This window comes from Chanodichthys erythropterus, chromosome 10 (genome assembly GCF_024489055.1).
Source record: "Chanodichthys erythropterus isolate Z2021 chromosome 10, ASM2448905v1, whole genome shotgun sequence".
Taxonomy (NCBI): Eukaryota; Metazoa; Chordata; class Actinopteri; order Cypriniformes; family Xenocyprididae; genus Chanodichthys; species Chanodichthys erythropterus.
The window spans coordinates 8434860-8506948 of NC_090230.1; the positions used below are offsets into that span (position 1 = coordinate 8434860).

Here is a 72089-nt window from a genome sequence, read left to right on the forward strand (position 1 = left end):
ATACGCAATTGAACCAGATCAGAGTAGTGCAATTTAGCAAATCTGTTTTCTTTATTAGGGAATGTACGAAAACAAACAACCTAGCGCTTCATAATCGCAAGCATATGTGGATAGACCCTCATCAGATCCAAGGCCTTTCTGAACCTACACCGATGTCGAATTGGTAACTTCTGAGCATAAATCTATGACTTGTGCCAAAAGTCAAGATTTCAATCGGTCAAAGGACTCGCTGCCTGATTGTATGACAGCCAGATTGGTGGGCACAAAGATGGCCTGCAACTGCAGAGCTCATCAGGTAGAGAGATATTCAGAGGATTCATTTCCCTCTTCTTTTGTCTGTTTAAACAATTAAGGCCTGGACATGACAGAGAATTGGACGGGCGTCCCCTTCGAGGTCTCTGGTGTAAGATCCCGCTCCAGCCGTGATTAAGTGATGTCTTTTGGAGCTGGTGCCGGTTTAGTTATTTCTTTTGTTTTGGGCTCCAAGGAAAATCTCCACCAGAGCAGATGGTGGGGTAGGTAGGAGTGAAAGTGAGATGAAGGAAAGTGAGAGAGAGAGGTGACACATTTTCTCCGGGAAACCTCGGAGGGCTCATCACGGCCTGCTGATCTTCCAACTGCTTCAGAATATTTTAGTGTTTTTCCTTCTTATTGCGACCCAAGAAACTTGCAGAGTTGCAGTCCAGTCCATCGCGAGTCCAATAATCATGTCAGATATTATCTACAGCTTCTACTTCCAGAAATGTTAAACTTTATAGATCAGGGAGAGTTAAAATGATTCATTTGTAAAGGGACAAATGATGCAAATATATATATAATACAATGTTGTACAATGAATAATGACCGGAACTTTCAGTTTTCTAAAAGGGCACAAAAGCACCATAAAAATATCAAAAGAACTTCATACTACTCTTGCAATATATTTCAAATAGGCCACGTAAAATCACAGAGAGGGGTCAGTGCATGCTGAGGCACACAGTGCGCAGAAGTCGCCAACTTTCTGCAGAGTCAATAGCTACAGACCTCCAAACTTTGTGTGGCCTTCAGATTAGCTCAAGAACAGTGCATAGAGAGCTTCATGGAATGGGTTTCCATGGCCGAGCAGCTCCATCCAAGCCTTACATCACCAATAGCAATGCAAAGCGTCGGATGCAGTGTTGTAAAGCACGCCGCCACTGGACTCTAGAGCAGTGGAGACATGTTCTCTGGAGTGATGTTATTGTAGTTATTGTATTCATAATATATTGAAAAACACTTCTACTGCTATTGAGGTGGGATACGGGTAAGGTTAGGGGCAGGTTTAGTGGTAGGGATTTAAGGGGGTTTTAGTACGTTTAAGGGTGGGGTAAGGGAAAGTTCAACATTATAATCACAGCTGTATTTAGAAAAATAAGTACAATGTGAAAACATGTACAATGTATGTATTCTACAAAATGTTACATAAAAATGGCATTGATTGGGCAAAATCTATATAGCCCTTCTGTATGCCACCAAATTTGATTGGTTGATTGGTAAGATTGTTATTCCTATTGTATGACAATGGCAGGCTATTTGCCAATTCAGCAGACATTACATTCCACATTTATGGAATATACATGACAGATTTCGATTAATTGGTTCAACGGTCATTTTGCATGTGAAGGCTCACACGAGAAAAATAATGTTTAGGAGTTGTGAAAAGTTTGACAGTTTCACTGAAAATCAACTCATCAGTTTTGTTCAGCAAGCCATGTGTATTTACATGTTGTGTAAATTGTACACAATTGTACTCACTCTTTTGCACATGTGCCAAAACACATTCAAATTGCTTAAATCAATAAGAAATTCAAATCTGATGTGAACAAGAAACTAATTGTTCAGAGACCTTGCCAGTTGCATAAACATAGCCATTATGTTAAGACTGTGTCTTAAGGACCAACTAGCGGTTAGTCAAGGGCAATCATTTTTAGTATCAGATTAGACCAATCTATGTTTTTATGTAACTGATTTAAAACAGTTATGAACAGTCTTAAAGAAAAAAAAAAAATGGGATGACTAAATTGTAAGACTAGTCTTAGCACCTATGCAACTGGCCCCTGAACTTATTGTTTTGAGATGAAAAAAAAGTCTAATTCGAGAATTGAGCCAAAGCGTTGACATTGCTGAAACTCTTAGTGTATTTTTACAGGGTTGGTAGTTCAAAGTTCAAATGTATTAATGAAAAAAAACTTTTGATCAGTGATTAGACTTTGGGTGAGATCTGTGTATTCAGCCACTTTACAATGATATCACCATACATAAACAGCCAACATCACCTGATCACCTTTTATTTTAGTTTCCTTTGCAACAAAATGGAAACTAAACAACAACAGCAAAACACTGTTACAAAATGACATAGAAAGCAAACATTAAAGCTAACATTAAGTCAAGGACCAAGAGCCCAATTAAAGAAAACACTGATCACCATAATGTTGACTTCAAATGAAAACTTAAAAAAAAAAACAAAAAACAAAAAAAACCCTCTAAACATCAGTTGATTCTAAATAAGAACTTTTGTAGACGTTTGATAGAAATACAGTACTGCAATGTATAGTCAGTTTTGATTTCTTTTTCTCTGTGTTCAGAGGTCAGCTGTAGTTCTAGTCTTTCTGTTCTTGTTATTTCTCTTCCCTTCTTGTTGACAGCATGTGTTCATCATTAATGACATTCAGTGTCTGAATTCATTCGTTTTTATTCACTCATCAAGTTGACTATAATAAACTAGGGAACACACAATAAATGCTTTTTTTTATACTTTAGTGGTGCTTTTTCACCCATTTTTAAAGTTTGACACCCCCAGTCATTTTTTAGTTTTATTATATAGGATTGTCTTCAAATTTAACATTTTGTGTTCAACGGAAGAAGGAAAGTCATACAAATTTGATGACTGATTTTTCACTTATTCCCTTAAAGGGTTAATTCACCCAAAAATTACATTTCTGTCAATATTTACTCACCCTCATGTCGTTCCAAACCCCTAAAGAATTTTGATCATCTTCGGAACACAAATTAAGATATTTTTTATGAAATCCGAGAGTTTTTTTTTTCTTCATCCCCCATAGAAAGCAACATAATTACCACATTCAATGTCCAGAAAAGTAGTAAAGACAACGTTAAAATAGTCAACTTGATAATAAATAAATAGAAACAAAACAGTTAATGCAATGAGACAGGGTGCATAGCACAAACAATACCGGACAATGGATGTGAGAAACTAAATACACAATTATAACTAACTAAATACAGACAGGTCTTGGAGACATTAAAGCATGCCATAAAACATCCAGTTTTACAGTTTTTGTACATCCAGTTTTTAGTACTTGCATTTTGGATGATATAACTCCAACTTCCTTGATTCTTTCAGAACCTACTCCTACTGCTTTGTGTAATGTAAGCCACCACTGTTCTCCATCATCCTCTCTTTCTTTCTGGCTCCAGAAGTCTTGTGAAGAATTGCTGTCCACTTTCGGCCTTCAGACCAGGCCAGAGAACAGGTGGTGAAGCCATCTCCAACAGCTTTTCTTTCGCTTTAGCTCTCCACATATTCGAAAACAAGCCATGTGGCGCGCAGAGCTGTGCTGAAGGTGAAGGCAGGGCTGGGTCAACACGGGCACAGGATGGAGAAAATCTTTCAGGAAATTCCTGCGCAGAACAAAACGTTTGACACAAAGCCTGGTCTTAAAATCGATTGCTACATTTCTTTCCTTTTGCTTTCACACTCTCCAGTGTTTTCTGTGCCATGTGTTTGATTTTCATTTTTTACGTACAAAGAAACTCAATGCCCCCTTTTTTTATCATACCGAGCAGTACTGCGTTGCAAACAGCACTGACCTTTTTACAGGACCGAACTTTGCTGTTACTGGAGGCCTTCTTACTAAACGATTTGAACACACATGATGGTAATTGACAGCGTATGTTCTTGTTGAAGTGCAATATGGAAACTATTCCTTCTCTCAAATGTAATTTCAAATCACAGGTGTCTAAATACATGAGATTCTGTGGAGTATTCCTTCATTCCAGTTGATGGGGTCAAGCGAATAAAAAGGGGGGAAGGATAATGACAGATGCAGTCACTCTGAAATGACTCCCCCAGAGTACAGTGGATTGGAAATATCTAAAAAATCTTGCTCTGGCTCACCCCAATGTCATTACTAAGTATTCAAATAAGTGGCGAATCATACCACTTTGGCTCTAGGCTATTGAATGTGGTCCTCAATGCGACCCATTCACCTTACAATGAAAAAAATTACATCTTAATGACATTTTTTTTTTTTTTTTTTTTTTTTTTTTTTTTATTAAATTAAAAAGTCTTCTGTTGAAGTGAACTTGAGTTGAGTACTTAGATGTTCTTAAGATTATCTTATTTAGATTATCTTAAGAAGTACTAAAGAAGAATTTTTAGGATATTAAGTAAAAAATTAGTGCACAAAAATAGAGCACTTTAAGTACATTATGGAGTACTTTTTTTTTTTTTTACCTAGGCGCTTTGCTCTGAGTGCTGTCATGCATCGGCTTATGTTAAATTTTGTTGGTTTTGTGGCTTGTCACCATATTCCACACCGATTGTGTGATGATTAAATTTTTTGTAATGATGATTTGCATTTTATTACTGTTTGTTTAATTATGGTGATAAATCTCACACTCACTCTGATGTTTGCTTGTGGCATTTCATGTCAAAGGGAACATGCAGTATTATAGAAGAGGACAACACAGTAATCTAGGCTGATTTTAGGTTGTTTACTTTTTCCCCGACAAGTGAAGGGGCTGAGAGGGCCAAGGTTCGAGAGTCACGGTTCGCTACTGCTGTACATAAACTTAAAAATAATTGTATACTTTTACATATTTTTAACTGGAAAGCTACACAAAAATACTTAAGGGCCCGGTTTCACAGACAGGGCTTAGCCTAAGCCAGGATTAGGTCTTAGTGCAATTAAGATATTTAAGTATCTTTTATAAATGTATACTAGAAAAAAAAAACATTACTGGCACTTTTTTTGGGGGGGATGGAAACCAGCAACACAAGTCCTAAAAACTGATCTTTTCAGCAGGACACTGACAAGCTTTCAAGAATTAGTTTGTGAAAGAAGTAATTTCAATGACAACACGTTAGGAAAAACTACGAAGAGAGCTCTTGACCTACATGTCAGCTAAAGAAATTGAATTAAAGGTCATCTTGTAGCATCTGGTGGATAGATGGTAAGAAGCCATTTTGTTTAGCTCGGAAATCAGATCACCAAATTATCTTTCTGGACACTGTGTTCCTTTTGTTAATTGAAAAGTGGAAGATAAGAATTATTGTGAAGCATGTGTGGCCTTTTGTGTATCCTTAAATTCAGGACTGCCTTGAAGGTTTGTTTTCCTTGACCCAGTCTATCTCGCACATCGGCATGTAGAAAACACAACTGCATACATCGCATCCATTCTCACAGAAGTGAAAATTGTTTATTTTTAATGGCACAGTAGTATGAGCCGGTGTTCTGATGTAGAACCCGGAAGCACTGCACTGTGTTTACTACATCAACAGCGTAGGAGACTGACAGGGAAGAGAATAAATTGTTGAAAAAAGTTATTTTTATTTTATTAATTTTTTTTGCACACAAAAAGTATTCTCGTTGCTTTATAATAAGGTTGAACCACTGTAGTCACATGAACTATTTTAACGATGTCTTTACTACCTTTCTGGGCCTTGAAATTTGGAATGAGATTGCTGTGTATAAGGAGACCAGAAACCTCTTGGATTTCATCAAAATAGTGTTAATTTCGTCACCTATTTTTAATTTAGTCTTAGTCTTAGTCTTGTGCCAAATGTCCTTGTTAGTTTTAGTCATATTTAGTCATTCACATATCTTTTTTTGTTAGTCAAGTTTTAGTCGACTAAACGTCGCGTCATTTTAGTCTAGTTTTAGTCAAAAGAAAACTCAAGGTATCTTAGTCACGTTTTAGTCGACTAAAAGTCTTTTAATTTTAGTCTAGTTTTAGTAAAAAAAATAGTAGTCTTTTTTAAAAAATAACACATTATTACTGAGATTATTACTGATAAACATTTCAGTAAAAAAAGTGTTTCACATATCTCAAACATTGGTTAAATGTCATAATTACCTGACAAAATACACTTGTTGAAAGATTTTTGTTGAATGCAAATGTTAATCTTGTCTGGTTTTCAATTTCTGATTTAGGAGACACATTCACAAATGATTAACCTGTTCTGAAGAGTATTTTATTTGAACCAAAACAATTCAAAAGCTAGCATGTCGTCGTCGCTCGTCACTCGTCACTCGTGTTCGCTTTGGGTGTTGTGTGTTCAGCAGTTTCGTGTTGCAGCCACAGGCGTATGAGACCTGTAAAGCCTCGTTTACACTGCACGCGTGTGCGGCTTGTTACAACTGCGACGCGGCTACCGGAGCTGATATAACTTGAGCAATTGATTCGATTGTAGACGAAAATGAAGAGAGATTTTATCTTAGTTTTTATTTTATACAAAACATTTTTGTCTTGTCTTTTTTTCGTCAACAATAATGCATGTTAATTTAGTCAGCGTTTTTGGACAGTGGTGCAGTCTTGTCATCGTCTTGTCATAGTCATGAAAAACATACATATTTTGACGAACAAATTTTGTCTCATCTCGTCTCGTTAGACGAAATTAACACTACATCAAAAATATATTAATTTGTGTTGATGAACTCAGGTTTTATGGGTTTGGAACGACATGAGGGTGAGTAAGTAATGAGCGAAATGTCATTTTTGTGTGAAATAACCATGCAGTTAGCAAAGTTATTTTAGTTGGTAGAATGTCTAATATGGACAATCGAAACAAAGTGTCCCTTTAAGGTCCCAATATACTCACAGCAAAGTTCTTTTTCATTCTTTGTTTAGGGGTAAAAAGAAGTTTGAAATATGTGAGCAGTGCTATACTGTTAGCGAACATCCCACATTGCTGTAGATTATTATATTAGATGTATATGTAAATATGTGCTGTACACAATGTACACAACAGAAACGGGAAAACCGCAAGTATTTTTTTTAAAGAAAGCATTAGCAAAACATCTGATCAAAGCAACATGGATTTGTTTGCACAAGCTCAGCAATTCAGCACTCCAGTCATGTCACATTTATTTATATAGCACTTTATACAATAGATTGCTTAAAAGCATGCAGCTTTACAGTATTAACATGAAAAACAGTGTCAGTGTGTTTTATCAGAAGTACAACTTCATTTTATACTGTAAAGCGAGTCTCCAGTGTATTTGTGTTTTTACCCATGGACATCTGACCTCGACAGACTCAACAGAAGAAATGAACCAGAGAAGAGTTTCATGTGAAAGAAGGCGGAGCCTCACCACACACCTACTTCTTACGTAATTGCCACGGACCAATGGGAGTTCGAAGGTGTTTACCAGCCAGAGCGAACATTTCTGGAAAGTTTGATTTCCAAAAAGTCAAAACTTCTGAAACAAACATAAAACTTTGTTTTGGCCGGATTTTGTTCGAAATGATGTCATATCAGTTTGTTCTTTGATTTCCTTTGAAGTATATATTGGGGCCTTTAAGACCATGTGCTCCATACACTGCATACAATGGGTCATGATGAGCATCTAAACTTTAAAGCTGTGTGTGTTCGTGAAGAAAAGTATGTTTATTTCTCATTTTCAAGTAGAAACATGCATGATAATGATGTTGATGTTATTATGATATAAATACAGTGGGTACGGAAAGTATTCAGACCCCCTTAAATTTTTCACTTTTTGTTATATTGCAGCCATTTGCTAAAATCATTGAAGTTCTTTTTTTTCCTCATTAATGTACACACAGCACCCCGTATTGACAGAAAAATACAGAACTGTTGACATTTTTGCAGATTTATTAAAAAAGAAAAACTGAAATATCAGTTTCAGTATTCAGACCCTTTGCTGTGACACTCATATATTTAACTCAGGTGCTGTCCATTTCTTCTGATCATCCTTGAGATGGTTCTACACCTTCATTTGAGTCCAGATGTGTTTGATTATACTGATTGGACTTGATTAGGAAAGCCACACACCTGTCTATATAAGACCTTACAGCTCACAGTGCATGTCAGAGCAAATGAGAATCATGAGGTCAAAGGAACTGCCTGAAGAGCTCAGAGACAGAATTGTGACAAGGCACAGATCTAGCCAAGGTTACAAAACAATTTCTGCTGCACTTAAGGTTCCTAAGAGCACAGTGGCTTCCATAATCCTTAAATGGAAGACGTTTGGGATGACCAGAACCCTTCCTAGAGCTGGCCGTCCAGCCAAACTGAGCTATCAGGGGAGAAGAGCCTTGGTGAGAGAGGTAAAGAAGAACCCAAAGATCACTGTGGCTGAGCTCCAGAGATGCAGTCGGGAGATGGGAGAAAGTCGTAGAAAGTCAACCATCACTGCAGTCCTCCACCAGTCGGGGATTTATGGCAGAGTGGCCCGACAGAAGCCTCTCCTCAGTGCAAGACACATGAAAGCCCGCATGGAGTTTGCCAAGATGGTGAGAAACAAGATTCTCTGGTCTGATGAGACCAAGATAGAACGTTTTGGCCTTAATTCTAAGCGGTATGTGTGGAGAAAACCAGGCACTGCTCATCACCTGTCCAATACAGTCCCAACAGTGAAGCATGGTGGTGGCAGCATCATGCTGTGGGGGTGTTTTTCAGCTGCAGGGACAGGACCACTGGTTGCAATCGAGGGAAAGATGAATGCGGCCAAGTACAGGGATATCCTGGACGAAAACCTTCTCCAGAGTGCTCAGGAACTCAGGACTGGGCCAAAGGTTTACCTTCCAACAAGACAATGACCCTAAGCACACAGCTAAAATAACGAAGGAGTGGCTTCACAACAACTCTGTGACTGTTCTTGAATGGCCCAGCCAGGGCCTTGACTTAAACCCAATTGAGCATCTCTGGAGAGACCTAAAAATAGCTGTCCACCAACGTTTACCATCCAACCTGACAGAACTGGAGAGGATCTGCAAGGAGGAATGGCAGAAGATCCCCAAATCCAGGTGTGAAAAACTTGTTGCATCTTTCCCAAAAAGACTCATGGCTGTATTAGATCAAAAGGGAGCTTCTACTAAATACTGAGCAAAGGGTCTGAATACTTAGGACCATGTGATATTTCAGTTTTTCTTTTTTAATAAATCTGCAAAAATGTCAACAATTCTGTGTTTTTCTGTCAATACTGTGTGTACATTAATGAGGAAAAAAATGAACTTAAATGATTTTAGCAAATGGCTGCAATATAACAAAGAGTGAAACATTTAAGGGGGTCTGAATACTTTCTGTACCCACTGTATATGATGTATGATAAGATATCTGTGATCGTGTGTATGGATAGTAAAACAATCAACCATTCTATTCTGAAAATGCTACAAATGTCATTTCCAAAACCGTCAATTCCATAGTTGAGGAAAAATCCAGCTAAACTTTCTGCTGCACAAGGCATCTTTCGTCCATTAGGTCATCCAGAAAAGTCTATGGATGCTAAACGCAGAGCTAGCATGTTGCTGTTAGTCATCTGAGGTAAAAAAAGAAGGGTGCTTTCCATCTTCTTTCACATGATTAATGTGCTATAGGACTATGAGCTTTGGCTTCAACAAAATCACATGCTCCGACTGGATCAATGGAAATAACATTGTGTTTATGTATTATTTGTGTGCTGTTTCTCTGCTGGAGGCGACTCTCAAGAAATTGTTTTGGAAACACTGATTCTGTCTGTTTTTCTTTCAGGTCGACATGTCTCTCCCACTGGGTTGAAATCTGACAAATCACATGGAGTGTTGTGTAGGAAATACCCTGATCTTCTCAGTGTTGGGATTCCCTGAGTGAGGGAGCTGATGGAGAGATAGCCTGCTTGGAGAAGATACCTGGCTCCCAAGAAAGCGTGTAAGAGAAAGACAGAGAAGAAACAAGATTAATGGTTCTTGTCTCTGTATTGATTGGCTGGGTGATCGGTGAGTTGCATTCATCTGGATGGTAATGGTATTACCAGTCTCTCTCCTGTTTTCATCTCTTCCAGCTCTCAGTTCATTTAACATTAATTGGCCCAGATTCTGACCAGGATGATTTACTTTAGGGGGCATTTTGCATTACGGAGGGACACACATTTGTCATGTTACCCTACATTACACAGTTTACCCATAATTCATAACCTTGAGCAGTGGTGTGGCACTTTTATTATTTTTTAGTTATTATAGAATTAGTTATATTTCTTTCTTTTTTTCTTTTTTTTTTTTAAAGGGGTATATTTTGGAATTACGCATTGTGTTTTGTTTTTGGGTTAATGGAAATTTCTGTAAAATTGCTGGGTAATGTTCTGGCAGAAAATTACCAGTACATTTTTTTTTTTTTTTTTTTTTTTTTACAGAGTAGTAGTAGTAGTATTACCAAAAATGAGGAATAATAATGATTTATAAAACAGTTAGTTCCTGTCCTTCATTCTGATTGGTCAATAGCTGTGTTTTATTCATGTTAAAACATGGCTATGGCCACTTCACCCAATGGTTCTATCACTACACAACACCCTTAGCAACCATTCTTAGCAACGTAAACTGTTTATTCTCAATTGATATTGTTCATTGAAGCTTACTGTATTATGTAGAAGAGTATTGTGAGAAATCGAGTGAGCGAGTTTGTTACCTGCATTCAGATTTAGCATTTTCCTTTAGGTCAGTCCTATCTTGTCCTTTTAACAGTTAAGGGGTTTTCCCATGACTGACAGCGCTAGTCAAAGCATTTGTCAGTTGCGTCTTGTTCCGTGTTCACACCAATTCAGCCTTTTCAATGTAAAAGTCTCTGCTGCCATCTAATGCCGTAATAATGTAACTTCTTATGCTGTTCACGGTCAGGGACTATATTTTCCTGCGGAAGAAAGGCTTTTAATGAATGTTTACTTCATGAAAGTTGCATTGATAATTTTTGGCTTTAATATTTGTATTGTGTGGTAACCATTTTATAAAAGCATTAAGGTACTCAAGGCTAGTGCTGTATTGTGAATAAGTCACGGCTGATGGCCATTGTTAGGCATGACGCGAAGTGGATATTCACGATACAGCAATAGCCTTGAGTACCATAATGCTTTTATAAAATGGTTACCACACAATACAAATATTAAAGCCAAAAATTAGTAGTAACTAATTTAACTTAGCCTCTCGTACCTTATTGCTTACATATACAATACATATGAATATGCAGTGATGTCTATATATATATATATCCTGTCATTCAAAGTCAAATTCCAATGTAACATCCTGTTAGATGTGGCCAGTTCCCTTTAAATTCCCTTTAAATATTGAATGAATTAAGCATCTTTGTTTGTGTATGTGTGACTATGGTTACATTTAATGAAAGGAATCATTTGATCACAGAATAAGAGGATAAAAGTGAGAAAAATAATAATCAAACACTATGTCTGATACAGCTGTGGGACAGCAAGTTTTCCCCTGGCTTCAGAACATTTTTTCAAATGACTTTCTTGAATTTAATTCCAAAGTGGATTAGAAGAATGTTTGTGGTGCTTATGAGCAAGAAACATACTTAGTGAAACGTTTGAAGTGTTTATAAAGAACACTCTCACTAACAATATTTCCATCTTGGAAGAATCTTATGAACAAAATGCACATGCACATCTGGTTTTAAGTCTTTGGGGACGAAAAAGAAGAAAACAAATGGACACTACACTCTGCAAAGAAAAAAAACCCACATAAAAAAAGGGGGAAAAAAAGATGAGAAACTTAAATTTCAAAACAGGATGAGATAAATGACAAAACTAGTGAAGGATAGTTCTGTGTTACAGAGTCTTTTCAGTACTCATACGTCTTGTTCACAGGCCATATGCTACATATCACAAGCTTCAATCCAATTGGCTGTTTTTCTGGTAATTCCAGGAGTCAGTGTCAAAGGATCAAAGTTTTGCTAGTTAAGACATGGTCCTGTTAGCCACTTAAAAAATAAATGTAACTACGCCATCTGGTTCTAAAAAAAAAAAAAAAAAAAAAAAAAACTCACTGCATTGGAAATATGCTGAGCTGGTTATTATGTGGATGTACATGTGTGTCTGTGGTTGAAACCACATATATATATATATATATCTATTTCAGCACAACTGATCAAGGACATTTGGTGACAAGGACACTCACATGCACACATAAAAAATTAGACCAATTCAGCAGTACTCCAGTGAGCCATGAAAATTACCACAACACATTTTCATTTGCTCTGTGGGCTTTATTTGGGTTCAGTTTGATAGTCAGCAGATTCATTTCTCTTCCATATCCATCTTCTATTCGCAAAAAACCCTTTGGTTTGTGCACACAGTTAAGGGCTTTAAGATTTGAACCAATCTCATTGAATGATTGGGCATTTAATTAATCATAGTTAAACCCTTTACCTTATTGTAGCCAGGGACGAAGTAAACATTTTAGAAGAGTAGAAATTTATTATTTAGCACTCACTCCCACCTTTGAAGAAATAATAATCATATTTTAATAGTTTTATTTTGCTTGCTGCCAGGATGAAGAGAAAAAAAACGTAGCCGCCTACCTAAAACAGCAATTTTACGATGTCCAAATGGCCACCTAATGATGGCTGCAACAATTCTTTTGATTTTTCTGTCAGGTCTTAGTACTTTAGCTGCCCTCAGGCTTATATTGAGTGATCCACTGTATACACATAAACTTAAGCTAAATCTTGCAACCGAAGTCCCGTCAGTAAACCCAGAGCTCCTTTAATTACAAACCAATGTGTATTTGTGAACGTTCCCAAGATCCTCCCAGCACGTGTTGGGACCTAAATTGGACACTGGACTTGTTGCAGGAAGCTTAATTCTTGCTGACAGGCCAGGCATGGACCACGGAGCAGCTGCTTTGAATGCAGCTGTGAGAAAAGCGAGGTATTAAAGCAAGCTGTAAAGTTTGCAGAGAGAGAGCTGTTGATTTGTGTGAACGCCTCACTGTTGAAAACAGCCAAGTAAAGTTGTGAGTGAGTAAGGGTGGCCTGCAGTTGATGACTTTAGGTAAAACTTCTTGTAATCTGCGGCTTTATACCAGTCGAAGCTGTTCATGACCTCACCACCCCATTTAAAGTGATTCATTCATTGTCTTCCTGTAAAACCACATGTCCTTAAAATCCCATCCTGGACTTTAGACCCATTTCCCCATAACCAGAGCACTGGTCAGCCAGTCTGTAGGCATACATACGTCATTGAATTGGTTGTATTAGGTTGCATAATAGCAAAGTTTTTATGTAAATACAATTTTGGAAAATGGTGACCAAACAGATTTTTGCCGATTTGGACACAGTCTGTTGGCTTTTAATTGTCTTCAACCAAAACTAATGTTTATATCGTTCTATCACTCTCTTATACGCACCCCTTTTTCTTTTGGTTGGAAACCTAATAAAGTCACCGAGAGGCATTTTGAATTTTATAGTCTTTTTTTTTCCTTTAGCTTTGTGGTTTTCGGAGAATGTCCCTGTATTGGGTTTGGCAGGGCAAACTCCTCTCTTTTTCTAGCTCTGGAAAAGTATAGTAATGCAGTAAAGCATGTATTGATGTTTATTTTTATAATTTGGGTTGGTGAGATGGGGCAAGATGAGAGGAGTTTAATGGTGTTCAAATTCCCAGGGGTCAAAGAGACCCAAGTTTTAACAGACCCACCTGAGAGACTGCATTTCATTGTATTCAATAGAAATCCATAAAAAAATAGTGCAACAATAGAGACAGGACACAGAGGATAAAAAAGAAACAAAAACTTCTGATTTTTATTATTGTAAAATACATACAGAAGAAATCAAATCCAGAACAACAACAACAAACAACAATTTCATCTTACAAACATATTCCATGAAAATACGGATAAGCCAGAGAAACTCTGCCAAAGGACTGGCAGGGACAAAACTGTACAAAATATGGGACCCAGACAAGCTCTCCTTGAAGTATTAAGATCTTCAAGACTCCTTGAATGTATTCAGTGGGTTAACACTCAAAAAAAAAAAAAAAAAAACTTGTTTCATGTTTCACAAGCTTGAGGGGAAAGGATTTTTTAATTCTCTCATAGGTTTCCTGAAAAAATACTCTCTCCATATACATATAAATACATTTGTGCTGTGCAAATTGCAAGTGTAAGGTCATCCTTACAATCTAGAACCATCAAATATACCAAGACATACATTGGAAGACTACAGCCATGGTACAAAGCATCTGAGTGAACAAGAATTTGCATGTTTTGTGAGTGTAGATGTGTGTGCGCATGTAAAGAAAGTGATTATGTTCATCCCAACCCATTGTAAACATAGACGTGCCGTCGTCTTGAGTCCATTCTTTTTATTCTAGTGTTGGTAATCTGACTTGTTGAGCCAGTACATTGTGTTTGTAAAAGCAACATAGCAAAGAGTCCCAGCTATACATATCATCTGACATATCAGAGACCTAAACTAATACAGCTGCCTCTGGTGGTAGACAAAAGCCCAGGCTGTCTTTAAAGCGCTTAATAAAAGCCCGGCCTTTTCTCACTGGAAGAAAGCCAGTGAAGAAACCACAAACTTTGATAAATAATATTAAACAAGATATCAAAATAGTTTCAGGGAGCCAGCTTCCCAATATTTAAACAAGTATTTTTTACCTTTCTTTTTTATGTTCATCACTTCAATGTATCTGAAGTGTTTTCTCATAATGAACGTTTTTGTTTTTTTTTACCTTTGTTCTAGTTACTGTGCGATAAATAAAAACACGAGGCATTGTTTTGCTATTACATGTCACAAATGCCCTCAAAAGTATTCCCTGACTCTTTGATCCTGTACACTATTATACATGGTACGAACTGAGGCTGAGGAGTGACCGAATTCACCATCATTGGTGGGGGTAAAACAGTAAAAAAAAAAAAAAAAAGAAGAAGCCTGTCATGTGACATTAGCAGGCACCAACCCCAACCAATGAGAGTTGCTCTTCAGGGTTCCACGTGGGCTCCGGTTCTACCATTTTCCTGGGATTGGCGTACCGCACTCGTACCATGCAACATAGGTGATGTGGGAGTTTCCACCTATCTGGCCAAAGTGGACTGGCTCTTGTCTCATTGCTCTGAAGAAACCTGAAAATCATCAAGAAAACCATTAGTCCTTGAGCCAAGTAATTGTTAACTCACCCCCATGTTTGAAACCTGTAATAGGTTCTTTCACGCCATGTCAGAATTACGGAATTACGTGAAACCTGAAATTAAAAAAAAAAGTTAATGTCCTCAACTCATAATTTCTGTATTTTCGGAGAGCACCCACTTGACCACAGCAGGTTTGTTTTGCCATTTGATAGTGTTAGTGCCATTAAAAACTCATCATTCTGAGTCTGAGGATGTGAACAGTGAATAAAACGTCAACGTAGTATTGTCAAAAGTACCGACACTTTGAGCGCAGTTGAGTGGATTCGTAAACATCTCTGATTGGCCGTTGTTTTCACGGCTCATCTGATATGTCTGTGATAGGCTTCAATGATCAATGCTGTAAAAACGTTGTAAATAGTCATCAATTAAACTCTTCACTAATCGCTTACACAGATACACACGGGAGCGTTTGAAAGCAGGCGTCTATCGCGGATCGGTCCACTGTTAGACGCCTGCTTTCAATCGCTCGCGCTCCCACTTTCAAAACGCTTTCAAATTCAAACACTTCCGTGTGCTTTCAAATGCTCCCATGTGTTGATCATTGTAGCCAATCACAGGCATATCCGATGAGCGCGTCAACACAATGGCCAATCAGAGATGTTTATGAATCTGCTCAACAGCGCTCCAAGCGTCACGTTTTTAAAATTTCAGTACCGATAGGTACCGAAGTCGGTACTTTTGACAACACTACGTCAACGGGTTGTCAACGGGTTGCTGTGAGTCATGGGGACTTAAGATTTCAAGCTTCAAAGAAGCAAAGGTAAACGTTTCATAAAAGTGGTTTATATGACTTGTATCTCAATATCTATACAGTTTATATCTATCACAGTATATCAAATTTTTAGAAGTCATACGATAGATTTGTGTGAATAGCAAACATTAATTTTTTTACTGAAGATCTTCCCCTCTAGTGAGCTGTTAACTTCTGCAAACGGATCATTGATTCAATGAGTTCAGAAGCAGCTCAATATATTTTCAGAATTAATCATTAAGAAGAGTTTTGTGAACTTGATCAACTGGTTCAAAAGAAAGCTTTGTTCTGGGTTTGGAACGCCAAAAAGGTGAGCAAACAGTTAAATGTATAAATTGGTTATGTATGTTAACTAAAAGCACAGTAACATTATATAGGTGGTTCCTTGCAGTTCTAATACCTGGCCTGGTTGGTAGCTGGTCTGCAGGAAGCTGAGTGCCCGTTCTGCCATCCAGGAATGAGTCCACAAACTGGCAGTGGTCTTCTCCATGACCCGTCTGGTCTCCAATATTGTAGAATTTACCTAAAGGAACAGGAAAGAAAAGAGCTGCCAAGTTATAATCTGTTCCAGCATAAAATGAACAACGTATGGATCCTTTTTTAGAAGACTGACCATTGAGGGAGTCGCTCAGGTAGATCTTGTACCGTAGGGAGTTGCAGAGTTGGATGCCAACAAATTTGCGGTACCACGTCCTCTTCACATACTGCTTCCCGTTGCACTCAGAATAGGAGTCAGTTTTGAAGGGGAACTGAGTCCAAATGGCATCTTTACCTGAAAGGCATGCCGAGAAACCCCAAGATGTTATTTTATGAACTGACAAGGCCAGATATTATGTTTTGGCACAGATTGAGTAAAACAATGTTTCTTTCAGTGGTCTTTTGAAAAGATTACTGGAGTACAGACCCCTTTTTTTGTTTATACACCGGTTAGAAAAGGCCTACTGGACACTAGGAGCTAAGGGGCTGCTCCATTAGTCTGTGTTTCCATTGGCTCCTGTCATAACCTCATCTTACTATTGGCTGACTTTATTCTCTATATCCATTGTTCATTACGCTGTCAATTTTGTATGGAATAGACAATACACAGGAAGAAATTGAGGGAGATGAATATCAAACTGGCCCATTGTTGCAACTCACTGAGTGCAAAAAAGCAACCAAGGCCCTTATTTGAGAACAGGGATGGAGGAGGATGGTGTTATCCATTTGCCACTCTTGGGTAAATGTTTTATCTGGCTGAGAACTTGGTATGGAAGAAGTGAACTCATAGGAAGTCTCCACAGCTCCTTTACTCGTTCGTTTTCTTACTTTTCCTCTACCAGGACTGCTTGTTATATTATCCATTTATTCAACAGATAGGAATTTGTCACCTGAGAAAAATGGGGTGCAAAGAAGAAACACGTACCTGAGACATTCTCGCTCACTCGCGGATCCGCTGCAAGAGAAAACAAGGCGCAAATGAGAAGAAATCAGAAATTATGGTTTTGTTTTACAGCCACCAGGTCGTAGAGATGATCAAAATAATCTGTAGACCGCAGGAAAGTTACAGACACAAATCGGCCAACTCTGCATTGGCTATCCATGGGTGGGCAGTGTGCCTTGGGCAAAAAAAAAAGTACAATAAATTCCAACAAGCAGAAAATACTGCACTTTTCCAGCGGATTTTGAATCTCCCTTATGAAGAGAGATCAGCTGGCATGAACTAACCTGCTGGATCTGCCAAAGCTATAGGGGAGAGACTAAGCCTCAGGGGCTTTGGCGGTAAAATCTCATCATTCAGTTTTCCTTTATTTCTTTCCCGTCATCGCACATATGGACTCTCTTTCCTTCCTAGTTGCCTTTGCCCTGCTTTCCATTCTGTTGCTAGACTCTTTCTTTATGCAGGCCAGACGAGGTTTAAAACTAAAGCCTCCTCCCATAAAACATGTGGATGATATGGGTCTTTATTTGCTCCTTATTTATGATATGTTGTTACTGAGCTTGTAAAGCAGGGAAAGGTTGGCTGTGTGACAGCACTCCGGGGTGCATCAGCAGGCAGTGATGGGGCCAAACGTTACGACAGTATGGGAGTCATTATGTTAACGACGACAAACAACTCATTACATATACTGTATCTCTAAGAGATAAAAGAGAGGTCACAAATATTGGCTGACTTGCACAAGCCATGGCAAAGCAATTTGCAGCTCTTCCCTTGGGATATTTGCATTCTATGCCTAATGTATGACTTTAAAAACATATTTTATGTTAATACTGGGATTGGGTTAGAATACAATGACTCTTGATTAAACTATGACCAAAATAAACAAACATTCAGATAGCTCCAGGATCTCTCTTTCACTTTTTTTTTTATTTTAAAGTATGAATATGACCAGATAAGATCACAATTCTCTTAGAAATAAATGTTATAAGGGCCTGTGACGTAAGAGTGTCCACAATAAAGAAAAGGAAAAATCTTTTTTTTCCCCCTAGTTTAAAACACATGTGCCAAAAATATACATTTTGTATGCTTTTAAAACAACTTTTATAACATTTTTAAGAAAGTTTAAATGCAATTACATTTGCAATTACATCTTGAATAATGTACACATCTTACGTTTTTAAGTTTTTTTTAAAATAAAAATTAGGGATGTCGGAGTTGATCTCAATGGTATTGGGGCCAATTAAGCATATTTGAACGGTATCGGCTATCCTAAGTCCAATACATTTTTTGTCAGCTGTCACGCAGGTGTCGGGTAGTAGATGGCGATATGCACTTTCAAGTGGTTTAGCCAACCACCATTAAAAGAGAAAGAAGCAGCTCAAATGAGCATGCGTGACACGCAAGATCCAATGAGGTCTGTTCTAATGCATCACACACATTCAAGCTTCAATATTTAGCATATTGGATGCACATTTTTGCAATGAATCACCCTAAAGTCAATTAATTACTGTTTACATTTATTGGCTGTGCAGTGACTATCTGAGGCATCATTGTTTTAAGGTGTTGTTGTGTCTTGCTTTGGACTTTGGATAGACTGGAATTCCGACACGGCTTCATGTTTTTTGGGGTTTTTTTTTTTTTTTTTTGCAATTATTCTGCTTATTGTACATATAAGATGTAAGAAGTTTATATCAGTAGTCCCATATTCATAATTGTGACCACACAGTCTGTTTACAATGTCCACCTTTGTGACAGATGTTTACATCTACCACTGTCTGTCCAAAAAGGGTCAAATTAAATAAGATTTGGGAGACAAAAGTTCAAATGAGCAGTGAGTATATTTTGTTAATGTTTTTTTTTCTTTCTTTTTTTTCTTTTCTCTAAGAAGTAGGAAGGAAACACATTACCAGACTCTGTGTTGAAAGACACTGGTTCGCTGGGTGGCCCTTCACCAAGCTCATTCTTGGGCTTCACCTTGAATTCATAACTGTGAGGTAAGAAAAAACACAGGTGATGTGACATTGCGTTTCTGCTTTGATCCACATAAAACCATTAAGTATATTCATTTCAGATTTGATGTTATGCTCCTGACAAAGCAATGAGTCTGCTTAATCCAAAATTATTAAAATGGACTTCTGTATTGGAAACCTAGTGGGCTGTTGTCAAATTCTGAGTAAAATGAGGTTCTTATTTCCCGTCTTCTGAGCCCTGACACTTGATATATTTATTCTGCAGAGTCTGAGGACTCAAATCCTGTGGCCCCCTTTTAATGGATCCTCCATGTGTGATGTAGAGACATAACCAAGGCCCACGTGCCTTGAGACGCCATCCATAGGAAGCCCTGGTTTATATTGTGTCACCAGATCTTGAGCCTATATTCAGCCTCATTAAAAAGCTAGCAAGCGTGGCAGCTCCCCTACAGCCAGACCACAGCGCACACATCCAACACCTTGTCCAGACATCAGGATGCGTGCAAGTCCTAACACCCCTGGTATTTGACACCCACATCAACTAAAATACATCTATCAAATTCCACAGAGTGCCTTAAATAGAGAGGTTAGCGTTCTGCATTGAGACTGTACCTGCTCTCTGGTTTGAGGTTCTCCACAGCCGTATGAGTCTGGTTGGTGGTCAGAATAGAAACCTGTTCACCATCAGGACCTTTAGCAGTTGAGATGACCTCATATTCTGTGAAAAGACAAATGACAAAAGGAAATGGGTAAGGAACCGACTGGTCACAGTTGAGGGTTATTGTTGGTTCAAAGTCGAGAGTTCAGACAGTTGTTTCTGACAGTTCAAAGTTGACATTGACTGACTGATCAAAGTTGAGGGCTAGTGTTTGGACAAATCAAAATTGACCAATCAAACTTGAAGGTTAATGTTTGACCAATCAAAGGCATAGTTTAGTGTTTGAGCCATAAAAGTTGAGGGTTAGTGTTTGACCAATAAATGTTGAGGGTTATTGTTTGACTGATCAAAGTTGGGAGTTAGTGTTTGACTGATCACAGGTGTGGTTTAGTGTTTGACTAATCAAATTAAAGTGTTAATGTTTGAGTCATACCCATACCCTTTACTTTGATCTATTGAAGACAAGGATATAAGATACAAATGGGTCTAACCCAATCAAATTTAGACTATGGGTTTCCTTTGAGGATCCATCCCTCAGTCCTACCTGTTGTTTCATTATCGGTTTTCTCCCAGTCGAGAATAATGAAGGAGGGACATCCTTCCACGGTTACAACAGTGAGGTTGGATGGGGCTGTTCTTGGAGGGTTGGTGATATTTTGTTCTCCACCCTCCTCCTCAGGGAAATAACTCAGAGAGGTAGTGATGGAGCAGGGCTCATCTGGCTTCTTATCTGTCTTATAGACCACATGTGGAGCTGGACAACAACACATTTGTGTTAAAATTCAGACACTTATTTTCTTTGTTTTAGCTCAGAAACTTACATTAGCATCATTCAGAGTGCTTTACATGCACAGCTACAGTGATTAAGAAAATCTCATTACCAATGTAGCGTTCTTTGCCCATGGCATCAACTTTAGAAGCAGGAACAGAGCTGAATACTGAAGAGTTCTCCCATGTCTCAAATCGGGGTGCTAGGACACCAAAAATATGAGCAATGTCAATAATACCAAACCAATGGATAACAGTTTTCACCAGGGTATTTTTATACACCATGTAATATTGAAGAATATTATAAATTGAAGACAAACCTGTCACTGCAGGAGCAGATGTTGTCTTTGGTTTGGATGGTTTTGCTGTAACAGGTGGCAGCCTGGGTTTCAATATAGAATCTTTGTCCTGATTCAGGTCTGTTATCTTGTCTGCCATAAGTGAAAACATCAAATGTTTTAAACATATCTTCCTAAGTTGTGTTAATTGGCAGAAAAGTCTTGTCAAACACATTTTTAATTCACATTTTTGTAGTCTAAGCATCAGTTATGATTCACAAACCATTTTTCGCTCCTAGGGTAGACCAAACCTTTTTGTTTATACAGTACTTTTAAATTCAATTAACTTTTTTACCCACCTAATCCTCCAGGATTGCCCACAAGATTAGGCTTTTTTGGTGGAATAGAATGGCGTGCAGCTGGAGGACCTGCAATAATGGAAGTGAAAGTGATGAAGTGCAAGTCAGGCAAGAATCATGTATTCTCCTCTCCCTTTTCCTTCAGCTGTATCCAGTAATATATGAACTAACAAGGATGCGGTAAGCACCAAAAACTCCACACAAAGCAGTAAGAGGTCAGAAGTAGCCCTTCCATCTATTTGCCACACAACCCATTTATTACAGTGTCTACATATTACCTCTTGGTCCTATTTTTAGGAAATTTGATAATTATTTCCACTGCTATGGAGATGACACTCAGCTCGATTTGTTCTCCTAGCCTAATTCTTCTCTTCTTTCTTTTTCCCTCTTGGACTGTTTAGTTGAGATCAAATCCCGGTTGTCGTGCAGTTTTCTCAAGCTAAATTCTGATAAAACTAAGGTTCTTCTTTTTGGCACTAAATCCAATTTGGAAAAAATTGACAGCTTTCCACTGACTATTGATAATTCCATAATTTCCCCGTCTTCTCAGTTTAAGAGTTTGAGTGTCATGCTTGATAGTTGCTTGTCTTTTGAAACACGTTAATGATGTCACTCAGTCCACATATTTACGGAACATCAATCGTCTTCGTCAATTCTTACAGCCATTCTTAGTTACTTCACACATTGATTACTGCAACTCTCTCCTATTTGGGTTACCTCTCAAACTTTGCCATAAAGTAATTCTCATGAAAAACAGTGGAACACATCACTCTCAGACATCAGCCTCAGCTTGGTTTAACTGCTTTTTCGGCAAAGCAGAGGGCAATTACGAGTTTAATGCACAATATCCCTTTCTTTTAATTTTTTTGGGGTTGAATAAATTCGACACCTCTTCGATTATAGATTGTTTTTTCTGCTTTCAGCTTTTAAGACATTGGCATCTTAATAAAAAGAAAAAGGGAAATATAACGAATAAGCCAAGCCAATTTGATTCAATAAGCAGAAATATTACAGAAAAATTGAAAATATTTCCGTCTTTCATCTTTCATCTTCTATATCAATACATAAGGATTGAGTGCCAAAGTGAAAACCAAATGCACATTCTAAAATGCATCACTCTAAAATGAAAACATGTTATCCTTCCCTGTTATACAGCAAAATATCCAACAATCAAGTATATTCATTCAGAATATTGAACAATAGATGAAATGTATTTGACCACACTGTGGTTCAGAATAAGGACATGAAATCTCAGATGTAAACAGTGATTTTCAAATCCTTCTCCTGATCTATGAAAAATAGAGTATCTCGTACTCTAAGTAATAAAATTAAGTATGCTTGTTTACTTTTTAGAACCTTCAATTTGGATGCTTTGCTAAATGCTAGTAGCAAACTGAGAGGTCAAACTCACTTGTTAAGTTTATTGAAAATGAAAGAAAATTGCTTGTTTTCTTTCTCTTGTTTCGGCCTGCATGGATGAAGTCTAACCATTGGCACTTCAACCACCTTTCAAGGCTTCAATTCTCAGTGCCATCTTGAAGTACAGCCAAAAACAAACAGACAAGAGTATGTGGACCCTTTCCATGAAAACTGATTCAATTTATATCCAAGGATCCATTTGTGAAACCCTCAGTTCATCACAAGGCAATCAAACGGAGTTCAGATCACTAAATCCTGTGGTATGTGTAAAAATCGCTGGGTGGCGAAAAAGCCAAACTTTGCTGAAAATAACCAAAACACCAACAGATGTCATACTTTTACAGAGGCAAAACCTTTTTCAGAGAGGTAGCTAGGGTTTTCGGTGGTGATGCCCGATGTTTTGGGTGATCTAAAATTCTTGTGGTATCGTGACAGTGATTAGACAATTTCAGACAATCATTGTCAAACAAATCTGCCATCTCTTCAATGAAAGCCACCAACAATCTCCACAAATCTCTGGCTTTTGGTCAAAAATATTGTGCTAATTAAAATGATCTGTTTTGTTGTATTCCACTGTTTTTGCATAAGCTATAAGATAATTTTGCAGACCTCATTGCAGACCTGGGATTGTATTGTTTGTGTAGGCTATGCTGCATAGTCCTGCAAAGTACGCCATATTGCATAAGTCGGCTGCATCTTCCAAAACCAAGTCTGGTCAGAACCGATATGCTGTGTGAATTGAGTTCACCGCATATTTTGTGGCTGTTATTGTGATGTTACCTGATCTGTATGACGTCAACTAGATGCTAAATCAATTCTATCATGCAATTGCTTTAATGCAGTTCAATTCATAGTGCTAAAGCCATTCTTATTATGTTCCCCTCCAAAGTTTTCCATGAATTTTGGCTTTTTTACGTTATGTTGAAAATAACATTAATGTGAATTAATAGGTTGTGGAAATACAAAAATGGTATCATCTTTTTTTGTTTTTGCTACACAGATAAACAATATGGCAGATTGAAAAAGACCTCATACCACATAGAAGCTTGTGACTACAATAAAGCATGCAAGTAGTCATGCACACAATGAACTTTAACCAGAAGCAGCTACAGTCCTCTGCAGAAGGGAGTTTCAAACATTATTGCTGAAATGCACAAATAAAAGAGCCACAGAATGTTATGAGACAGTTTAGGACATTGCGGTGGGTTTCTGTGTCCTCCAAAAGACATGTTTTTCTCTTGAAAATAAATGTCCTACAGCACCATGATGGTTTAGAAATTAAAGAAACCAATCTGGGGAAAAGCTTTGACAATTACACCACAAAGCTCGCAGCAGCATAAGCTTGCAAAACGACAACAAACGTTGAAGACAACAGGCAGATTTGCGAGCAAATGGGTTGATTGGTGAATGAGTGGACGGATGAATGGACAGACACGAATTTACAGGAGATTATGGATGGGAAGGACACCAACATGGGCATATGGGCTGCATCACAAACAGAATTTCTGCAGGTTAATGATGGCTAACACACACAGAGGACAAGTTGGCTCTGTTTACCCATTCTTGTTCTGGACCACATGACTGGTTTGGGGAAAGAAAGTCCCTTATGTTGTTCACCGTTTGCTGTTGGAGGGGAAAAGAGTGGATGTTATGGAGAAAAGGAAGACTAAGGTAGCATCATATTGTTGTTTTTGCTGAGGTGCACAGCAGCTGAAGAAAACTGGGATTTACATAGAGAGTTATAGGTGGCCGCTCAGCTGCCTGAGGGAAAGAGAGGCCTTTCAAGATCAGATTAGTGCAAATGCTGGCAGTCTGCGTGCCCATCGGGCTAAATCACACATACTTCACTGACAGTAAAACTGTCAGGTGTGACAAAGTATGATGGATGGTTTGCATACACACCACGTTTCAAAGGAGAAAACTCGGCTCTTGGAGAGAAACTCCCCCAAAAGAATGGCAACCAAAATAACACAATGCAAAAAAAAAAAAAAAAAAAACACAAAAAAAAAAAAATATATATATATATATATATATATATATATATATTTTATAAATCTAAAATACATAAAACTTATAAAGAAAAGCAGAAAAGAAAATGCAAATAAAGGGGGAAAAGGAGAGAGTAAGAGGGGTAAGAGTAATGTCTTTTACCCCCATATCTTCTGGAGGAGTCACCAAGCCTGGGGGAAGAAGGTCTCATGCCATTAGAGAAAGTGAAAGGGTATCTGCTCAGTGATGTCTGGTTCTTGGTGTTCACTGTTAGGTGTGAATCGATGGGTTTGGGTGGAAGAGAAGAGATGGAGTCTCTCCGGATGCTCTTACCTAGATAAAAAAAAGAAACAACAACAGCAGCTTTGGTTATGCCTAGTCGGCTCTAAGAAGTGAAGTGCATGCTGGGGCAGGTATTGTACAATTATGTAAGGGCTGCTATGTGTTAAAAAGTTTTGTTTTCTGTGGGCTGATGAGAGGTGTCATTTTAGCTAGTCGTGTTTCAACGTACTGTCAAGGTTTTCTTTAAGTGTTGACTCTGATCTTCAAATGCTAAATTAAACTACCAGTATAGTACATTCTTTCAGCAAAAGGAAATTACATGAACTCCGTTCCAAAACAAGTGATCATACACATAATGCTTCACACGCAGAATGCACTAGAGACTTGATTAATGATTGATTTCATTAGTCTCATGCTAGCATGTTGCTAAGGTAACAGTTCAACATTTCAATAAACATAAAAATATAAATAAATTGAACTTTTTTTTAACTAAATACATTTTGGTAATTATACCTAATTATAGCATTCCTGAACTTGCATAGGAATACGTCATGGGATCAGCTTTTCCACATAGGATGCATGCAATAGTCTTGTTCTGTAAATTTTGGAACACCTACAATGCCTAAAAATACTGTCTTTGTTGGCAGCATTCTAGGTTTTGAAACAGATATTACTGTTTATAGTAAAACTGGATGATGTGTGAACAATAATAATGTCAATGTTCTGACTACAGTAAGGCTAAATCTGTTGTGTTGGTGATTGCAGTAAAGTGCAGCAGTGCATTCCTGTGAAAGCAAAACATGGTGTAGGGGAGGATACAGGAAAGCTGTGATTTCAGACAATAACACAGACATGATATACACTGATGGGACAGTTGTGATAGCTTGCCTGACAGAGCAAATAAATGAGAGGATTATGTGAACTGATGTCACTGGTTCTTGCTGTTTTTACTGGCCGTCTTGCTCACACTGACTAGAGACAGTTCTTCCTGTAATCCATTGAGCCGGAGTGTGAAATAATGTCTGTTTGTGGCTGAAGTTACCGAATTACTGTATTTGATTGAAAAGTGGTTTGAACATCCATTAATTTCCTGCATATCACTTTTCTCCAAAACCACCCAAAAAAGAGGAGAATGGATTGAATAAAGCTTTGAAGTCTGATATTCTGGTGTTTAGTCTAAGTTTGCTGTGGTAGAACGTTTAGCCAAAGGTTGGACGGTAAGCGCCAAAATACCCAAGTATCTGTGTGGTAAATAGTGAATCGCTGAAGCAATATGTTATTTTCTCATTACCTGTCAACCATCAACTTAAAATAATAAGAAGGAAATATAGGAATTACCAGAGGAACTATGTGGCATCTGAGTGGCACTAGGTGCCCTGGTTTGAGGGTGTCCGTGTAGGGGTGTCCGGGTACTGCTGGGTAAGGAATTGGGGGTAGGGGTGACTGAAGGACGGGAGGGTTTAGTGGGTAGGTGATGGGGAAGGACAGGAGGGATCTCCACCAGCTGAGAGGAGTCATTTCTAACATGGCTGTCTGAATCTGTTTAAGAGAAAGGAGCAGATAAGCCTTCCATACTGGAAAAGCCAAGTCATTCCAGCTCAAGGTGGTCAAGTTGGTCAACCAGTTGAAGATGGAATATGGTTATCCAGCTCACCAGCTTAACCAAAGTGTTCAAGCAGCTCAATCCAGGTTAACCAACATGGTCTACGAGGCCCCACCAGGTGGTAGGACAACTGATAATCCATCTAGACCAGCCTGTACTAGCTGTTTGGACCACCTTAAACTGGTTTGGCCTGGATTGGATTTTCCAGCAGGACTAACTGTTGAGACCATGATTAGTTTTCCAGTAAGATTAAGATAAGATTTTCAACTGGATGGACTGTAGATTAGTGCTGTTAAGAATGTTTGGTAGTTGTTTGCATTGCCATGATATTAACCATTTGTAAGAGTTTCTCAGTTGCATCCCATCAAGTTTTGATGGTACGGATGCTTAAGTGCCTGTTACCGATGTTGAGCATTTGTCTTGACATTTTTATCAATGGGGTTTGAGAATTAACTTTTTGAATTTGGTCTCATAATTAGTTTGGCTCCAAGTGGAAAAACACAGAGAGAGTTGTAATGTTATCTTATCCAGAGTTCAGAGACAGAGGAAGACAGGAAAGGAGGCGGGACTCCCAGAATTCTGCCTTTCCCTGCTAGAACTAATAACATGGGACTGATTCTTTCTCTGCATGCAGTGACTTCATGCAGACTGAACGAAGGCCAGCAGATCAAGATGCAAAGACTCTGAAAATGAATGAAAGGGTTGAGGAATTCAGAAAGAAGATGGAAAACAAGACAAGGTTCAGAAAAAGAAAAAGCTGATACTAAAAACATGTAATGATACAAGTCTTTGTACAGTATCGTTATAGTGTACTGATTAAATCTGGTACATGAGTGCTGACTGACAGGCCGAAATTTATTGACTACTCAAATTTTAATAATTTTGATACTATGACCTTACTCTGCCAATACCATGGTACAGTGATAGCATCACATGATAATACCATGGTACTCTGATTCATATACAATGGTGTTCACCATGTTCAAAACATATAAATTGTATTTAGTGGAAAAAGATTTAACTAATTTGATGTTAATTTTACCATATAATTATTTTATCAATGAATAATTCTGGGGTACTTTGAGGTATTTATCACTTATTGGGTTTTGTTTGGAAACATTTATTATTAATATTATGGAAAATATTCCCAATCACACAAAGGAACAAAGAGAAAGAATGACAGAAATAAAGACATAAGAGTGCCATTTATGTCCACAGTAATGGATGGGGGACTGAAGAAACCAAACATTTTAACAGTTATGATGTGATTGACAGGTGATGAAATGAAAGGGGACTGAATGGGCAGAGATGAGTGTGACAGAGAGAGAGAGAGAGAGAGAGAGAGAGAGAGCTGATTGGTGGACACAGAGTCTGACTGGTGATTATGGGTGGAGCGTGAGCAGGCCTACAGTGACCGCGCCAATGCGTGACCATGCGTGACCGCAGAGGGCTTTCGCTACACAGCACCCTGGGAAAACTTACACTCACAATTCCTCCTCACTGTGGAGTCGACTGGTCAGGAATCCTCATCATGGCAGGATTGGGACTTTCTAACTCAACGTTCTTTCAAGGCATGCCAGCATGCAGCCAATCATAACAGCGGATGTCTTTAATCCCCGCCCACACCCAGCAAAGCGATTACCAACTGACTGCTCATAAGCAAAACTTCAAAACAAAATTTCTCTCGGTTACCCAATGGGAGCTGAGGCCATTTTGGCTCATTGGCTCTTGGAGCAGCCACAGTTCCTTGATGACCCATTGGTGGAGCTGTGGGAAATAGTGCAATGTTTCGTAAATGAAAAAAAAAAATGAAAGAGAAAAAGTGAGCAGGCATCCCCAACAAGACTCTTGAGAGGGAGAGAGTATTAAATGTCTTTACTGTGAGCATGACTTCGATTGACTGCAATAAAACCCTGTATGAAAGAAGAATGCAAACAGAGAGAGTGAGAGGGAAATTTACCAAAAGATGTCTTGGGATCTCCATTAACGCCTGTGTTTTTGCGAAGTCCTGGCTGGCTTATGTTGTGGAGAGCTAGAAAGAAGATTGTGAAGGAAGAAACCAACACAAAACACTTTCAAACAGATAGAAAAAAGAACAGTGGTGAATATAGTTTGACCATTTTACACATGGACTGAAAAAAAAAAAAAAAAAAAAGAACAATCTGTCATGATTTACTCTTACTTGCAAGTAATCCTGCAGCATACAGTCACCAGGATTTGTCAAGCTATAAAAAGGGCTATCAATATGTCAAAAACACCTTAAAAATAACACCCCAAAGTATATTGTTTTCAACATAATATCTATAAAGAATTATGAGATACAACCAACCAGTGGCATGAGTTTGGGGTAGAGCTATCTGTTTGTTTGACTAATTGCAGACTGTGGTCATAAGAAACAGAAATTACACAGTTCACCTTAATTTTAGTATGTTCCTCACACAAAGCTACCTGAATACTTCAACTGCCCCCAAACTACTTGATACTTGATAAAAAGTGCTTTGTTTTTAAAGTTTCACAGCCGTCACGATATGCTTTTATTGCATGGAAAAGAACAAAGTGTTTTCTTTTGTGATTCACTGAAGAAAGTAAGTTATTAGGGTGAGTAAATGATGACAGAATTCTCTTGTTTGCTTTACTGCATATTGGACAATTCTGAAAAGTAGTAGTTGATGGTCTTACCATGTCGAGGTGGGAACAGACTGCTGTGAGGTCCAGCCTGTAAAAAGAGGGTTGCACACATTTTTTCTACCCTCTTTAAAAACGAAGTGTAGAGTGAAAGAACACAGAACAGCATTCTGTCTTCATATCATGTAAAAGAACTCTGCAATCAGGGTCTCTCCACTGTGTCTAAAGTGTTCCTGAAATGCTCTGACAGGCATGTATTATTTCCTGCCTCCACTGAGGAGATTGAGTACCTTACACACATACACATGCCAACAACTGGATTCTTGACTCAAGAGACTGAGAATACTGTATGTCACAAAGTGTTTGCTCGCAGGCACAGTTCTTTATGTCCATGACAGTTCATAAATAGATCAAGATGGACAACAAACTAAGAAAAGCAGTCTTGCTAAAGCATGGTGGAAGACCAGCTAAACCATCTTAAGCAAACCAGGCTTGTTTAAACCGCTTTTTTTTCAGCAGGGATGGAAGAAAAAAGGGCAAAAAGTAAGAGAATAGAGTGCTAGCATTATATTATGGCATTTGCACTAAGTGTAAATAGCATCATTTTCATAGTGATATTCTATTTACTCTAGGTGAAAATAGTGATAGATTCTATTTACACCATGTAAAAATATCAGTTCTTTGCATAAGAATAAAATAGTAATTAGATGTTTTCTATACTTTATATCGGCAGATACTATTTGCACCTCAGTATGTCATTGGTGGGCAGAGCTGTAAATAGCATTTGCCAACAAAGGACACTATTTGCACTTAGTGTAAATCGATACACCATTATATAATTTGCTTATTTTAAAAGATTTACAATTTTTTTTGAGAAAATATGAGAGTGGTGCAAAACTGGGTGGTATCAGGACGTTGCGACTGGAGTTACAATAGTGTTCTGGATGGTTATCAGGGCGTTGCAAATGACTTCACAAGTTGGTTACTTATTACTTAAATCAAAAGGTTCCATCCTCATATCTCTATGATATTCTCATTTGATTTTTGTGACCAGATCTGCTGTATTGATTTGTGGCGCCAAAGCCAGGAAAAAAACAAAACAAAAAAAACACAGATCAGTGAGATCTTTTTGTCTCAGAATGTGAACATGGTTTGAATTAAATAACGTCAACATCACAAAAACACTTAAAGTTGTGCATGGCATGTGGTTTTGCCCGTTAAAGTCATTAAATTGACACTTGACAGTCCTCTACACTATATAAAAGTTGTTATGAAACAATGTTACATACCAAAGTCTTGACAATGGATCTGTTGGGCTTGTAGTTGATCTGCATGTTTTTGTCTGAAAACAAAACAGTGGCGATGCAAGTTAGACTTGATCACCTTTGAGTTTCTCAGGCAAAATAACTTTGAATGGTTGATTTTACCTCCCATGTTGGTGTTGTGGATCACTGGCTTGCTCCACATTCCACTACGGTCGTCTTTGTTGGATCGAACACCAAATTCGTAGGGTGTGTTGGGCTTGAGGTTGTCAATCACTGTATCAGAAGTGGGGCAGGTCTGGTAGATCCACTTCCTGTTTCTTTCTCTATAGCGAATGGTGTAATGCCTGGTTCAAAGACACATTGGTTAGTAGACAAAAGGTTCAAGAGTCATTTGTACACCCTAGTTATGGCTAGTTATAATAAATCATAAAATGATACTTAGTAAACTGGTTTTCTGTCACTATAGCAGTAGTCAGGCATTAAACAAAGGGGCTGATGTTAAGTTTATAAAGAGCACTGGTACACGACTTTAGCTCCCAACTGTTTTGGTCCAGGTCAACATTTCCAATGGCCTTTCCAAAAATCTCCCCTTAACAGAGGAAAAAAAGTTCACATACTTCTCTATATGAAAACCAGAGTGATTTAGGGAGGCTGAGAGCATGTCAGTGCGTCCCAACAGTGCCTGTATCCTCAAAAAGTGTTTAAACATGTAGACACACACTACACCTGCAGTGGCAGGGATCCATGTCCCACACATTTTTTTCCTCTGTATAGAAAAACATCACACTCATTGAATGGGTTTCTCGGTTACGTGACACAAATCCAGTATCCTGTCAGTGCAGTGAGAACATTGAATAAAACCTGCACTGCACTGCAATGCTTCTGAGAACGGGACCCCTAAATACTGGAGACAGGGTGCCATGATATTTCATTATCGTTTTTCCCCATGTTTTTCAAGTTAAATGGTCCCTAAATATGAAGTGAAGTGAATTAAGTCTTCCTCAGGGATTTAGGACACTCATATGGAACATGTTGGTGGGGGAAAAAGTAGAATCCAGATGTTGTGTGTGTAACTCACCCGTCCTCCAAGCAGTCGTTCATGATGTTTCCCTCGTAGGGTGTCTTTAAGTAGGTTCCCCAGGATAGCAGCACAGATGTCGGCGTGACTGAATCAATCACCAAGTGAAGAGGTTTGTCCAGGTTCACCTTACCTGTTTCAAACCATTAATCAAACTTAGCAGAGGAATATGTTTTCTTGCTAATGCTAAGTGTATGTTTTCAAACATTCCCACTGGTTCAATACCACATCTGTTGCATATTTTACACAAAATATATGTCATGGACCGTTTCGATTTTTCAATACTTTTTTTTTGTTTTGTTTTTAATGCATGCTACCTGTGCAATGCTTCTTCACATCATTGGTTGGGATGGGCTGAACAGCCACCAGATACTTGGGCTCAGCATCTGTGAAAGCAAACATCTCAAGTTTTTTAGGAGTTCAAACAAAACCATAAAAAGTGGCAATTTCATGGTGCAACGCAAGATCCTTTCATGAACTTCCGGACAAAAAACAAGAAAAGAAATGTACAGGCTTCCACTGTGTGTCAAGGTTAAGTCTCATAAAATCAGATCAATTGACCTTTTTATGACATGGCCAGGTTAGTTTAGGTTGTAAAAATACATTTTACCTTGAAAAAATGTATTTGAAAATAATGATTACGATATTTACACATTTAAAAAAGTATGAAATTAGTTTTGTTTGTTACTTTAGATGACCACACAACTCAACAATTTAATATTTTGTTTAAAAATGGCATAATAATTAGGTATCACTTGATTTAATGTAGATTTTTTTTAAAAGATGAATCATTTTCTTTATCTTGTACACACTTATTTGTCACTGGCCCACAATTCCAAAAGATTCTTGTTTAGTAAAATGTCTCGAGTTGATTAAAGTGAAGCTTTTCACACCGTTTATAGCCCTGTGATGACAACGGTTTGCTAAACATCCATGTTTCCAGTGTAACAGAATTAAACACACATTTGCCAAAATGTGATTTGTTGGGGTGATAAGTTTGTTATTTATGCCTTTCTAACAGTTATGAATATGTACACAGGAAACCCATTTAGAAAAAAAGCCCATTAGGGTGATACAAAATGTGCCAGATCCAAAGTCCACAACAATCTGGACATTTATGACTGTATGTGCATGTGGCATGTCAGGTTGGGAAGATGCCAATAACTGCTTTCGGCCATCTGTTGTGCACGTGTATCATATTGAAATCTCAGCACACACTGTAAATTCTAGAGCAGTGATCGTTCAGTCTGCGGCCAATATTGAATAATGATGTGACTGTGTGTTCCTATGCTGGATTGCGTAGGTAAAGAAGCCAAAACTCAGAGGCCCTTCCTTTTGGAACAAACAATTCTTTGTTTGCAAGCTTCTGGATAAGGGTATAAGCATTGATGTATAATTTTGCTCTGCTTGCGTCAGTGCTTTCCATTGTGGAGAACTTCAAAGGCTTCGACTTGGAGGTTGACTCTTGACATCTTGTCCACTACAATCTTAAATCACTTGTTGTTTATTGTCCATACTAGTGGCCAGAATTGGCTTTTCTAGGATATTAAAATTCTGGCTGACACTGATGAGTAAATAATTATTTTCATGTTAGGACCAATAACTATGAAAGCTTGTTTCTGCCAAGGAATAATACAATTTAAAAGATAATTGTGACTTTTTATCTCACAATTATGACTTTTTTACTTACGATTCTGACTTTATATCACACAATTCTGACTTTATAACTCCCAGTTGCGACTTCAGAAGTCTGAAAAAAAGTCAGAATTGCGAGTTTACAATTACTTTTTTTTTTTTTTTTAATTCAGTGGCAGAAACAAGCTTCCATAGATAACTGATAAATTAATATTAAAATTCTGTAGAACGCTAATAATTATTTTTGTGTTATAGTCATTAACCTATAAATGGCCGATATTAAACTTCTACACAAAAGCAGATAAATATTTTCATTTTGTGGCCGAAAACTGAAAAATGGTCAATGTTAAACTTCTATACAAACCTGATTATTATTTTCATTTTATAGCCAATAACTGAAAAATGGCAGATGATAAAATTCTTACTTGATTGACATAAAGGAATCACAGCATAATAAATGTACGTTATAAAAATGGATATTCATTTTGAGATTTGCTAGAAGTTATATTTAACAGTGTTGTTAAAATATTATTGTTTTTAAAGATTAACTTTATCTGAGTATTACATGACAGAAAAGGTAATCTTAATGTAAAAATAAGGAAATGAGCATGAACAATATAACTATGCAATATAATCCCTAATATCATCCGATAACCAATATGTAGTCTAGCGTAGCCAGACCTTCAGACTGACGCCATAAGGTCTGGACTTCATCTCAGCTTTTATTGGCTAAAGACCGCCCAAGAGGATGTTTGACTGACATGTAGCATAACCAATTACAGTTTAGGGGCGTAAAAATGTAAAGTCAATGTCCCTACAATAACAGACCAGTGTGCATCTAATAAATTACTCATAAAAAAATGTTGTGGAAGTTTACTGCAACTATGGAGCCGCGAACTTCACAAACTATTGAAAATCCAGCGTTTAGTTGATCCTGATAAGTGCTCATTGTCACAGTTGTAAACACGACGACATTCTTCTTCCATGAGGGGGTTTGGCATCACTGCATTTGTTTCCAGGCGGACCGTTAAAGAACGCGGCACACACGTCTCCCGGATATCCTGAGGCTGAGACTAATCAATATGTTACTGATAAAGCCACAAGCAACTGAACTCTGTTATACCTGCACAGAAGCAAAATGAAACACCTGGCGTGAGCTCATTTAGTAAAAACTTACATCAGCTTTAGGGTCCCTCTGACCTGACCCTAACCTCCTCACAATGAACTCTGGTATTGTAGCTTCTGGGAGAATGATGATGAATGGACAACAGGAAGTTATTTTACAGAAAAAAATTATTGTGGTTAGTTTTACTGGGAGTAATATGTGACCTTTTTACCTTGTCAAACATGATCTGTGACTTTTTTTGTGATGACAAATACTGTGGTTACCAAAGCTTTAACAAATAGCATTCATTTTGGGTTCAATTACAGTTTATGTTTTCAAATAATGGAAAAGTTGGCACAAACATAGGTGTGCAAATCAAGACGGTGGTTTTAATGGGTTACGGCATCAAGCATTTGTGGTTACTCCTCCAGTCCTGTGCTAACCCACAAAACAACATTAGTGATTGTTTTGTGGGCTTCTTTCAGGCTCTTGAGTGAAACAACAGCTGACTGTGGTCAAACTCTTACTTACCAATCTCGGTCTCATAGGGTTCCCCATTTTCTGGAAGTTGGATGAACTGTTTGGAGAACATGCTGGAACCATAGCCTAGGATGTAGCCCTCAAGTTTGATGTCAGGATTGGGTCGAACAAACTTCAAAACTATGGTATCCCCAGTGGCGTTGATCCGAACTTTCATATTCTGTCTTCTTACTGTGTAAAGGAAAAAGTAGTGTTTGAAAAACTTTTAATTGGCTTAAGAAACAGTGCTGCAACTCTTCAAATGCTCTCTGTTTCTTTGTTTGACATTCAACGGCAGTAAAGAGGAATTGCACAAAAATAGTGACTTTCAGAACACTGCAATGAATAAATGATTAATTACTTAAAGAGTAAAGAGTAAGCCTTTATGTTTCCCATGTGTTGGATGAGGTTTGTGAATTTATGGGGTTTATTGATTTATGTGGCCAAAAGGGAATGGAGGAGCACACTTTTGAGGAGTGCAAAAGTGTGTGCTATGAAAATATTCGTCGAGGTAAATCAAGGACAATGGCTTTCACAGTTGAGCTCCTCATCACTTCACTCAAAGCACAGTAGCATATGGACCTCCAATATTACGCCCCAGTTACACAGCATTATATTTACCAAAGTTATGAGCCTTTGAGGTTTTGTACAGAAACACATTGACAGAGACACACATTTAAAGTGATCTGATCATTATCTTTTCATATCTGTGCCAAGCAATTCATTATAAATTACCTACTTTTATACCAGTGTCATCTTTCACTGCCATTTCATTGGATAATTTGCAGCATGGAAAATGTTTCGAGTCGGTTTCAGGCCCATTCTAAATCCAATAAGCCACCAGGCTGAGCTGAGATTTTTCCGCTTCCACCTTTTTCCCATCAATCAGAACTGTTTAACGATTACGCTGAGTTAAAGAGGCCACGAAACGTCCTCCTTAAACTGATTTAAACTGGTTGGTCTCTGCCTTTGGAAAGTGATGTGTGTATTTAACTTTATAAGTAATTGCAAGCTTGGCAGGTCAAGCTCATCACCCCAATCTGTCAAAGTCACAACGAAGCACAATCTTAACCGGAGATCTCATTAATCAGGCTCATTAAAGGGAAAGTTCACCCAAAAATCAAAATTCTGTCATTTACTTACCTTCATGTCACTTCCAAATTACCTGAAGTCTGTAGAGCAACATATTTGAACTTCTGAAAAAATCTTCATGCAAATCTTTTCCAAACAGCGACAGTTCATAGTGACAACCGAAAAGGCACCATAAAAGAAGTTCATATGATAGTGGACAGCATTATACCAGCATTGTGCTGTAACCACATCATTGATTCAATGAGTTGAAAGCAAGAACTGTATCAGTGAAATTATTTTGAGCCTATTCTTTTGAATTATCTAGTTTATCCATTCATGAATTAATCAGTCATTCCGGAACTTGTAAACTGGATAAACCAGTGCAATGAAAAGAACAGACTAAATGAAAAACTATTTATTCATTGATCCTTGAGTTCAACTCACTGATTTAGTTGCAGTAGTTCTGGAGCTCACCAGAGGGGAAGATTTTCAGCAAATAACGACTAAAGGCATGTGCGATTTTGGCCACGATTTGGTCGTCTGAGACAAATTTTGAGAATCCTAAAAGATTCCTATAATCCAAGACAAAAATCTGTAGTCTTTGATCGCTAATTTGACACGTCCATCGACCATTGCGATCAAATTTTACCTCAGATGAAGTTTTGGCAGTGTCAGAAGATTTGGTGCACAGTCACGCAGTGTGACTTCTCCTACGACAAACGTCAAATTGTCTTCGTTTTTCAAGATAAGCAGTGATCAAAATTAACGCTAGAGATTTCTTTGTTAGCCACCATTTCAGTCCTGCGTGTAATGCAGCTCACTGTCACCGAATGTGTGTGGGTTGATGATGTAAAACTCCAGACAAGTTTTCAAGCACGTGTCCGTTTTAACGCATCTTGACTGTACAGTTTGACATATAGGACAGCTGAGATCCCACAGTGTGACATGAGGATCATGCTCGTGTTTGTGTTTCTAAGCTGTCTAAGAAGATACCTTTCAGATCGCCCTACAGTGAAGTGAAGGTGGAAAATCTGATTCAGTAACTCGTCTTCTTAATCTTTAGGCCCTGTTAACACATGGTATTAAGAAGCGTTTTGGTAGATCACAAGTGGACGAGAGAGACACATACCCATATCAATACCTGGTGTTTTAATCCATCTTTTTTGTACATTTTCGACTACTTCTGTCCTGATTTCTGTTCAAGGGGAGGGTCTTTGGGCAGGTAAATGTATGTGATTCTTCAGAAGTTTTGAATTAATTGGTGAAATAACCGTGCGTAATTTATATATAAACGTGACCAGAGACAAAGCATAAGCTTTAATTTCTGCTTTGACAGGTGCGAAATCTCGCTGAACTTGGTAAGTGCATGACAGAAAACGGAAATGTTTAGAGTACATTGTGCTTAGTACGTTTTTCATCTTCAAACTTAACTTATGGCTTCAACCAGCAAAGTTTTAATCCTGTCTGGCTGGCACACTTCCCATAATGTTTATTGTGTCAGTAGGCGGTCTTTAGCAGCTGTTTGAACACTTTTGACCACATGAGTATCTACACCACAAACACAATCCGGTCGAATGCGTTTTCGACTACACTGTAAAAAAAAAAAAATCCCAGTAAATTTTACGGTAAAAAACCGGCAGCTGTGGTTGCCAGAACTTTACCGTAAAAAATACAGTAGCAACGGGAAAAAAAATCTGTTAAATTTACGGTAAAATAACGCATTTCATTAACTGATATAATGTTAATTTACCAACCTAATGAAGTACCAATATCTGTTTTGTACCTTTATAATACACTAACAGTCACCAAACACAGTGATGATAAGAGTCACATGATGAATCAAAGTTCATCACAAGCAGCTTTTCCACAAGCTAAGGAGGACAATACTAATATATAGAAGGTGCACACAGTGTCATTCACACACACACTAAACACCATCATGGTAACATGCATGAAATTTTAAAAATACAATAAACATTAATTTAACAACATTAGATGTAACATAAAACCCTAATGTACATAACTGATCAGAAAAAAATGAGAAAAACTAAGAAGAAACAGTTATTTCAACGAAAATATATCAAATGTGAAGTGTCACGCAGGGAATTGTGGGAATGTCAATTAACGTTTTTTCACTGTAAATTTTACAATGAATTGTTATTTTTCACTTCCAAAAACTGTGAATTTAACTGTATTTTACCGTAAAATTACATTAAATGTACCGTTAGATCTATTACAGTTATTCACCATATATAGTACGGAAACTTTCTGTAAACCAATTGACAGTTTTTCACCGCAGCATTTTTACAGTCTTTTACTGTTAAAATCACGGTCATTTTTTACAGTGTACCTCTGGAAGATTTAGCGTTGTCCATTTGTGATCCGATTGACCAAAATGCATCTTAATACCAGGTGTAAACAGGGTCGTAGAAATCAATTAAACAAACAAAAGACACTGGGATCATGATAAAATAAACTCCTCAGTGGAGAGCACTTTAAGATTAACTCTATTTTAGATGTTCTTTAAGATTACAACAATGTACCATCTCACTTTGATCAACTATAATTAAAAGGCAGGTGCAGTCTTGTTCCTTTATCTATTCTTTCAGATGTCTTTTTCAGTTGCTAAATCATGTTAGTGTAGCTTTAGACTGGGGCTATGAGTCGCGGACAGGCTGAACACTTGCGGTTGAGTGATGTTGTTGATTTATCTGTTCACAACCATGCTTGTCACCACAGAGGTTTTAAAAGCCATGGATGAGGGATATTTTCCATTCCCAAAATTTAATAGACAAATACTCTGACAAGAATTGTAAAATGTCGCTTTGCAGTTACAAGAGTTTTACCATACCAGTGGAGGAGAGATGGACAATGGTTTAACCTCTGTGGTCAAGGGCAAAGTAAAACACAAACACATTTTTCCATGCTGGTCAAATCATGAAGTGTTTTAAAAGCCTCTAAATCTGGTGGTTTTCCCTGAAGACAAACACATTCTTATTACAAAAGCCAAAATCTTCTATTACATTTCAACTTCAAAAGAAAAAAAAAACATTTCCCATTTCCTAATGGATTGAATAACTTGACTAACAATATGTTTTTAGCCAAGTCACGTTGTGCACTTCACTTTGCGAAGTAAATAAAGTTATCACTGAATAAATTGGCATTTTTCGCACCAAAGGTTAATTGAAAATTTTGTTTACAGTCACGTGGATTGCAAGTGGATGAAAATGTGTTTTAAATACAAAGATTTAATGTTGTACCTTAAAAAGCCAGAAACGCAGAGGCTCTGTGAATAGCACAGATATGGAGGGGAAGCAAAGGGGGGAGGTATATCTCATTTGACACCACTGACAAGCATAATCATGCATGCTCTTTCCTGGCTCTGATGTTGAATGATTTCCAGGCTCAGAGTGATCAGCCCCTGTCCAAAGCCCTGCCCCAAGCTGTGTTCTGTCAGATACGGTTCGTTTTTTGCTTTTGCATGGATACGGTCCAGTTTTTATTGGACGTCTGGCACTTTTTCCACTTGAAACATAATTTACAAACACATTGATTTCTAGAAGGGTCAGTTTGATTCACAGCATTCCTGCTGGACTGAAGCCATGCTACACAAGGCTCTTGCCAAGTCTGCATTCAAAATCAGTCCAATTTATCAAATCAATCTCAAACAATTTTAGTTTTTCTTTTTTTTTTATGTTAAAGACTTTAAATAAGCAAATTCAAGAAAACTAAAAGTGATCTTTGGCTTCACAATGAACGACCACCAAAGCGTAGACTTTAGTTCACCCTCATGTCATTCAATTTATTTTTTATTTTTTTACTTCAGTAGGGTCCAAAGTTGTTTTGTCATTGTATATACACTATTGTTCAAAATATCTTCATTTGCAGATGAAAAACTCATGCAATGGAACGACGTGAGAGTAAGTAAATTTTTGGTGAACCCTTCCTTTTAGTCAGCACTTTTCATGGAAAATTCAGAAATCTGGTCTTTATGCAGAACTCCAGACCCTTTCGCCACACATTACAGGACAAACATGACCCAAATATCCAAGGAGATGATTTAAAAATGGCACTAAACTTCAGAAGAAGCAAATCACCTGAGGGCGCGGAGGGAGTGTAAATCTAATGTTTTCCCAGACTTCAGCAAATCATTCGTCTTTTAGGCACATTTACAACAGTCCTGATCTCTGCACTCAACAGCTGCTCCCATCTTCCTCCCCCCACCCCAAATCCTTTCATCCACTTTGTCTTGCTCTGACTTTTTGGAGGTGTTCATCTAGACACATTTTAATATTAACAACCAGTATTAATAGCGTACAGACAACCCTTGATTGCTAACATCACTCCTGTTCATTTCAAAATTCAATGTTTTTTTTCCCCAAGAATATTTGTCTACAGTTCCCTGGGTGCATTGTGAGCCTCTATTCCTTGTTTTTACAGTACAGCTGCCTGCACATGTGTTGTTAAGCCAACTTTGCCCCACAGCAACTCAAAGTACAGTAACAAGTAGAAGCTATGTCTAAGCCGGGCGAACATGCAGACAGCTCAGAATGCTGTTTCCTTTTAAGGTGTTAATTAGCAATCAAGTTCATTCATGCTGGGAAAAAAAAAAAAAAAAAACAGCCTAGGATGTTTTGCTGGTTTTAACTGGTTTAAGATGGTCAAGCTGGTCCCCCAGTCTGACCAAACTTGTCCTACCTGTTTCAGCTGGTCTCCAAACTTAACCAAACTGGTGTTCAGCTGTTTCATAGAAGTGGTATCCAAACAAAACCAGCTGAAAAGTGCCACTCTAAAACCAGCAAACTACACCAGAATGACCAGACAAGCATGTTTCTTTTCAGCAAGAATGAGATGTTTTTAATGTGTCTTCACACTTGTTGAACTCATCCCCACCCAGTAATTTAAACTGACTTTTTGTCCAGTCAACATCCATAAGGAAACGGAGTTGGCCAACGAAATATAAACACAGAACGCCGCTGGGCTTATTGACTAGCTGTGATGAATGACGCTCAGTACAAGAGAAAGGGCACTAAGCCAGCGCAGACATTCTTCCCCTCCGGAGATGAAGGTGGTTTTTAATAGCTGATGAACGAGCGCTGATAGTGAACCGAGAGCTTGTATTACTAATGCCGTAGCTAATCTGAGCACACAGGTATGCTGGGGGCATGAGATCTTGCAAAGATACAAGCTACATATGCACGTACAATTCTAACACTGAGAAGGACGGTGTTGGAAGATACAAAGACACATACACAAATGCACTTTGAACAATGTATTCATGTATTCTGCCTACACACATGCACTAGACTAGAACACACACAATCAAACACCTTCATGGAATATATACATAAACAGTGATTTTGGCCAGCTGCATACACCATGAGGTAACCATTATCACTCTATTGTTTCGAATTTTAGTCTATCAACATTAAATGTCATTTTGCAACCAGCAAAGACAGAAAATCTAAGTGCCTGGTTGGTTACTGGACAATGCCAGACAAATTGCGAGTAAGTGTCTCATTTTCAAGCCTTTCAGGCTCCAGTTATCCTATTTTTTATTGCCCCATCCATAATCATGTGGGACAGAATTCCCATTATACACACTCAGTTCTGCTCATGCATGCTCAAATGCACCTGCAAGTGCAAAATGCATTGCACTTTCTTAAAAATGAATGAAAATTGAAATTGATGACAGGTCAAGGGCTCCTTGTAATGCAAATACAATAGGTTAATGATAAAGAACCTTGTCCTGTAGTTAAACACCTGCTACTCCTCCTTAAAAAAATCTTTTTAACATCACATTAATATCCTAAATCTACAAGAACTACTGCAGAAATGTATGGCATTCTCAAACACAAACAGGTGCATCACAAAAAATAAACACGAGTGCCCCTGTGCTGCAGGGCATGACATTGCGAGCATGCGGCACCATGGTGCTGAACTTGCCTCTGACTCTTTGTGCAGAGCTGCATGCGAGGAGGAGAATTCCTGCAAGCGTCAGAAGGAAGCCCAAGTGAAGGACAGTGCTGCCTGCCATGGTGCTCTGCTCCAATCGAGAAGGGATGCTGCCCGATTTCTCTAAGACTGTTGCTTCTGGTTCTTCTGCTGGTTTCAGGTCAGGACTTCTTGAGCTCACCGTGTGCCTCTGCTGAGTGATAGACAGTGTGAGGAGTCCTCTAGGATGTATAGTGACCGGGGAGGGAGGAGATTGCTGATGTGTGCCTCAATCACACCCACCCTTACCGATCCACACACATACACACACACACATACATACACACACATTTGTGTGGGGTGAGCATGGCTTTCATTTGCTGGGCTCACTCGACCACACACTCTCTCACTTTTTCTTCCATCAAGGATTTTTCCCTGCAGCTTGTGTGTTTGTGGGTGTGCATGTCTATGCTTGTGTGAGACTGTGTAAGATTGACTGGACCTAGTACACGGACTTGGGGCACCCCTATAATGGCAAACAGCTTAAAGGGAGTCAAGGAGGACAATGAATGATAGAGTACCTAAGATGGACAGTCAGACAGCATATGCCTTTCTTCATCCATTGATTTGACCTGTTGGAAAGTACAGTATCCCTCTATTTCATCATCATGGACAGAAGCACTGTCTATCTGCGCCCATTGCTAACCGCTGCACATTACGTCTCGTCTAGAAGGGCATCCAGCCTCACATTCCTTGCCAAACAACTTCACCTCCAGGGACATAGGTGGAAATTGGGGAGGGGGGTGGAAAGTGATTATAATGAAAGTGCTTCCAACACGTGCCACTGCATGCGACGTGCAAAGGGAAGCACTCGCTCCAGTGAGCCTCATCTAACCCAAGGGATGTGAACAAAGACATATTCATGAATCAAGCTGCCCAAAAATTATGCAACAACAGCCTAGGATGTGTCTCCTACTACATCATCAGCACAGAGCACCATAAAACAAGATCGACTTACTTCAGAACGTCCCGTGCTCTGAGAAGAGTTATTTTAAAAAGCATTACGAGCAAAACAAACATGAAAACGAAAAAAAGTACAATTTGGAAAACCACTCCCTATCATGACTCAAACAAAACGTCACTCATTTGCAGCTGTGATCATATCTAGGGCTGCTTGCTTTACCAACACAACAGTTTACAATGAAGTGAGTTGCCAGAATCAACTCAACATTGCCTTTGGCGAGAGCTTTAACCGTACATACGTCTTACTGGTGCATATATAAAAATGGTTTCTACAGCTGGTACCACTCTAAGCCTCTGTGATTGCCTTGTAAACTCTTAATGAGTCACTTCAAAAGACCGAGCTGAATAATGCCGAGGCTTGGACAAATTAGAAGACCTGTAGACCAGAATCAGGTTATTACTGTTTTGTTTTTCATACCTGAAAACATGTTGACCTATAACCCTTCTTAGGAACATGCCTCAAATTGTTATGCTGCCCTTTAACTGCCTAACTATCATCATGAGGTCAAGCGGCTCACCTTTCAACTAAGTAAAAGATTTTGCAATGTTTCAGCGTGAATCGTGGTATGCTACCTTTTTTTTGGCAATACAGTTCCTTTCTAAGCTTATTGAATACTGGAAAACTTCAACTAGACCAGCATGGACTGGTAGACCAGCATAGCCAACATGCAAATAACAATGGTTTGAATCTTGAAAGAAAGAAAGAAAGAAAGAAAGAAAGAAAGAAAGAAAGAAAGAAAGAAAGAAAGAGAAAGAGAAAGAAAGAAAGACGGATGTGGACAATACTAGACCTTGTAAATTGATAATATTTTAAATTATTTTCATTTTTATTCAAATTAAAATGAATGAAAATATGTGAATGAACTCAAATAATAAAAATAAATACAAATAAAAATATTTAATGAGATATCTGTTGTGTTGTTTTTCACTTTGCTGTGATATCGAGAACATATTTTATACATATTGGTATCAACTATTGAAATTTTGAACATCACACAATTTTGACACACAGTTTGCTCATGGCCTCTCCTGTTACACATCAAGATGATGAGTGTTGAAACTACAGGAAAGACATGACAGGCTCCATGCAACGTGTAAGTCATAGAAATCATGACTTATATAACAGCTTCACCATGCCTGGACTGCAAATCGAGCTTCTAAGAAGAGAAAATCATTCTTAGCCTTACAATGCAGCCATTGTCTTTTAGCCTTGAGCAAATGGCATCAGTTGGAGGAGACGTGCGACGTGAACCTATGAAGTGTTTCTAAAAAGGAAACAAACATTTAAAGCCTCCCCTCCAGCATCCCCTGCTATACATACAGTATATAACAGATTATATAAATGAGATGTTCCGTGACCTAACTGTCAGGTTGAATTGCCTTCTTCAACAGGTACCACTGTCACACTAATGCTGCTCAGGTTTGGGCTTGTTCCATTGTATTCCACATGGATGAGAAGTTAAAACTGGTTTTGCTCTGAACATCTGTACTGCATGGTTTATATTACTGAAAAATATCCAATAAAAATGACACCTCCAGTTAATTGCACATTTCTGATTCTGAAATTCGTTCGGTTTGCACACATCAAGCGATTCCTCAAATTTCAAGGCCTGTTTGATATAAAGATGTGTACATGGAAGCATTGTTAGTCCCATCTGTGAGACATTTTATGGTAAAATGAAGCCCAGCTCAAAGTGGCTCCGAATTACCCCAGCAAACATTCAACAACACTTTCATCAACCTCCAGACACTGGATTTACCCATGGATGCATTCATCTAGAGAAAAGAGAGGTTGCAGAACTGACTTTTAAATGCTGAATATAATACAAGGTTTCTTTTTCTGGTTACACTTTTGATTTGAGTTGGACAATTTTATTATATGTCAGTGCAAAGTTCAACCATTTATGCCAAAACAAAGGAAAAGTTTTGCTTTTATGATCTGGAAAGGTTCTAATGTGCTTGTTTGTTTTCCAAAACTAAAAACCCTCTGAAATTCCCTGCTGAGTCACATAAACCATAATTTCTTACACATCACCATCCTCTGCAGGAAACACCCACCTGTTTTGTGACATCCATTTATCATCTGTCCGCTCCTACCCTCCGGTGTCGTGTTTTCCTCTCTGACCTCTCTGAAGTAGCGCGCTGATCTCAAAGAACTCCAGCATGTGCTCATGAACATTAACCTCTATTCTTAAACCATCAATCATTGTATTTTATCTGCTGGAGCGGATTACAGAACATGTTCTCCAACATGTAACCCAGCTGTTACCTTAGACATCACCCTGGGCTGTTGCAATTTCAGCAAGGATTAGAACAGAACAGTCCGTTACATTTTTAAGCTGGAAGTTGCTACATAAATAATTGCTTGTGAGTGGATGGTGGCTGTGACAGGTTTATGTTTTGTTTTGGTGAATGAAAATTACGAGACCGCACAATCTGGACCAGCCAGTACTCGAATTTTATCATAACTCAAGGGGTTTCCCAACCTTGCACCCAAATCAAATTTAATGAACCTTATTGGGTACAGTACACGTAAATGACGTTAAGCCAGCAGACACAACATAAATAAATCTGCAGAATGTTTTGCTTCCCTTTTACCTGACATGATTTCTCATTAATGCTGCAGGAAGCAATTGCATAATCCGGTATAACATTAGCTTTATTCTTGAGCATGCACTGAAACTGTGAATGTGCAGAACTGCTTATGTTTCAGTGTGTGCAGATGGAAAAAACAAACAAACAAACAAACAAACAAACAAACAAACAAACAAACAAACGAAACATTCCATAACAACGTACTGCACAACTGCTCCTGATGTAAAATGTAATTAAATTATTTGATTTCAGTGTAGCCTTTGCAACTTTATTGGCCAGGCGATTGATTCTCACGAATTGGAAGTCTGCAGTTCCACCTACTTATCGCCAATGGGTTTTTGATTTGCTACATGCACTTAAAATGGAAAAGATCAGGTTCACAATGGGACAGAAGCATAAACTCTTTTTTAGAGTTTGGAACCCTTTTTTGGACTACTTTAAGGAGGAAAACACATCTTGTGGGTTTTTTTTTTCTTTTATCTTTTTCTCTTTTTTTTCAATCTTTCTGTATACTTTGCCATTATTATTACTGTTCCCTCACCCAGTGATGTCACCTTGTTTTGTATATTTTTCAAATGTTTAAAAAAAAAAAAAAAAAAAAGGACACAATGTATTGTATTAATTTGACTGAATGTTCTGTATTATTATTATTATTATTTTTTTTTTTTTTACAGGTGTTTTACCTGTATTTTGAATTTTAAACATCATGTTGTGTTTTAGGGTTAACAGAAATGTCCATAAAATTACTGGATAATGTCCTGGTAAAAAACAAAACAAAAAAAACAAAAAAACAAAACATATATATATATATTTAATTTTGCATTACGCTACGGATTTAAATGTGACCCATGAAATGACATTATTTTAATGATTTTTACATTGTTACTTTTCATACAGTTAACGTTTCTGGATTTATTTGACATTTTAACTTTTGTGAAATTTTTGAGAAATGGTCAGGTTATTTCAATAATTCAAAATATTTTGACTGCCCAAAGGGCTGCAGTCCACATTTCAAAGTGCAACGGAATGCATTGGAGTATATTAGGAATACACTAAAGTAATAAAACTTATCACGTATTTCTTTCACCATTACAATCTTTACATTTGTAACTACTTTCTATACATATGTAAAGCTACTTTGCAACCATGCAAAATTGTGAAAAGCACCATAGAAATAAATAGGAATTGAATTAAACAACACATGATATTCAAAGTGTGGTTAAATTATTGAAAAGGTAAAGGTCATTATTTTAAAAATTTACTTCATGATTATGATTTTTTATTTATTTATTTTACATTACCTGTAAACTTATATCTATACAATTTTTGTACTCAAGTAGAACTCAAATACACTTTATTACTTATCTATTACATTTTAACATAACAGGTCAACAGAGGATTCAACAAGAATAGTGCTTAAATATTTGAGAAATTAAATCATTTTATTTGCAAATGGCTCATTGTTACATTAGCGCTGTAGGCGGACTCCTAACGAGTTTGGTTGTTTAGCAAAAGTACAGCAAAACCGACTGTTGATGAATTCTACTTCACAGCCCGTGAAAGTAAGGTGCAGAGAGATTGACTTATCAAACATATACAAAAACTGCCCCCTTCACTGACACTCATACTGTAGGCCTATGTTAATACGTCAGACACTTTATAAGGGACGATTGAACAAATATCAATACACAGAATTTGATAATGATGCTTGTGCCATAGTTTTAGGTAAGAACTCACCTACAGTGGGCTTATGATATGACAACATACAAACCATCCCCAAAGATAAAACATTAATATGGCCTTCATACATCTACAGGATCTTAAGATGAGTTGCCTCATTCATCCCTTACAGAGACTGGTTATTGGGTTGTGTGAGCATGGACGTGTCATTGGGGTTATGAAGTGGGCATCCTCTTTCAAAGGTTTCATCCAGTTAGTTTATATTATATATACAATGGATGGATATATATTATATATGGATATTTGTGTGTGTGCGTTTGTATTTAAAGTATTTTTTTTGTCCTCAGAGAACGTCATTATGATAATCACCTAACAAGTTTCAAATGTTGTAGATGGAATTAAGAACCTAGCCAGTGTACTTTCTTAAAGATGAATATATATTTCATCCTTTCCCAACTGCATTTGTAAAAGGTATATTTACAAATTAATTTGTAGTGTACTAAGTTTGTGCTTGACAGAAGCATAAAATAACTACATTTATAATGTATGTTCAGTTAGTACATAGACATGTATTTTTAATATACTTATCATGAAATAAATGTATTTGTTATTAAAACAACCATAGAAACTGATAGTTGCAAACTTTTTTATTGGTTAAAATGAATGGAGAATGTCTCGTGTTTTTCCGTGGCTGCTTGAGCCCTCAGAATCGGCACTTATGGTTTCATAAACAAGGCCAGTTCTACGCTAGATTTACAGATCGTTTGAAACTGAAAGACGGAGCCGTCACAGCGGTAATGATCCAGGTCATGAGTCGGAACCGCAGGTGGTGAGTAAAACTGCTTTAAAGGTGCTACAGAGGATCTTTTCGTCGACTGAGAAACCAAAGACTGTTACTGAGTTTTAGAAATGAGCACATGCTTAACATCAACCCCCCTTCTTCACAGCTCATTTCGAAGGAACACCTCCCAAAACACGTGCACGAGTATTCCAACACGAGTGTTTGTTTACCACCGGCATACGCTGTGTCGTGTTAGTGGATTCATTATGTCGGACTCACCGCAGGTAACTCATAATCTGCAGTTGTTACTCCTGTCTCCTGACAAAAACACTGCATGCGGCGCCTGTGGAGTGTGGAAAGTTACTGGAGCGCACAGCCGCATGATCGCATAAACGATTGGCTGATGTTTTTAAGGCCCTACCTCGTGCACAGATGATGTATATTAATATTATTCCTTTCAGTGCACCTAATAAATAGTCTTTTATCAGTTAGTAAAGACAGTTTCAAGTAATATTGCAAAAATGTACAAAACAAAACATCCTCTGTAGCACCTTTAAATTTCTGTTTTGTTGGCAATAGGCACCTAAGTGCATATAATGTAAACAACACGAACGTAGTGAATTCATAAATTTATCATTCACCATACGCAATATTCATTATAGTGATTCAAAAGTTATCCATGAATAATGCCATAGTGTATTGTGTGTTTAAATACAGTTGTTTAGCTGACCATTGATAGCTTGAAGACGATCACTACACAAAATAAATGGCTAAAATGTTGCACGTATGTGTACCAAGTAAAGCCATAATGTACTTAAAATAATATTACAAGTAATGTCAGAAAGATATCAGCTCTGCTTTTGTTCATAATACCAGTAGTGATGTTGTACAATGAGTACGTTGTCATGTCTCTGGAAATACAGTATCTCACAAAAGTGAGTACACCCCTCACATTTCAGCAACCATTTTAGTATATCTTCTCAAGCGACAATACTATAGAAATGAAAACTGGATATATTTTACAGTAGTCAATGTGCTGCTTGTATAGCAGTACATATTTACTGTCCTCTGAAAATAACTCAACATACAGCCATTATTGTCAAAATAGCTGGCAACAAAAGTGAGTACACCCTAAGTGAGAACAGTTGTAAGTTGTTTAAGGCCACATGTCCTATTCATCATGTTCATGTTTTTTGTCTGCTTGACAGGACCATACAAATGTGTGGATCTTGTATTAGAGCAGTTAAAATTTGGTGCTTTGAGTACAATTCTCTCATACTGACCGCTGGATGTTCAACATGGCACCTCATGGCAAAGAACTCTCTGAGGACTTGAGAATTAGAATTGTTGCTGTCCACAAAGATGGCCTAAGAAGATCAGTAACATCCTGAAACTGAGTTACAGCACAGTGGCCAGGGTCATAGAGAGAGGTTTTCCAAGACGGGTTCCACTCGGAACAGGCCAAAGAAGTTGAATCAAAGAAGTTGAGAACTTGTGCTGTGCGTCATGTGCAGAAGCTGGCTTCAAAAAACAGATGCATGAATGCTGCCAGCATTGCTTTAGAGCAGTGGTTTTCAAACCTGTCCTGGGGACCCCCCACCACTGCTCATTTTGCATGTTACCCTCATCTAACACACCTGATTCAAGTCATCAGCTAATTAGTAGAGACTCCAGGAGTTGAATTGGGTGTGTTAGATGAGGGAGACATGCAAAATGTGCAGTGGTAGGGGGTCCCCAGGACAGGTTTGAGAACCACTGCTTTAGAGGTTGCAGAAGCGGAAGGTCAGCTTGTCAGTGTTCAGACCATACGCCGCACACTATAACATGTCGGTTTGCATGGCCGTCATCCCAGAAGGAAGCCTCTTCTGAAGCTGGCTCACAAGAAAGCCTGCAAACAGTTTGCTGAAGACAACCTGTCCAAGAGTATGAATTACCATGTCCTGTGGTCTGATGAGACTAAAGCAGAGTTCAGACTGCACGATTTTCAAAGCAGTCGGGTCACTGTTCTTTTCACACTGCATGACTATCTTGCCAGCATTCAGTCGCTGCTGTGTTCACACTGCACGATGGATCGGCGACAGAAAGTTTCACACTGCATGACTTTACAATAGGAAGAATTGCCAACAACTCTGTCTGGCACACAAACTACGTTTCACAACCAAACCCATGTGAGATGTGACAAGGAAACAATGTGATATCACATGTGCAAGACCGGAGTTCTCACGTGAGACTGGGATTATTATTATGGTAGCCTGCAAGAAGCTTGCAATATGAATTGCCTGTGTGCTGATTTGCAGCAAAAACAAAAAGAAAAGAAGAATATGGAGGAGGAAATGGTCGGGGAGACGTGAAGAACAAGGATTGTGTGTTCTGCAACAAGAGTGGTCTATAACTCCTCTCCGAACTCCCCGCTGCTCTGTATCTTGCTCTCTCATTGGCTGTCAGCCATCGCCGATGTAGTTTTCAGTCAGAACACTTTTCACAAAGGCAGTAGGATTTTGAATCGGCAACAGGTCCAGATATTTAGCATGTCTAATATCTCACAGGTGTCGGTGACTCGTCTGTGATTCTCTCAGATCGCGTCTTTGCTCATTCACACTGCGTGGTTGTCACTCGCGTGAACGAGCACCGATTTGCCTGTGATTTCGGGCATTTGTCGGCGATTTCTCAAAACCTGTCGGCAAGCCAAAATCGGGGCTAAAATCGTGCAGTCTGAACTCGGCTTAAGATTGTTTGGCTCAGATGGTGTCCAGCATGTGGGGCGACGCCCTGGTGAGGAGTACCAAGAAAATTGTGTCTTGCATGATGGTGGTAGCATCATGGTCTGGGGCTGCATGAGCTCTGCTTCATTGAGGGAAACATGGATTCCAACATGTACTGTGATGTTCTGAAGCAGAACATGATGCCCTACCTTCAGAAACTGGGCTGGACAGCATGATAATGACCCCAAACACACCGCCAAGATGACAACTGCCTTGCTGAGGAAGCTGAAGGTGAAGGTGATGGAGTGGCCAAATATGTCTCCAGACCTGAACCCTATTGAGCACCTGTGAGGCATCCTCAAACGGAAGGTGGTGAAAAGCCTATCTAACATCCTATCTAATGTGTCTAACATCCAGCAGCTCTGTGATGTCATTATGGAGAAGTGGAAGAGGATCCCAGCAACAACCTGTGCAGCTCTGGTGAATTCCATGCCCAGGAGGATTAAGGCAGTGCTAAATAACAATGGTGCTCACACAAAATATTGACTCTTTGGACACAGTTTTGACATGTTCACTAAGGGTGTGCTCACTTTTGTTGCCAGTTATTTAGACAATAATGTCTGTATGTTGAGTTATTTTTAGAGGATAGAAAATTTGTACTGCTATACAAGCTGCGCATTGTCTACTCTAAAGTATATCCAATTTTCATTTCTATAGTATTGTCCCTTGAGAACATATAATAAAATGGTTGCTGAAATGTGAGGGGTGTACTCACTTTTGTGAGATACTGTAGAGTCATAAATGTCCCAATGTTTAGTGATCCAGCATCCTTTACGGTCCTTACCAATGCCCAAATTCGTGTACACAAAATACTGATTCACAAGCTCAGGAACTAGGGAGCTGATTGAGACGCACCCATGTTTAATGTTGTAGAATAAAACGTGAAAGTGTCTTGAGCTTGTATTCCCCACAGACCTTATTTCAGCCATTTAACCAAAAACCCATAAATAAAAATAAAAAATAAAAAAATAAACCCAATGACTTCAGGACAAGAGAACTGGAAGCGCTAAAATGCTAACTTGTTACCAGGTTTTGGATTACAAAAAAAAGCATCTTTACACCACTCTATTAATCTTCAGAGTTTTGACGTCAAGCCTGCAGCAAACTATCCTGCACTATGTCCTATCCGCTATGCCATATTCACTATGTACCAATGTAAAATTAGCACAACCCAGTCTTTATTTGACTTACTAGATTACTGAGTGCACTGTTGGTTACAGTGTTATGTTACAGAATGGTTGCATAATAAAAGCACATGATGGAGAAATCACAGAAATTATCTTTAACGACAAACTTAGACGAGAACGCTAGAAAACACACAACCAAACACTATTTCAAACGCAGACAAAGACAGAATAGGAGAGAACACAGGGTATATATACACGTGACAAACAAGTGGAACTAATTATGTAATTAATGGACAACAGGTGAATGAAATGACTAATTAGATAGAAAACTAGGTCACAGGGCAGAACTAACATGATTTAGAGCAAAACAAGATATACATGTAACCCTATTCAAAATCTATTTCATATCACCAATGAAAAATTCCATTAATGTCAAGCAAATTATGGGGGCAATTATGCAACAGTATTTTTTTAGATTTTTTTTTTTTTTTTTTTTCGTCCCTTAACTCTTAAGGGGGTCAGGAAGCCCTCAGCTTGAATACTAGTCTGTACATCTGGAACCAGCCGAAGAGAAACGTCCTGAGCCCCTTTGCAGAAACGGCATGCTGGGTATTTTCCACCACTTTATTTGCATATCCTAGGGAAAAGATGATCATTGGATGAATGTAGGTCAGGGTGTCTTTTCGCTCTGCTTTTGAGATCCAGATGAGACCCAAACCCTGTGGGTTTTAATGCCTATTAATGTTCCGGACATCTTGTGCATAAATGTGTGGACGTTACATGTTCCACATGTTCATGGTGGTGAAACAGGCTGCAATGCATCAGACTTTAATTTCTCTCGCTTGAGGGGCACAGCTCACACTGAGACTCTTAACACACTCAACACTGTAGACAGGAGTGTGCTCACTAAAACCCACATGTGGGCACATGACATGACATTTCTTGGAAGGGTGACATTAAAACTTTTAAACAGCGCATTTTAATGTTAACAACAAAAATATGATGGCAAAAAGATTAATAATTACCAGTTACTACATATAAAATGTTTATACTTCTATACACTTGTATATAAATATTTATATTATGCTTGGAAGCACATAACCATGAATCCCCCTAGGATTGTTTACATTTATTTATACACATTATACTGTAAAATATACATGTATATTAATCTTTACAAACTATACATAATTATAATGATATAAGGCTTCAGCTTCAATATGTAATTAGTTTTATGATAGATATATTCCAGTGTAGTTAGTTTTGTCAGGAATACCAAAACTAGACTGAGTTTTAAAGTAATAAAGAAGCACATACCTGTTCAATTATGCGATCACTAGAATATTTGTTATGTAAAGCATAACAGATTTAAATAAATACTGGTGGATTCTCACATTTACTTGTCATATCTTCTTCTTTCTTAACCATTTTCCACTAAATTAATCTAATACTATGTGCATTTCATTCATTTACAAAACTAGAGGTCGCTCTTGAGCCATTATGACCAGCAAAGAAGAGTGATGTAACGTCGTATGATCCTGCAAGTGCCATATACGAGCTGCATACTATTTCAGTGGCTGCATCCTTCGAAGGACACAGACTTCAAATGCCACACCTTCGAAGTCCACAAAGGTCGAACCAAGAGATGTTAAATGGGACATTCTGCGTTTAAGACCACTTTTTTTTTATGCCCTTCCCTCGCTAACTTACCTCCATCTTGTTAATTCGGATGTACGTCTTTGCTTATGTTGCACATATGCCCACTACTGGCAGAACCCTTAAAATGTTGCTGTTGTGACATCACAGTCATGTTGCATTGTGGTCTAAGGATATGCCTGCAGTATACATATTAAGTAGATTCGCTCCCTCTGTCAAAAAAGTTAGCTCCATTCTTCATAGCCTGGGAAATGAAGGATGAATTTATAGGGCGCATTCGAAGGAGCCTTTAAATGATTTTGCCTCTGAATTGGGATGCAGCTATGGACAGTAGGAGGTAAGAGAATGTTCTATACATAAAATGTTAGCCAATAAATACACTAATATGACAATATATGGCTTTATCCAATATATTTAATATTTATCCGATTTATAAGTATAACTAAATGTTCGATGCCCCCCCTGAGCATTATATAAATACCCCCCAATTCATGTGTCCTGGTGTCAGGCCTGCCATGGGTCTAACCAAATTGTGTTCCAAATTTGAAGTTGATATCACAAAAATTGAGGTTTCTAATGTACGATTACTAAAATATGTGATAGGTGAGGAAGGCAATAAAAAAGCAAGCCAACTGACTGTTAACATACAAAGTAACAAATATCTCTTTTCTGCCTTATCATGTGTTCAAAACCAATGTAAGATTAGTAAAAGTTTGGTAAAAGATCACAGGAAGAGCTGATTTTGATTTATTTTGGTTATTCATGAACTATTATGTACTCATATACAAGATACAATATACTTATTGAGTCTAAAATAGTCAAATATAGCAAAACTAGTGCAAGCAAGCAATATACCTCCAAATTTCAGAAGATTCTTTCTTTGGTCAGCAGGTTTTGTGATTTGGAAAATACTTGCAGTTGTAACCCTTATGGGGGAACTTTTCTTATGGTGCTTTGTTGGTCGACCTTTGATGGTAGGCTGAGGTTGGTTGTAGTCAAAATTGGAGCAGTGGAGCATGTGTTTGCTTAAAATTCTGCTTCTTTTAATTTCAGTGATGACCTAGAATCTGTACCACACCACATCTAGATGCTCCCGAATTAGGTCCTGTCAACAACTCCATATTCAAGTAATGTTTTGGACAGTTTGTTGAGGAGCATCTGGACTTGTTATCCCTTTGTTAAGATGATTCATCACTTCTAACAGCTGCATACTGCTGAAATTGAAGTAATTTAAAGCAACCTGGCTGTATGTGATATTGTAAAATTAAGATTTTTTTTTTTTTTTTTTTTTTAGTTTTGTTAGAGGCACCTAGCCTTAGTCTCTTCCTGTTGAAGTACAGAATAAGATACATTTTGGACAAGATCTTTTGCTATTCATCAAAGAATATGAGACAACAATGATGGTATCTCATGCCTCACACTTTAGGATTAAACCTACAACCTTTTAGTTACTACCACTAAGCCACAGCCATCCTTTTGAGCCATATATAGTGCTATAATTACCAGATCATGATTTCAGTATACTGAAACATGACCTTAAAGGAACTTTCCAGTGAAGCAGGCGCAATGATGTTACGCAGCGTCTCTCACAAATGTCTCCATGGTTGCAAGGCACTCTCTCTGTGCAAGCAGGGGGTCACAGGTGCCTGCTGCACCCATGGTACGGCAGCAAAGTTCCTTGGTAAGGTATGCTATGCTAAAAATGGTACCGCCAGACCCGGAGATCAGCTGAATGGATTCTAAAACTCAACTGTTTAAATCTAGGGGAGTTGGAAAATGAGCCTGTGGAGTGTTCCTTTTAAATAGTACAACCTCACATACAGAAGCAATGACATGGAATCTAGCCATCAAATATGTACTTTTCCTACATTTCCCACATAGTGAAGGCATAGAAATCCCTTATCTATGATCCGCTGCCAAAACCTCTTCATTCAGTGGATGCAGTAGTGGTTGCTGAGAGTCATACATTGCATTGTCTGCTGACACCCTTAACAAAACCACTGCAGCCATTTCACTGTTTAATGGGAAGTTTCTCGCAACTCCATGTTCCAAGGTTTCATTCACAATGACCTTGGCCATCACCAGTGATGGGAATAACGGCGTTTTAAATAAACGGCATTACTAACGGCGTTACTTTTTTCAGTAACGAGTAATCAAACGAATGACTTTTTCTCCTGTTACAACGCCGTTACCGTTACTGGCAAAAAAATGCTGCGTTACTATAATTGAGCTCACTGAAGGGGTTTTCATCCGAGTAGGCTTTCTCTTAGCTATAGGACCAGCAAAGTTTTTTTTGTGGTGTGTGCTGCGGATATACACACAATAATGTACAATGCTGTGTGTGTGTGGCTGTGAGCATGCGAACAGAGCGCGAGCTCAAACCAGAATACCCTCCAGAATAACATGCTGGATCGAAAATATGTGAAATAAGTTTTTTTTCTAGTTGACTAGTAGTTATTCATTTAAGCCATTAGTTGACTAATCACATTTATATTAATTTAATTTAATACTGGAGAGAATAAACCATAATAATGAGCGTTTATGTATAGGCTCAAGCACACGCATAAAGCTTGCCATAAAGAACCGGCAAAAAGTAATTATTATTAATGTGACCAAAACAGCAAGGAGACATTTTAATTGTTTATTAATAAAGTAATGTTTTTTTAATCAGTGTCGGCTGCGAAGATGAAGTTGACATTGCTGACTCCCATCATCTCCGCATACTGGACGCGCCTACAGTAGAGAATGCACATTTCATTCGGATTAGGCTACATAATCAGAGTAGCCTATTTCTTTTCGTTTTTAGATATTTCAAGCTTTCTATAGATATGTTTCTCAATCGAGGCAAGCAGCCTATACACTGAATTTCGGTTCCTTTAGCCTGTAAGACGCACTCCAGTTCACGCGCCAGTAATCGCGCCCACGCCTGCCATGATTATGTCTGCTATATTTGCTTCTTATTTATTACATCCAGGCAATTGGTTGATGAAACATTAATTAAAATCAAGATACAATTTTGACAAAACGAAATTCACTTTAAAGAAATGCTTTCTACAAAACAAAACTTAATGAAGTGGTCAAAATCATGTCTGACCCACTCATTGCGCATCTTATGATGCATCTTACTCATGCTGTTCACTTTTCATAATCAAGTAAATGCATTTAAAACATAACATAGGACTATTTAAACATAAATATGAAACTACATTTTCTTTAATGGCTACCAACACGTATTGTACAGTACAGAGAAATTTCATAAGCAAGAGCGGATCATGAGTCACGAGTTGGATCAAGAAAAATAAATTCTTAGACTTAAAGTAACGCAATAATTACTTTTCCTGGTAATTAGTTACTTTTATAATGATGTAACTCAGTTACTAACTCTGTTACTATTTGTGAGAAGTAACTAGTAACTATAACTAATTACTTTTTTAAAGTAACGTGCCCAACACTGGCCATCACCCATGACCATCCAGAAGAGCATTTTAGGCCAGAGGTTGTATTTCTGTTAGATGGAGCAGAGAAAGATGAACAGGAAATAGCCTAGCAGTGAAAAGGAGAGAATGATGAGTGGGGATGTGTTTAAAAGCCCATTAAACTGGCTTGGCATCATATGCTTTTTTCAGGATTCTTTGATGAAGAAAGTCATCAAAATAACATTTCCAATACCAAATATTTCTAAATATTCTCACTCTAGCCCTAGACTCTCACCTAAAAGTTACAAAAGTTCCCAATCCCAACCACAAGGTCCACATATTGAATGCATCTAAAATTGTTCCTTAAACATGATACACAAACACTGATTGATGAAGAATGTTAGGCATGTTATTTTAATCTGGCAGAGATTTAAGTATTTGCAATGTTAATTCTTGTGTTGATTCAGGATATACCATAAAGGATACACACATTTAAACGCTTTGTTTTCAGTTAAAACCATCTGTTGCTCCATAATATTCCACTGACCGTGTGCTAACCATTCTTGCTTTTCAATGGATGGTTGACAAGTTTCTCCCATGTTCCCATGTAGCAATCAAGAAAATATATATGTGTGTGTTCTGTGTATAATAATTATGTATATATAAATACACACACATACAGATATAAAGTTTAGAAATATGTGCATGTATTATAAATATATATATATTTATATATATTTTATATTACATATAAACATAAATATTTTATATATAAATATAACATTTTTCTTAAATATACACATGCATGTGTGTGTATTTATATATACATTATTATTATACACAGAACACACTCATATATATTACGCAAACACAGACTTTTATTTTGCAAACGATTAATCGCGATTAATCGTTGCAGCCCTAGATTAATTTAAATGTAAGTACATAGTAGTTAAGGCCACTTAATATAAAGTGGGTCCAATTATTTTTTGATGTTCCATGAATAGAGAAACAGCCAAAGACAAAATTGTTACAGATCCCTTGTTCCCCTGGACTCCATTTCCCATCATCCTCCTGTTCTCCACACCTGCACTCACTTCCCTCGTCATCTCCCTATCATCACGGATCACCTGCACCTGGACTCTCTCATTAACACACCCTTTATTTTGCACTCACTCCATTCACTCCTTGTCGGTTCTCTGTTTATGTTAAATGTATGTTTGGTGCCTCCTGCCTTGTTTAAGTAAAGAAGTATATGTATTGTGGAAATCTGTATCTGCCTCGTCTCTCTCTACACCAGTACACGTAACAGAAGAACCGACCTTAAACCGACTGGATTTCCACAACATTCTCAGTCTCCCAGGCTCCAACTTCTCCCAACAGTCTCCCAGGCTCCAACTTCTCCCATGCCTCACACTACAACCCTGTCAGCTGGCGAGCGGCTTATCGGGCTCCTTCAGGTGGGTCGTTTGCTGGAGAGGTATGTGGAGGAGTTAGTTGAGCTCGCTTATTTGTCTGACTGGCCTGAAGCAGTTTTGATCTCCCTGTTTTTGGATGGATTGGATGACGACACTATCCGTTTTGATGAACCTGTTTTTTGTTTCTCCTTAAGCGAAACTATCAATTTAATTTTGTGGTTAAATGACTCCAAATTCTGCATGGATAAGGTTTGGGATAAGTGTTGTCGTCCAGTCCATCCAGAAACACGGTTGGCCGGGCCAGTCGGTCAATCTCCGGCTTCCTCCGCATACCTTTCCAGCGAACTCCCTGCCTGCCCCATGCTGGACCCACATTCCTCTACTGGGCCCAGTAAGCAGAGGAGGAGGAAGAAAGCGGCTCCAGTGTCTCCAGAGCCGGCTCCAGTGTCTCCAGAGCCGGCTCCAGTGTCTCCAGAGCCGGCTCCAGTGTCTCCAGAGCCGGCTCCAGTGTCTCCAGAGCCGGCTCCAGTGTCTCCAGAGCCGGCTCCAGTGTCTCCAGAGCCGGCTCCAGTGTCTCCAGAGCCGGCTCCAGTGTCTCCAGAGCCCGCTCCAGTGTCTCCAGAGCCCGCTCCAGTGTCTCCAGAGCCCGCTCCAGTGTCTCCAGAGCCCGCTCCAGTGTCTCCAGAGCCCGCTCCAGTGCCTGTGGGGATCTTAATTGTATTTGGGGGAATGAACTGACCCTCAGCTCCAGCCGCCGCCTACGAGCCCTCAGCTCCAGCCGCCGCCTACGAGCCCTCAGCTCCAGCCGCCGCCTACGAGCCCTCAGCTCCAGCCGCCGCCTACGAGCCCTCAGCTCCAGCCGCCGCCTACGAGCCCTCAGCTCCAGCCGCCGCCTACGAGCCCTCAGCTCCAGCCGCCGCCTACGAGCCCTCAGCTCCAGCCGCCGCCTACGAGCCCTCAGCTCCAGCCGCCGCCGCCGAGCCAGCCGCTCCGCCGCTCCAGCCGCCGCCGCCGAGCCAGCCGCTCCGCCGCTCCAGCCGCCGCCGCCGAGCCAGCCGCTCCGCCGCTCCAGCCGCCGCCGACGAGCCAGCCGCTCCGCCGCTCCAGCCGCCGCCGACGAGCCAGCCGCTCCGCCGCTCCAGCCGCCGCCGCCGAGCCAGCCGCTCCGCCGCTCCAGCCGCCGCCGACGAGCCAGCCGCTCCGCCGCTCCAGCCGCCGCCGCCGAGCCCTCAGCTCCAGCCGCCGCCGCCGAGCCCTCAGCTCCAGCCGCCGCCTACGAGCCCTCAGCTCCAGCCGCCAAAACTGGCCTGAAGCAGTTTTGATCTCCCTGTTTTTGGATGGATTGGATGACGACACTATCCGTTTTGATGAACCTGTTTTTTGTTTCTCCTTAAGCGAAACTATCAATTTAATTTTGTGGTTAAATGACTCCAAATTCTGCATGGATAAGGTTTGGGATAAGTGTTGTCGTCCAGTCCATCCAGAAACACGGTTGGCCGGGCCAGTCGGTCAATCTCCGGCTTCCTCCGCATACCTTTCCAGCGAACTCCCTGCCTGCCCCATGCTGGACCCACATTCCTCTACTGGGCCCAGTAAGCAGAGGAGGAGGAAGAAAGCGGCTCCAGTGTCTCCAGAGCCGGCTCCAGTGTCTCCAGAGCCGGCTCCAGTGTCTCCAGAGCCGGCTCCAGTGTCTCCAGAGCCGGCTCCAGTGTCTCCAGAGCCGGCTCCAGTGTCTCCAGAGCCGGCTCCAGTGTCTCCAGAGCCGGCTCCAGTGTCTCCAGAGCCCGCTCCAGTGTCTCCAGAGCCCGCTCCAGTGTCTCCAGAGCCCGCTCCAGTGTCTCCAGAGCCCGCTCCAGTGCCTGTGGGGATCTTAATTGTATTTGGGGGAATGAACTGACCCTCAGCTCCAGCCGCCGCCGCCGAGCCCTCAGCTCCAGCCGCCGCCTACGAGCCCTCAGCTCCAGCCGCCGCCTACGAGCCCTCAGCTCCAGCCGCCGCCTACGAGCCCTCAGCTCCAGCCGCCGCCTACGAGCCCTCAGCTCCAGCCGCCGCCTACGAGCCCTCAGCTCCAGCCGCCGCCTACGAGCCAGCCGCTCCGCCGCTCCAGCCGCCGCCGCCGAGCCAGCCGCTCCGCCGCTCCAGCCGCCGCCGCCGAGCCAGCCGCTCCGCCGTTCCAGCCGCCGCCGCCGAGCCAGCCGCTCCGCCGCTCCAGCCGCCGCCGCCGAGCCCTCAGCTCCAGCCGCCGCCGCCGAGCCCTCAGCTCCAGCCGCCGCCTACGAGCCCTCAGCTCCAGCCGCCGCCTACGAGCCAGCCGCTCCGCCGCTCCAGCCGCCGCCGCCGAGCCAGCCGCTCCGCCGCTCCAGCCGCCGCCGCCGAGCCAGCCGCTCCGCCGCTCCAGCCGCCGCCGCCGAGCCAGCCGCTCCGCCGCTCCAGCCGCCGCCGCCGAGCCAGCCGCTCCGCCGCTCCAGCCGCCGCCGCCGAGCCAGCCGCTCCGCCGCTCCAGCCGCCGCCGCCGAGCCAGCCGCTCCGCCGCTCCAGCCGAGCCCACTCCTATTATGAACTGTGTTATTGTAATATCCAGCCCAAAGACTGTTTTCCCTCCCTGCATCCCTCTCCCGCCTCCTCCCATTTATGTTTACACTGAACCTCCACCTCAAGCCCCCTCGCCCAGATCTCCACCTCGGACCTCTGGGCGATTACCTTCACCCCGGCTCCAACCTCCCTCTGCTCCACCGTTGCCCATCAGTCCAACAGCTTCACCAGTATCCATCCTGCCTCCACTCACACCTTGTGCACTCGTCAGCCTGCCCTCCCCTCTGGACTACACTCCTCCGTCTCCGCTCCGTCACTCCGTCCCTCGGATTCAGTTGGCCTCCTCACTCCCCCCGGTGTTCATTTTGTTGTATGTCTTCCTGCTTCCACTGCGGCCTTCTGGAGCCCCGGCTGCGCTTCGGTCGGCGGAGCCGTGGATTCCGCCATCTACCGCCGGTCCTTCAGCGTCGCCTGGGCTCAACGCCTCGAAGGCTTCGGCCCCTGACCCGCCATGGCCGCCTTCGGCCCCTGACCCGCCATGGCCGCCTTCGGCCCCTGACCTGCCATGGCTGTTTTTGGACCTGCCCTGGAGACCTCCACTCCAGTCTACTCCTCCCCCTGCTCCGGTTTGAGGTCTCCAGGGCGCCCGCCCTGGAGGTACTGTTACAGATCCCTTGTTCCCCTGGACTCCATTTCCCATCATCCTCCTGTTCTCTACACCTGCACTCACTTCCCTCGTCATCTCCCTATCATCACGGATCACCTGCACCTGGACTCTCTCATTAACACACCCTTTATTTTGCACTCCGCCGAGCCAGCCGCTCCGCCGCTCCAGCCGCCGCCGCCGAGCCAGCCGCTCCGCCGCTCCAGCCGCCGCCGCCGAGCCCTCAGCTCCAGCCGCCGCCGCCGAGCCCTCAGCTCCAGCCGCCGCCGCCTACGAGCCCTCAGCTCCAGCCGCCGCCTACGAGCCCTCAGCTCCAGCCGCCGCCTACGAGCCAGCCGCTCCGCCGCTCCAGCCGCCGCCGCCGAGCCAGCCGCTCCGCCGCTCCAGCCGCCGCCGCCGAGCCAGCCGCTCCGCCGCCGCCGAGCCAGCCGCTCCGCCGCCGCCGAGCCAGCCGCTCCGCCGCTCCAGCCGCCGCCGAGCCAGCCGCTCCGCCGCTCCAGCCGAGCCCACTCCTATTATGAACTGTGTTATTGTAATATCCAGCCCAAAGACTGTTTTCCCTCCCTGCATCCCTCTCCCGCCTCCTCCCATTTATGTTTACACTGAACCTCCACCTCAAGCCCCCTCGCCCAGATCTCCACCTCGGACCTCTGGGCGATTACCTTCACCCCGGCTCCAACCTCCCTCTGCTCCACCGTTGCCCATCAGTCCAACAGCTTCACCAGTATCCATCCTGCCTCCACTCACACCTTGTGCACTCGTCAGCCTGCCCTCCCCTCTGGACTACACTCCTCCGTCTCCGCTCCGTCACTCCGTCCCTCGGATTCAGTTGGCCTCCTCACTCCCCCCGGTGTTCATTTTGTTGTATGTCTTCCTGCTTCCACTGCGGCCTTCTGGAGCCCCGGCTGCGCTTCGGTCGGCGGAGCCGTGGATTCCGCCATCTACCGCCGGTCCTTCAGCGTCGCCTGGGCTCAACGCCTCGAAGGCTTCGGCCCCTGACCCGCCATGGCCGCCTTCGGCCCCTGACCCGCCATGGCCGCCTTCGGCCCCTGACCCGCCATGGCCGCCTTCGGCCCCTGACCCGCCATGGCCGTTTTTGGACCTGCCCTGGAGACCTCCACTCCAGTCTACTCCTCCCCCTGCTCCGGTTTGAGGTCTCCAGGGCGCCCGCCCTGGAGGTACTGTTACAGATCCCTTGTTCCCCTGGACTCTATTTCCCATCATCCTCCTGTTCTCTACACCTGCACTCACTTCCCTCGTCATCTCCCTATCATCACGGATCACCTGCACCTGGACTCTCTCATTAACACACCCTTTATTTTGCACTCACTCCATTCACTCCTTGTCGGTTCTCTGTTTATGTTAAACAAGGCAGGAGGCCCCAAACATACATTTAAGTAAAGAAGTATATGTATTGTGGAAATCCGTATCTGCCTCGTCTCTCTCTACACCAGTACACGTAACAAAAATGCTCACACAGTTCATATTGTTATTGAGATTTGTGTTATACAGTACATTTAACAGAATAATTACCTGAGTGTGCGGTTCTGCCAGTACTGATTAGAAATTATGGTCAATTATGATCAGTAATGATATCCAAAATCTCTGTATATAAAGAATGTGGTTTGTTCATTGTCTTTTAACCTTTATTTAACTGACAGAAGCACAAAGAAAAGATTTTCAATGTTTTTTTTTAAATGGTTTTGTAATGTATTTTGTAAATAAAAACAAATTTTGATGGCTGCAACACACTCCAAAAATGTTGGGACAGAGGCATGTTTACCACATCACCTTTCCTTTTAATTACACTTTTTAATTTTTCAGGAATTGAGGATACTAATTGTTGAAGGTTTGCAAGTTAAATTTTTACCCAATCTTGCCTGACACAAGCTGCTCAACAGTTGTGGTCATCATTGTCTGATTCTCCTTCTCATGATGGGTCATACATTTTCAATAAGAGACAGATCTGGACTGCAGTCAGGTCAGTCAAGCACATCCACACTATGTATATAATATATTATGATCTGTGTGTTTATATATACATAAAATAATGGATTTCACTTATCCAGCATACTTTACCTTTAAGGTTTATGACAGCAGAGAGTTTAAAAACACTTTCAAGTAATTAAGGAATTAGTAATCTAATCCTGTTTTCAAATGCTACTGGAAAGTTCCTCCTTTTGAGTTCAGAAATTACAAAATGATGTGCATTCAGGTGATTTTGATCTAAATAATATTGATGTTGACTTTCCAAAAAGGTCGGAAGGACATCATTCTGTCCATTTGTTGTTGATGGAGGCAGATCTGAATGCGAGCTTACTTCTTTATAAGGAAGGGGTGGAGTTTAAATGCTGACTAAAAGTCCAGCATACGTCACTAAAGAGAAGTCATTTCACAGGAAATATCAAGATTATGGCTTTTTGAAGAGAAATTATGAGGTCATAAAAAGAAGATAAAAAGACACATATGCATGGAATAATTGTTTCAGATTGTTCAGTTAAGATGCATATGCTGAATTTCCATTTCATGTCAACTTTAAAGATTGTCCATGCTGCTCTTTTTCTGTCAATCTCCAAAAAACACCATAAAAGTAGCCCATATGATTTATGCGCTATATTCTTCTGATGCCATAGACAAAAAAAAGGTTTGGGTTTGGAATGACATGAAGGCCAGTACCTGATGACAGAACTTTAATTTTTAGCTTAACTGCTTTTAAACCTCTCAGTGAAAAACAGAGGAAGAGTTTTTAATCTCTTCATAAATCCAGGCACTACTTTAAAAACTGTTATCTTGGAGTGTTTTTGAGGAAAGGATGGTTAACTGCTATCGTGTGTTTTTCTTATCCGCAGGCATGACTAAACCCCTCAGCCACTGTAGGCTGAATTGCAGATGTAGTTCAGTGCTTGGATTACGATTAGCTATCACAGATTTCCCTGCAGAGCATCCAGAAAGTGATGCAGATTCACGTCAGTGAGTGGGCTCTGTTCGTCAGAAGCTTGTTAAGTGCCTGCTGTGATGAAGCTGAGCTTCTGTGTGCACTGCTAGTAAAACAGTAGCTATTTATTAGTTGCACTGCTGCCCAATTTTTGTGATAATGTGTCTATTTGTAGTCTGTGAAATTCTGTGTTCATTTAATCACTCTCATATCTATATGCTTTCATTTTTCCTTTCTCAATACAGGTTTGGAATGACATGAGGGTGATTAAATTATATTTTTAGTTTACTTTAAAATATTCCTTTAAAGCTCTTCTCGAAAACAGAAGCATTATACACTTCAGTATGTTATAGACATACATATTTTTATTGCTATTTGGTATGTATTGTTAATATTTTTAGTGTGTTGTTTGTGCAACCAAAGAGCTTTTGTGACTCATGTTTACGAAAGTGTATAGGCATAATCTAAATGGGTTTTGGTGTGGTTGTAGGATGGATTGTCTTGTGTTTTGGTGTTGTTGTAATAAATAAATTTTGGAACTGTTTTGGTGAATGTCTGTTTCTCAGATCATAAAAAGTTTGACCCCCTATGAAAACGAAATGCCCCCCAATTCTATATGTTCTGGTGACGGCCCTGGAACTAGCATTTGTGAAGTGTTATTTCTCTGAAATGTTGTGTTTTGTAAATGTTTCATTCATCCTGCTTGTTTTAAAATTTCTTTGCCAAAAGTACGGTTGTGCCCTTCACGACCACAGTTCACATCTTTTATGGACATAAACAATAGGATCTCCTGCACAGATGGTGTTAATCACTTAACCACCATAACCCCGTTGTATCATAGAGGCATCAGCGGTTATGTATCAGTGTTGAAAATCTGGTAGAGAACCCCCTCCAAGTGCTTGAATTTGGACGGAAGAGATAATTCAATTATGGCACCAAGTGACGAAGCTTGCTGACAGAATTTTGACACAAATCCAGGGTTTTTTCAATCATCGCTCCAGGGTGAGGATGTAGAGGGACACTTGTTTTCTCAGATTCATTATTGCTGTTCCAAACAGCACAACCTGCCAGTTGTAGATAGTTTCCAACCACCGTAAGATCGATATGATGAATGCACCACCTATTCCAGCCAGTGGTTTTTGTCTTTTTACTTAAATTTCAATCCTGTTTCAACCGGCTGTCACACCAGAACGGTAGCCACTGTAGGTTTCAAATGGATGGATGTGGCTAGTTGGCAAACGTCTCGAAGGCCACATGTTTGGGTTCACGAAAGGTGTTCGTCTCATATGTGATCTTTGGAATCAAGTCAAGATTTATTCCCATCTTGCATTGTGTAAGATAAATGAAGTAGGTCTGGAGACCATATGCTTATGGTGATCTCAGACATAAAACCTGCCAAATGGAAAACAATCAATACAAGACTTATCACACTTTACAGGTACCAGACATTTGGACTATAGATGTATTTACTGGACAGGAATACCATGGCTGAAATGAGAGACTTTGCAGACTTTGACGTGCATTAACTGCAGGTAAACCAAGATAAACAATCTTTATATACAACTGGATATTTATAAAATGCGTTTTTGAGAAGCAGAAAGGTCAAAGAATTGGAAACACACCATGAGAAATGAGGGAATGTTGTTCTGTAAATGTCAGGGAGATTGTTAACAAAAGCTGTTAACAAAGCCACAGGAATATTTCTCTCATGTCATCAAACCTGTATGTCTTTTGCTACAGAACAACAGGATATATAGAGTCATATCTGACATCTGCTTGTTGACACCATGGGATGTGTTGCATAAAGCCTCTAAATCCAGGAATGTCTTTAAATTCCTCTATATGGAAAAGATCCAGAGCAGAATGGATTGAATGTCTTTTTTTTCCAGTTTGATGGTTTTTGACAGTTCATTTTAAAAAGTAACATACATGCAAATAATAATAAAAACTTTTAAAAATAAAATCATGTAATATACACTATACACACACTATACAGCAAATCAGCATATTAGAATGATTTCTGAAGGATCATGTGACACAGAAGACTGGAGTAATTATGCTGAAAATTCAGCTTTGATCACAGGAATAAATTACATTTTAAAATATATTAATGTTCTTATAAATTGTAATTATATTTCACATTCACAATGTTACTGTTACGGAAATAGCAGGCTCAAGATAGATAGATTGTGAAATTATGGAGAGAGTTTATTGCAGCAGATGATAACAGGTAAGCAGTGCAGATCTATAGCAGTCTGTGGAGGTCATAGCATGGTTACTGAGAATATTTCTGTTTTGCAGGTTGCAGTGCAGCTTACAATGGTGATGAGTGACATGTGCGGGTGATGGCTGAATGGGTGCAGGTGAAAACCAGGAGGGATGCTAGGAAATGTAGTGTGCAAAGGTTTTTGCTGTATTTTGATCAAATAAATGCAGCCTTGCTGACCATAAGAGATTTCTTTAAAAAAAAAAAAAAGAAAGAAAAAAGCTTTTGAAGTGTAAATGTTTCTTAAAGGTGCAATATGTAAGATATCTGTCCACTAGAGGTCGCTAGAGGTCTTCTCAAAACAAAGGCGTAGCTTGATGACACCAAGTTTGGGCGCGGAATCTTGGGACACATGATCTTCACTTCACAGCTGGTGCAAAAGAATAGGGATAGGACTCGGGAAGAAATCATGTTCATGTTACTGTATCATGTTACTGTTGTCAGGTTTGAAGGAGCGAGGACTCAATGCAGGAAAAGGAAGGGCTTTATTAATAATAAAAATAAAACAAACAAAAACTACCCCGTGGGGGAAACAGACTGACATAAAACTGGACTTGACTAGGCTTGGCTTGGCTTGGCTTGGCTTGGCTTGGCTTGGGGAAAACACGAGGGAATAAACGACAACGAACCAGCACAGGACTGCAAACACAAGGAGAATAAATAGGAGAGCAAACAAGGCAGGAAATGAGGGAGGACAGGTGGGACAAATCAACCAATAATGAGATAACAAGGTGGGCGGGGTCAAGACAATAGACATGAGAGCACATGGCACAAAGAAACACATGACAAGCCATGTGCTCACACCAAACAAAACAAAGACACAAGCACATGGCCAATGAAGACAAATCACAAGCCATGTGCTTACACACGAACATGTGACTATGAAAACTCATAAGCCACGTGTTCACACAAAACAAGACAACCTGAGAGCAGGCAGCCCGTGAAACACAGACTGCGTGCTAACACAACACAAGACAAAAACAACATGAAAGCACGCGGCAGGTGGAAATAACCGCGCGTGCTACACAAAACATGAGACAAGAGCGCATGGCAAGTGAAAGTACACATAAACCGTGCGCTCACAATAAAGACAGGACTGGGAGCGCGAGTGTCCGAATCCCGACACGAAACCGAAACCAAACTAGACACGAGTGCCGGGATCCGAACGCCACGCTCCCAACATGAAACAAGGCACGCAGACAAAAGAGCGCACAGCCCCGAGAACCCTCGAGACCGTACGCTCACACAAAAACACGACAAGAACGGGAGTGTCAGAGCTCTGTCACAAAACCAAGAAATAAACTAGACCGAAGTGACAGAACCCTGACAACTGTAGTATGAGGCAGAGCAGGACCGAGTGTTGTGGGAGCTGAACGAAGCCGCTGGAGCGATTGCGCAACACATGCCTCACGAGCAGCGGAAATTTTATTATGCCACAGTCGCTGGCGCAGCTTCCGCTTTTCCGGTCATGAGTATGAGGTAACACAGCTTTGTTTATCATATTAGATACATTTGAGAGTGTTGAAAATGATGTTATAACATTACTCTGTATGTTCGCTTGGCGGCTGCTGCGAGACACTTGTTTGAGACACACTGCAGTAAGATAAACTTGTGTTGATAAATGGCATGCAATTCATTTTAAAACGTATTGTATGATGGAGAAAATGTTGTATTATGTTACTAAAAATAAAGCTGCATCTGATTATGCTCTGTTAGCTACTTCACAAAATAGTGTTTTTCTCTGAGGCATGGTAAAGCATGGTACTTGCAAAAAAAAAAAAAAATCAAGAAAATTAGATTTAAACAGACTAAACATGTTGAGCTATATAACAATTTGTTTTTTGTCTATAAACGTAACCAAACAGTTGTTCCCTTGCCTATTAAAACCTGTAATATATTAAAGCGTCTTTGGTGTTTCCATGGTTTCTACAAAATAAAACTGGAAACCGAGGGTAACGCGGGTATGACGCAATTGACAGGCGACTCCTCACACGTCCCGGAGCCTTGGTTAAAATTGCAATTTTCTCACGATTTGCAAACATTGCAAACATTTGGGATATTATAGGTACTCAAGTGAACAAAATATATAACACTGGCCTAGTGGTTTTTGGATATTTTACTGCAAAATCTTACATATTGCACCTTTAACATGTAAGAGCCAAATAAATAATGTTACATTATATATATATATATATATATATATATATATATATATATATATATATATATATATACATACAAATTATATAAATAATTATTATTTCTGACATTAGTATCCTTTAAGAGAAGCCTGTACAAGTATTGCAAAGTAATCTGACAAAACCACACAACCATATATAACAATATGGGAAACCACAAAACATAATGTTATAAATAGCAAAAGCCAATGAAAACAACTTGATCCAGGAAAAAAAATGGTGGTCTCCAAAAGAAGAACATTTCCTCTAGAGCCAAGTTTCAGTAATGCCTCCATTCCACAGAGATGTCCTGTATGTATTTACACAGCTGATGTTTTCTCCGCTCATGAGATTTTGATTTTCCTGCTGCTGCGCAATAGGTTTTTCATTGTTATTGCCAGGTTTCCTTCTAAAGATAGTCAAACTAGCTTAAAAAATTGTGTTTCTCAGGATGAGTACATGTTATAGGCTACTCAATCAAAGCTAATCAAGGACAGCTATTAGTGTTGAGGAAGCTAATCTGACATGCTTGCCAAGCTGCTCATGATTTATTGCGTTTTGAAAAAAGACATTGTATCCAGCAATGCAGAGGACCAAGCTGAATAGAAAGAAGTAGGAAATTAAATGCACAGATGTAACACTAACATCAAACATCAGTTTAAAAGAGAACGGAGGTAATAATCAAACATGCTCTCTGAAACTGTCCTTCCTCTCATATGTATCATTGGAAAGTCCAGGCTAATGGGTTCATTCAGTTAATGTTAATTGTTTAAAAGAAAGTCTCTGCATGGCCGTTTGCCAAAAAAAAAACCTCTAAGTTGGACTATATTTGACAGCATAGGCTCATTGTAAAAACATACCTTTACATGCAATTCACTGCAGTTTCCAGCTGAAATGAAGAATAATAGCAACAAAATACCAAAATCTTTTATTTCTGTTCACACAAATAACGATTATGGGGGCAGATTCTCGATAAATAAATACAAACCCGATTCCAAAAAAGTTGGGGCACTGTACAAATTGTGAATAAAAACAGAATGCAATGATGTGGAAGTTTCAAATTTCAATATTTTATTCAGAATACAACATAGATGATATATCTAATGTTTAAACTGAGAAAATGTATCATTTTAAGGGAAACATAAGTTGATTTTAAATTTCATGGCATCAACACATCTCAAAAAAGTTGGGACAAGGCCATGTTTACCACTGTGTGGCATCCCCTTTTCTTTTTATAACAGTCTGCAAACGTATGGGGACTGAGGAGACTAGTTGCTCAAGTTTAGGAATAGGAATGTTGTCCCATTCTTGTGTAGTGATTTTTAGTTTGTCCATCCAAGGACGCGAAGTAAAATAGGGATTGGTACTCACGTCACCGCTGACGTTGTGATTTTTGGATCACACGTCTCTTAAGGTGTGGTTATGAGTACATCAGATGACCACTTCTCCCTTTTTCCCTTGTTCAGGGCACCAGTCAAGGTCTTTTACCTTGGCAGTATGTGAACACTCCCAACAGGGGCTTTCATTCATTTAGAATTAATGTAAAGTGGTCAGCTGATTTGTCTGAAAGATTGGTGATATTGCTAACTTGTAGAACCTCTTCTGTACTATCAGCACAAGGAAGACACAAGTGTAATAAAATAAATTTATTAACAAAAAGATAAACAAGAATAACTAACACAACTACTAAATGAATACCATGAATGATAAAGGAATAAAGTGCATAAGATACATAGAGTACAAGTGATTAAGTTGAGTGTGGCTATAGACGAGTTACATTATCTTATGGACAGATAAACTGTTTCTCTGAAAAAAATAAGGTGGAGAACCTTATTATGCACCAAACAAATAAACGAGAGGTTATTTGTTAACTAACATCAGCTATATTACATCTATTAGGAAATTATATACTGATATAATATACAACAATACCAAGGTCTCTGGAAAGAGGTTTGGTTAAGTGATATTTACGTTCCACTTGGTTGAGTCCGATGACGGTGACGTCTTCCACTGGTTGTGCTGGGTGACAATGCAGTGGGGAGAGGAGCCAGAATCTGTTTCAACAGTCTTGAACACGAAGCTCTGTGGGATGCTGATCTCCTGGAGCACCAAGGGGTCCTAAAATCTGGAACATGCAGACGAGGCCCTGGCGTAGGTGCAGAAGGTCCTTAACAATCTGGAACACGCAGGCGAAGGTACCTTGGAGTCAAGGTTTGCTCTCTTGAGCTTAACCTTGTTGCAGATGTTGTCACCGTCTCGCTGGACGGAAACTCTGAACATAGTGTTTGTTAACGTCTCTTTCCTCGCAGACTAGAGGCTCAGAATGTGGTCATCTCTGTTGTTGTCTGTGGTTTGTGCTGTTCACACTGTCTCGACAAAAACAGGTCTGAGTCAAATATGAACAAAAAAAAAAATCGGATTTGGGCCACATTTACCTGCAGTCTGAAATGGAAGTTATGAGGCATATTAACTTATTTGTTTCACATTTGCAATATGCTCTTCGGGGAAAAACAGCACTCTTGTTTGTGTGATATTGCTTTACTATATCATTATAAATACAAACAAATGAGAAACTCATTATTGGAGCATTATTTTGCCTGCATAACTTGAGTTTTGGGGGGCATTTCTGTTAATTTTGTTAGCATTTATGCCACAAGCCCCTGTTAATTTCAGACCCTGGTGTGTCAATCAGTATCCAAGATGAAATAGACTAATCCAGTTTCGAGAAAGTAAACAATGTAAAATTAAAACAAACTAATTAGAGCAAAGGTTTGTAGCCCACTTCATAGTTAAATTCCTTACTGAAGGTTTACTGACTTAAAATGTATTAAATTCTTCACTTGAATGCATTGATAAACCTGTGAAAATGGGGTGCTCCACAGAAGAAAAAAGTCTTACAGGTTTGGAACGACATGAGGGTAAGTAAATGATGACAGAATGTTTTTTTATTTTTATTTTTTTTAGATGAACTAAGGTCACAATTTGTGTAAGAGAAGCTAGCAGATCAGTGCCAAGTTGAAATGCCTCTCCAGGGATGAGTTCACACTTGATTTATGGGGGTATCGGGTAGTATAGTCCAGGCATCCAAGCTTTCTGAAGTAATGAGATCTACATACATCACTCTTGAGAGAAAACGTATGGCTGTGGACTTTGACCTGAA

The 72089-nt window shown here is 39.7% G+C and overlaps 1 protein-coding gene across 8 annotated transcripts; it reads right to left on the bottom strand.

Annotated features, from left to right (window-relative positions):
- Window positions 1–13810: 13810 nt before the first annotated feature.
- On the bottom strand, window positions 13811–42104 carry abi3bpb (ABI family, member 3 (NESH) binding protein b). Of its 8 annotated transcripts, XM_067395929.1 has the most exons (22): window positions 41913–42104; window positions 34908–35087; window positions 31954–32022; window positions 31637–31769; window positions 30721–30902; window positions 30583–30635; window positions 29348–29384; window positions 28629–28700; window positions 28361–28435; window positions 26404–26604; window positions 24946–25116; window positions 24352–24417; window positions 21376–21444; window positions 21059–21169; window positions 20852–20941; window positions 20515–20724; window positions 19925–20030; window positions 19250–19329; window positions 17328–17357; window positions 16539–16697; window positions 16326–16448; window positions 13811–15108 (listed from the first exon to the last, which is right to left on the bottom strand). In XM_067395929.1, exons 1-22 carry the CDS (start codon window positions 42001–42003, stop codon window positions 14993–14995), a joined length of 2424 nt encoding a protein of 807 aa, XP_067252030.1. In that variant the 5' UTR covers window positions 42004–42104; the 3' UTR covers window positions 13811–14992. The 8 variants fall into 8 exon arrangements, with proteins under 8 accessions (XP_067252030.1, XP_067252032.1, XP_067252035.1 ...); XM_067395931.1 differs by lacking the exon at window positions 28361–28435; XM_067395934.1 differs by lacking the exon at window positions 26404–26604.
- Between the last annotated feature and the right edge of the window lie 29985 nt (window positions 42105–72089).

What these genes read in the sequence shown, in the direction of transcription:
- abi3bpb (XM_067395929.1), bottom strand. Translation starts at nt 42,003, where the DNA reads ATGGCAGGCAGCACTGTCCTTCACTTGGGCTTCCTTCTGACGCTTGCA. An exon ending in TGTGAAGAAGCATTGCACAG is followed by an intron (nt 31,770 to 31,953) that starts GTAGCATGCATT and finishes GGTTTGAAACAG; the next exon opens with GTAAGGTGAACCTGGACAAA. An exon ending in CCTGAGCGACTCCCTCAATG is followed by an intron (nt 16,449 to 16,538) that starts GTCAGTCTTCTA and finishes CTGTTCCTTTAG; the next exon opens with GTAAATTCTACAATATTGGA.